A 71,419-nucleotide genomic window follows, 5' to 3' on the forward strand; every position below is an offset into this window, starting at 1 on the left:
TGTTGAAACAGTTTGTAATGACAACTTTTGGGAGGAAGTTGAAAATGTGATCAACATAACCAGACCAATTTCTTTGTTGATTAAGTTTGTTGATGGTGAAGGTCTAAAAAATGGAGAGTTTTATGAAAAGATGAATATCAAATGCTCCAACAAAGATAAAGAAGTGATCAATGCAGTAATGCAAGCATTTGAAAAAAAATCTGAATTTTTAGAGGAACAAAAGCTTTTATGAGACCAATTTGTAGTTTTTCACATGAAAAAAAGACATATATGCTCAAGTAGATGTTGTCACCATGAATGCTATTGATTGGTGGTCAACTTATGGTTCTGAAACTTCTGAACTAGCAGAGGTTGCAAAAAAAATGTTATCTCAATCAATAAGTAGCTCTTTAATTGAAAGAAATTGGAGTACTTATGCCAACATTCACAATGTCAAGAGGAATATGCTCAATTTAGGGATGGTAAAAAGACCCGGACCCACGGGTAAATACCCGCTTGGGTAATAGGACCCGCGTGCAGATAAAACAAGTATTTCAACTACCCGTTTAGAAAGCGGGGCGGGTCCAGGTCCGGGTACCCGCGGGTACCCATTTATTATTCAAAAAAATTTGTGAGCATATTAGAGACGGACTCTAATCCATCACTATACCTAGAAAGAAATTAGCGACGGATTAGTTCCGTCCCTACAATTTATAGTTTAAAATAAAAAAGTAAGTTGTTCAAACTCAAAGTCTCCAACAACAACATATTATTCGAACACTCACTCTCACTCACTCAGGAAAAAAAATGAAAAACCCTAACACTCTCCTCCTCCTGTTGTCGCTGCCGCCGCTCCTGCTCTTCCTCCTCCCGTCGCCGCTCCTGCTCTTCCTCCTAACACAATAACACTCTCAACCTTAACTCTATTTTTGCATCCTGATTGCCATTCTTCATTTTCCTTCAAATTTCATAACTTTTCTGCCAACCCATTTCAGTTTTCTGCAAACCCATTTCAGTTTTCTCGCATTATGTTCCTTTTGTTTTGATTTGATCTTCTTATTGTTTCTAATCTAGGGTTTTATCATAGTTTCTTATTGATTGATTGATACCTTTATGATGTTTGTGCTGACAATATGACATCTTAACTTACACGGAAATCATGTGTAAAGGGTATGTTGTGTTCAATAGATTTATGCTTTGTTGATCAATTTCTGCCTTCAGATTAATAATATTTTGAGAAAAACAACCATGATTAGGATTTCTTCTTAGGGCATGTTAGTAAGCCCTTCTACAATTGATTCAGAGACCTTCTACAATTGATTTTGTGTTTTGGAATCAATTTTAGTGAGAAGCTTCAGTGTTTTAGAATCAATTTGAGTGAGAAAAGCTTCTGTGTTTAGAATTTTGTTTCATAATTGATTCTATGTTAAAGAAGCTCGTCTAAACATACATAATGCTGAAGAAAGTTCTTATGTCAAAGCCTTGCTGCTTCCTGAAACTAGTTTTTGTTTTGTTCAAGCAAAACTTATGAATAACTATTGTGAGAAATAATTAAGGATTGTACTGCTAGATTGATCTACACCATAAGGGTCAGATGATCTTAACTATAACTGCAGGCATACCTGAATCTTCATCTTTTCAATTTCTAGTGCATAATTTTGCTAGTTGCTGCTGTCCATGTTCCCTCATCTAGCACAAACTGATCATGTAAACTTGTCTTTGCTAGTTGTTGTTGTCCATGTTCTGTGTGATTCTTACACTACAAGAAATTTGCCATATACCAACGGATATTTTTAGTGACACTAAGGAAAACCGTGGGTATACACATTCTTTACCGACAAAAACATTTGTAACCATGGCTATAGGTATTATATACCTTCACATGGATATTACCGTAACTAAAACCATTAGTGACGAAACATAAACTATAGGTAAAGGCATTATATACCAACATACATCTTATTTTGTCACTACATCTTTTAGCGACAAATTTAAAAGTTGTGGGTATATATTACCTATACCTACATATGTAGGTTTCGTCACTATATTATATAGTCATGGATATGAAGCATGTGGGTATCGACATTTTTTACCGACAGATAGGGCTGAGCATCGGGCGGGCTCGGGTGAAATATTCCGGGTTCGAGCGGTTTTGAACCAAGTATATATCAACCCGTTTTCGACCGTGGAAGCCTCAGATATTTCGGGTGCGGGTTGAATCGCTGAACGGGTTTCTCGGGTGGGTTGAAACGGGTTTGGAGTAGATTGTGTTTTCTGGGTTTGTTGAAAATTTCAAACAAAAATGGAGAAAGAAGGGGAAAGAGAGAAAGAAATCAACAATCATATGTAAAGGTGGCTTCATGCTGGACTAGGTGATGAATAAGATGGAGTGGTCGAGGGTGAAGTGGGTGTTATCCAGAGTTGGAGGAAACTGAAGATGGGTCGTAGAACTTGGTGTTATCCCAAGTTAGCGTGAAAGAGAAAGCAGAAAGTGTGAGGGGGTAATGGGAATAATAGAGTCAAATATGCGAAGTTGCTAACACTACATTTCAAAATAATTTGAGAACTTACAGATGGGTTGGGGCACATCGAGATAATCAATAAAAAAATGTATATTAAATTAATTGGCGAAGGACAATTGATAAGATTATGAACGTTGGGCAACACGCAAAGGTAAAGCTACTAGTAGCACATAGTATGCACAGAGTCAGAGAAACACAGAGGGCCATTCGTAGACTATTATTATAGCTGCAGCTGGCTATGAATTATGTGTATATTTTAATTGGGTTGGTTCGGGTATCGACAAAATTTTTTGCCACACCCGAAACCGACCATGAACACCCGTTCTAAACTGCTGTACCATTTCGAATAAACCCATCATCCGTCAAAGCCTGCCCGTTTTGTCTTTTTTGGATCCGGGTAGCTCGGGTATGGGTCGAAACGGGTTCTATGCTCACCCCTACCGACAGAAACATTTATAACTGTGGCTATAGGTATTATATACCTACGGATGGATATTACTGTAACTAAAACCATTAGTGACGAAACATAAACTATGAGTAAAGATATTATATACCAACGGACATCTTATTTTGTCACTATATCTTTTAGCGAAAAATTTAAAAGTTGTGGGTATATATTACCTATACCTACAGATATAGGTTTCGTCACTATATTATATAGTCATAGATATAAAGTATGTGGCTATTGACATTATATACCAATAGAAAGTTGTTTACCGTGGCTATAGGTATCATATGCTGACAAATTCTTGTGTCGTCGCTAAATCATGGCCACCAAAAATTTCACAATTTAGAGCCTTTTATTTTGGCAAAGGTTTATTTTTCATTAAAAACTTATAAAATGTACAATGGAAAAAAATCATTTACTATTTCTCTGCTGAAACGCAAAACCTAGCACTCGATTCATCCATCACCAAACCAGGTACATCACCACCAAAGACCACCACTAAGCCTCAACCTCCCTTCAACGCATACAATTGAGCGTCTTTTACTTTGGCAAAGGCTAGTTTTTCATTAAAAAATTATAAAATGCTCAAAGGAATTTTTTTTTTCACTATCTCTTTGCTGAAACGCTGAGCCTAACACTCGATTGATCCATCACCAAACCAGGTACTCCACCACCAACGACCACCACTAAGCCTAACCCCCCTTCAGTGCAGACAATTCACCGCCTTTTATTTTAGCAAAGGTTAATTTTTCATAAAAAAATTATAAAATGTACAAAGGAAAAAAAAACCTTTAATATCTCTCCGCTGAAACGCAAAACCTAGCACTCGATTCATATCCATCACTAAACCAGGTACTTCACCACCAACGACCACCACTAAGCCTCGACCCCCCCCCCCTTCAGCGCATACAATTGAACGCATTTTATTTTGGCAAAGGTTAATTTTTCATTAAAAAATTATAAAATGTACGAAGGAAAAAACCCTTTACTATCTCTCTGCTGAAACGCCAAACATAGCACTCGATTCATCCATCACCAAACTAGGTACTTAACCACCAACGACCACCACTAAGCCTCGACCCCCTTTGGCGCAGACAATTGACCGTCTTTTTATTTTGGCAAAGGTTAATTTTTCATTAAAAAATTATAAAATGTACATAGGAAAAAAAAACTCTTTACTATCTCTCTGCTGAAACGCAAAACCTAGCACTCGATTCATCCATCACCAAACTTGGTACTTCACCACCAACGACCACCACTAATCCTCGACCCCCGTTCAGTGCAGCAATGACCACCGTCCCATACCTGGAAATCCAAACGACACCACCGTGCCTCAAAACTCTCATCTTGACATCAACCACAAAAATCCATAGACCAAAGTTCGACCGAGCACGAGGCCCCTCCGCGATGAATCGCACAGCCCGACCACTATGAGTCCATCATTGAGAGCAAAGTTCCGGCGAATCACGGTCAACAACACAAAACCTATTTGAAACACAAAACTTCTTTCTAAAATGCAAAGCTCGATCAATAGTGTAGTCCACACCCCTTCCACCTCGCATGCGTTGTCAGCTCTATCAAGTGTGAGTATTAATATTAACCGTGGCTATAGATATGATATACCTAACTAAATTATAGATTGACGAAATTGAAACCATGGCTATAAACATTTTATACTAACCAATATTTTAATTCGTCACTATTTGTTTTATGGACATATTTAAATTTGTGGGTATATATTACATATACCTACAAATTATTTATTTCATTAGTATACTATTTTGTGATATAAACAAAAAGATGGTATAAACTTTGCCCGCCAAAATTTTCACCTCTATGCGCCTTTTTTTCCTGCCAAAATTTTATTTTTCAAAAAACACTTAATAATAATTAATAATTAATAATAACTAATATCAAATCCCCTCTGTCTACAGCAAAAAAACCCTTCTCTCTTTGTACCACGGCGGCTATGGATTCCTCTCACGGCCCTTCTTGTTTGCACAACGGCGGGTAATGTCTCTATATTGTGGTCATTTTAATGTTTTGTGTTTTGTTTTGCTGGGCATTTAAACGTGCAGCATCCATGAGGTTACTTAGAATCCTTTCTAAGTAAAATGTCAATATAAAATGTGACTGCTATGGATTCATTCAATTTGTATATGAATGGTTGTCACTTTTCAAACACTTAAGTGCATGGACTCATTCGATTGGTATAATTATTGTGCTATGTTTTTCCACCAAAAGTAAATTTGTGTAATTTCATTACTATGGATGTTCTTATTTGCCTGCTTGATTGAATGTATTATGTGTTTTTTATCATCTAAGAAGTTATTTTTGTCCCTGTTAATATTTTTAGATGGAGTCTAGAGAGTGGATTCGTGATCCATCAAAACGAAGTAAAGAATATATGAAAGGGGTTAATGAATTCCTTGAATTTGCTTATCAAAATTCACAAGTCAATGGAAAAATCTTGTGTCCTTATACAAAATGTGCCAATTGTAACTCACTTTCTCGTACAAGTCTTCTATTATTGTTTATATATGACTTGAATCATTTATATATTCTTTGAGTTGTGCTCTTTTTCTGATTTTTTATGGTTATTATTTGTTAATAGTGTTATATTATGATATTATGTTGGAATTTTATAAATAATAGCTAGTGTTATAATGTATTATTCACTTGCTTTTTTGAAAGTATTTAGTATCAAGACTGCAATGACAAGGAAGAGAAGATTAGATATTGGACATCGAGGACCAGAAAAGTCAAATCAACATGCTGAATCAAATAATAATGAAGGGATAGAATCTTCTCCTACAGATGCAACATCAACCCATGTGTCAGTAACTAATGCTGAAGAAATTCAGTCTAGTCCAAGACATAGAGAGGAGGTCATTCATGAAATTGAAGCTGAGCAAGTACAAGCGGAAAAAGGTATAAATGATTTCATTTATATGCTATATTTACTTTAAAATAATAAAATGATGTCTTGGATGTGTTTGCCTTTGTTTACATGTGAATGCATAGAGCCGAAACGAACAAGAGGCCCAACAAGAATGTTAGATGTTTGGGAAATGGAAGTTGGAGATGTTATAATAGTTAATTTAGATAAACATGGTCGACTTGTTGGTAAAGAAGCAACGACTCTTAGTCGTTTCATAGGAAGTATGGTTAGAAGACATCAATATGCTCCCATCAACTACTATTCTTGGAAAAAGTTTCCAAAGGACAAGAAAAAGGAGATGTTGGATATAATAGAGGTATCATGATTTTTATCTTGAATTACTCTTATGTAATGAAAATTGTATTATGACTTATTTTGTAAACTTAATTCCACTTTTGGTCCCTGAAGTAACACGATTGTGCGAAACTCATCCCCATTGTTTAAAACGAGCGGTTATCGTCCCAAACGTTTACGCTGTGAGCGGTTTTAGTCCCTCCGTCCATTTTCCGTCAATTTACTAACGGAAGAAGCTGACATGGCTTCACTTAATGATGTGGATGGCCACTTCTTGCTTCTCTCTTCGATCTTGCCAGGAGACTCGCGTATATTGGTACACAGACATTAGGGTTCATCAGATTTGGAGATTTATCCCCAATCTGATCGTGAATTTGGGGGGGGGGGAATTAATTAGTGTTGGTTTTTTTTTAATTACACACATGGCAATAACCAGTGGTCATCCGCGTCATTAAGTGAATCCATGTCAGCTTCTTCCGTTAGTAAATTGACGGAAAATGGACGGAGGGACTAAAACCTCTCACGGCGTAAACGTTTGGGACGATAACCGCTCGTTTTAAACAAAGGGGGTGAGTTTCGCACAATCGTGTTACTTCAGGGACCAAAAGTGGAATTAAGCCTATTTTGTTCAATGTATTTATGTTAACTTTTTTTTAGAGTAAATTTGAGTTTGATCCTCCAATAAATGACACAATAAGAGAAATGTTGAAATCTGATATGAATGAAAAGTGGAGGCAATGGAAGAGTGATATAAAGTCAATTGCATATCATCCCTGTAAAACAGAAGAAGAAGTTGCATCCAAATTACATGATGATAGAGTTGAACCAAGTCAATATTGTGATTTAGTCCATCATTGGTATTCAGAATCAGCGCAGGTAAGTCCAAAAGCAAATAGCTTCTTATGCACAATGAGATTAACATTTTATGTTAATTTATTTTTTTACAATATTGTTGTGTTGTATGCAGAAAACAAGTGAAATTAACCGAATGAATCGTGCCAAGTTTGAAGGCATTCATAGTATGGGCACAAAAAGTCTACCCAAACTGATTGACCAAATTTGTTTCTATTAGTACTTATCATTGAGTAAATTACTTATAACTTGTTTATATGAATTTAGATAAAATTACTAATAACTTGTTTATACAAATTTAGAAAAAAAAGGGCAAAGGAGTGGCGCCTACACGCAAAGAGATATACATTCATACTCAAACTTGTAAAGATGGGACAATTGTTAATGAAAAGGCTGCATGAGTAGTTGTAAGATTTATTTTCTTTGTTTCTGTTTTGTTTTAACTTTTCTGCATAGTTGACTTAAATTGTTTGTTGACATATCTATGATATACATTCATGCACAAAAGTAACTGTTTTTTTTTGTTTGTTGGCATAACTGTGGTTTTCAGCAAGAGTTAAACAAACACACTGATGTTGAAACATCTCAATCAACTCAAAACACACAAAGGCATACAAATTGGAAGGATGACATATTCTCTAAAGTTCAAGGACTTGAGAAAAGAGAGCGTGTTCGCTGCATGGGCAAGATGCCAAAATGTAAAAAATCAAAAGTTTCTTTATCGAAACATGAAGAGCTAAGTCATCGAGTGAAGTATTTGGAAAACTTGTTGACAAGTTTTGTGTCCGCGGTTCAAAACCGTTTACCTGGAGAAGAGTTTAATGATATTGCAAGACAGGTAACTTTTCGCACTTCAATGCTCTTTTTTCTACACTAATACTTTTCCCGAGCATGTTGCTAATTTTATACAAAGATCATATTGAATATGTACAAAAGAGGCAGATGCATTTTTTAAGTACATCTTTTCATATTTGCTTTGATATTGAACACGCCTCTCTAGCATGATATTTTAATACATGATGGGCCTTGGTTATTTTCTTTGAAGCTAAGTACTTTGTACTCATGTTCTCATAAGGTGTTTAGTTCTTCTTTAGTCTACACAGATTATAATCCGTAAGTTGTATTCTTTTACTTTTAATAGGTTGCAGATGCTTCGAGTGCTCATGACCATTTGAATTCTCCAAGTTCAAGCTTCAATGAAGATAGTGAATATGATATATATCTTCTTCGCATGTACTAACTTGTTACTAATTTAAATCAAATCTTCTGCTATTCTTTGTTGTAATAGGAGCTTTGAAATTGTTATTCTGTTTTTCTTGTTCTGTTTTTATCCTTGCATTGGATTGGAGCACACTTTATTGATCAAGCTTTCACATACGTTTAATTATTTGGCAGTCTACTTTTGTTGGTGCTTATTTTTATGTGATCATTTTAGATTTTAATGTAAAGTTTTGTGTTTATATTTTAGAAAAAAGTTATATCTTGTTATTGATATGTTCTTTTTTAACTTGCATATGAAGATTATTAGGAGGCTACTTTGTCCTTGGAAATTAAACATGCATATGATTTTGTGGAACCTTTAGGATTTATAATTAAGTTGAGATTTCGTCTTGTGAATTGTTTTGATTGAAAAACTACTTTATGTGCGTATTTTATATTACTAGGGTACATTTTTGCGGTGATGATCCATTATGTTGTATTGTGATGTTTCCAAGACAATGATAATTTTTATGTGATATGGTTGTGTATAGAACAACCATTTTAATGGCTCACTTCATGTTATGATCTTCCAAATTTTAATGTGAGATGCAATTGTATTGGTGTTTTTATCTTCTAAAAACAGCAGGGTCACTAGATCCCATAATAATCAAGCTATAATTGTGATTATTGGAATTTAAAATGAGTTATTAAAATATATATAAAAAAGTCGTGGGTATTTCAAAACCGTGGGTATAGAAAAATTATGTATCTGTAGTATACTTTATACTGACAGTTAGTTTTCGTTGGTATATCTTAATTTCAAAACTGTTACTAAACTCTGTAGTAACGACACTGAAACCGTGGGTATAGGAAAATTATGTATCTCCAGTATATCTTATACTGACTGTTACTTTCCGTTCGTATATCTTAAAGTTCTATTGTAATGAAAATAGAACTGTCACTAAAGCCTATAACATTAGCAATTAAACTGTTGGTATTGAGAATTTATGGGTCCCTACTAATGCTTATACCAATGGTAAAACAAGCGTAGGTATATCTTAAAGTATGTACCTACGGATGCTTAACCGTAGCTAAAAGATATACCAGTTTCCGTAGGTATAGCGACTTAAAGTCTACGAAATGAATTATTCATCGGTAAAAGTTTTTTGCTCTATACCTACGGTTTCTAACTCTTTACTGATAGTTTTCTGCCGTTGGTATATGGCAAATTTCTTGTAGTGTTACTATCTTATTTACTTTATTTTGGAAATCATGAAAGCAGACAATTAACCCAGGTACATTTTTTGAATGGAATCAGACATTAATCTTTCTATATTCAGGAAATGATAAGTGTTGACGTCCAATCTTAAAGTTCGTAGCATGCGTTAGCTAAGCTATGAGTCAACTTACTAGAATTTTCTGAAGTTGTAATCAAAGTTTGGACATGGTTGTTTAGGTTGAAAATGTCTTGGAAAGCTATTGTAGTTAATGACTCATTAGGGATATTATCTTACATGCATTTAAGTGGGATCTCAAATAAGGTTTTAGTTGGATATTATCTTTTCTTATGACATTTTTACAGAAGCATATTTTTACATTCCAATTTGTGTTTTTATATTTGCAGGATGTCTCATTCTATTCCACAATCATCTAGTATTCCAATAGATGATGAAGGAGAACAAATTTCTCTGGATGTTCCTGAAACTCTTGATATTGGTGATGAGGGAGATGAGGGAGAACAAGATTCTCTAGTGGGCGGTAAAAGAAGGCGAACATCTATTTATTGGAAACATTTCAATGAGAAAGTGATACACAGGAAAGTGAAAGCTATCTGTAAATACTGTGGTGCAAAACTTTTGGGAAGGGGAAGTATGGGAACAAGTCACTTGAAGAAACACTACAACGGTTGCAAAAAAAAGCCTAATCAAAATAAAAGTCCATCATTTGTCAAAGAGAAAAAAGGAGGTGAAACAATGATGGCTAGATCTTATGCATTTGATCAAGAAACAACAAGACATGCACTTGCAAAGATGATAATGGCTCATGAGTATCCATTAGCTGTGGTCAATCATCTCTTCTTCAAGGAGTTTTGTTCAACATTACAACCTGGATTTAAAAGGGTTTCACGGAACACTATCAAAAAGGTCATCATGCAACTGTTTAGTGATGAGAGGGATAACACAAAGAAGATGTTATCAAAGAACCGAAGTAGGATTGCAATTACAACTGATATGTGGACTTCCGAAAATCAGAACAAAAGTTATATGGTAGTTACAGCTCACTTTATTGATGACTCATGGAATCTTCAAAGCCGGCTTGTAAGGTAATGCCCCAAACTTATTATCTTTTATAGAGTTTACTATTATTTTTTATTAGTTGTTTGATGATATATGTTGATAATAGGTTCATATATGTGCTAGCTCCTCATACTGGAGAAGGTCTAGCTGAATTATTGTGTGAATGCTTGTATGATTAGAACTCAAATAGAAAGTTGTCAACTGTTACTGTTGATAATTGTTCAGCAAATGATAAAATGATTGAAAAAATGATAGACAAGATTTCACATAAGACACTTGTTTTGTGTGGTAAATTGTTTCACATGCGGTGTTGTGCGCATATACTTAATTTAGTTGTGAAGGATGGTTTGACTATCATTACTAAAGCTATTGAAAAGTTAGATGTAATGTTAGTTTTTGGATAGAAACACCTAAAAGAGAACAGAGATTTCAAGATGCATGTGAGCAATTGAGTCTTACCAGTAATAGAAAGTTTGTCCTTGATTTCCCAACTAGGTGGAATTCTACATTTTTTATGTTGCGAGTTGCCATTGATTACAAAGAGGTATTTGATCGATTGTCAAGAAGGGAGATTAAAGACACCGCACCACAAGAAAATGAGTGGGAGGTGGCGAAAGAAATTGGTGTTAAGTTGCAAATATTTTATGATGTGACCAATTTGTTCTTTGTAACTTTGTATCCAACATTGTATGTCATTTTCTCGATAATATGTGAAGTTAAACAAGCTTTGAATGAGTGGGTTCATTCTCCTAATGTGGTTATTCAAAAAATGGCTGAACCTATGCAAGTAAAATTTGACAAGTATTGTAGTGAGGTTAATGGTGTGATGGCTGTGGGCATTGTTTTAGACCCCAGGTACAAAATGGAATTTGTCAAAAACTTTTTCCCTTTAATTTATGGAGAAAGGTCTTCTCTTGAAATTCAAAGGATAAAAGAGATTCGTGAAGGTTTAGTAGGGGAGTATGAAAAGAGGCTCAAGGGGAAGGAAACTGTGAATTCATCTCCATGCACAAACCCAGATGTAGAGGAGCAGAATACTAGTACTGAAGTTCCATATTGGAAGACAACATGGCTTAATCATCTTAGTGGACAAAGTGGGAGAGGCAAAGGAAATCGCATGTCAGAATTAGACATCTATTTAGATGAGGGGGTGTTACGCTTTGATGATCAATTTGATATCTTAGGATGGTGGAAACAAAATGGCTTGAAATATCCCATATTGCAAATTATTGCAAGAGATTTCCTAGTCATTCTCATATCCAATGTTGCTTTTGAGTCTTCTTTCAGCACTGGTGGTCGGTTTCTTACTCCACATCGGAGTAGATTGCATCCAGATACTTTAGAAGTAATGATCTGTTATCAAAATTGGCTTTGAAGTATTGTTAGAGGTAATTAAGTGTATTACTTTAAGTTCACAGAGATTTATTCATTATTGCAAATTTTAAATAACTTTTTTTTCCTTTCAGATTCTTCACAATCAAAACCAATGGGTTTGAATCAAATGATTGAATATGCTACATTATCTGCAGATTCAGATGTTGACATTGTAAGTCATTTTGTGTAACTTTGTTTTTAAATTTTATAATATTATTGGTTCGTTAAATTTTGATTTGTTTGTTTACTTTTGTAGGAGGAGCCATGTGATGAAACTAGTGTTAATGAAGTGAACATCATTGATGATTAATTGAAGATTGGCTTTTGAGTTGATGTGGAAATGATAGTTTTTAGTGTCTTTATTTTTCTGCATGTTTTTGTTATAATTGTTAAGATGATGATGTGGTTTTAATTTCCGGATTGATGCATGATGACTTAATGTTTTGGATATATTCAGCTCTTGGATTTCATGTCAATAGTTTGTTTCAGTGTTTGGGTTTGACTGCTATGTAAGCTCTCATACTGGTACCTCATCAATTTTTTTGGTATTGTAGAAAAGAGAGCTATTTCAACCCATGTGTGTTTATCTATGAAGCACAGACTCGGGCACGGGACACGGGCGAGACACGGCTAAACTCCAAAAAATAGGATACGGGATACGACTTATATATATATATATATTAAAAAAAAGCAACATGATAATTTGTTCACAAAATTAAGAGAATATTAGAACAAGTAAAGGTTTATATATAACCTTCCCAAAGTTAAAACACAAGTTAATGTCATTACAATTAAAAACTTAAAAGTTTAATCTTATGTCAATGAGCTTCACCAAAAAAAGAAATACTAAGAAGTCTCATTTTGCAAGTTAAGAACTTTGTCTCCATAAAATAAAAGAGTTAATCTATCTAGTGGCTTGCTCCCCCTTCTTGACCATCATCATCATTGAAAAATATAGCCTCTAGCTCCTGTTCATCAAGTGATAAATTAGCAACTTTAAGTATTCCACATCCACCCTCATCAAGTGATTCAAACACATCTCCCGCTATATCCCACATCTTGGTTTCCCCTTCATGGTATTGTGGAGAAATTCTCGAAATAAGCCGGAGATTGCTATGAACAAATACTAAATCTTTAGCTCTTTCGGGTGTCATCTTATAACTCTTTAAATAATGAATGAAGGAGTATGTGCTCCAATTTCTTTCACTACATGAAGACGAACATGACTGCCCAAGTAACTTAAGAGCAACTTGTTGTATTAGTGGAGCATGAGCACCATGAGTAAGCCACCAAGATCTAGCATCAATCTGCCCCCTATCTCCTAAAGAGTCAATGTCATCAAATCATTTTCTTCCATCTGAGAAACTTGCAAACTCTACATTCACACCTCTCACATCCGCATCATAAAAGTACTTTCTGAAGCACTTCATCCGTTCACGAGTAATTTCCACATCTTTATGTGGACGAACTCTACTAGCATCTTCACTTAGCCATTCATGTCTATGATATCTACAAACAATATATACAAAATATGGTTATATATAAATTCGAATAGCATAGAGAATATAACTAAACATTATATTTAAAGAATATAGATAACAACCTTGGGTTCAAAGAGTAAGCTAAACAATGGAGAAGTGTGTTACCCTTAGTCCAACGATCAACTAATATGGAGTGCACTACCTCATAAAAGGTTGATACCTCCGACTCCGTCTTTCTTTCATACTTGTATATGACTTTTCTTACGTTTTCAATCATTGAATCCCACATTTCATATACTACATGGAGAGTTGAAGCTTCCGAATCCATTTTCCTTAGGACATCATAGATTGGACTAGTGAATGAAATAATGTAATCAACCTTATCCCACCAACTAACATCCAACAATTTTCCCCTCACAAGTTTGGCCTTATCAACATCATCATCCTTGTAAGATTTCCATTTGTCACTAATGGCCATCTCTTGAAGCCCTTTTCTTTAATTCCCTAAACCGCTTGAGCATCACTATTGTGGAGGCAAATCTCGTTGGAGAAATGGAAAGCAACTTCAAGGAATTGAATGAATGGAAGATTGATAATCTCATAGAGTGGCACATGATGAAGTTCTTGATAAGCATAGCATCTTTAGCAATTTTTGTGATCCAAGAACATTCTTCGTAGACAGTATTATTTCTCTCTGTATTCTTAGCTGCACATATATTCTTCAAAGCAAGGTTAAGGGTGTGCACAACACAAGGAGTCCAATAAATAGAAGGAAATTCAGATTCAATAATTAAACTTGCTGCCCTACACACATGCGCATTATTAGTCACAACTTGCACCACATTTGAGGGTCTAACTTCTATTATAACCTCTCTTATCTTTTTGGCAATGAAATATTTATCTTTTACCTCATCTGAACAATCTACAACTTTTAGGAACATAGGCACACTCTCCGTGACAATCATAAAATTGATAAGGGGTCTCCTTTGTGGATCACTCCATCCATCACTAACAATAGTCACCCCTTTTTGGCTCAATGAAGTCCTAATTGGCTCCAATAGCTTCTCCACATGTCTTCTTTCATTTTCTAGCAAGGTTGTTCTCAACTTGCTATAACCAGGAGGTTGATATCCACTTATGAAATTATTGCATGCATAAGCAAATGCCTTTTTGAAATGAGGATTTATTGCAAAATGAAATGACAATCCGAAAGAATAAAACATTCTAGCAATTTCATAATCAAGTGTCTCTCTACCTTGCATATTGAATGCATTTTCAAGAGCTCCACATGTCTTCCTCTTTTTATGATCAGCAGTAGGACTCTCACTAGAAAGCGGGGGCAAAGGTGTTGTTTCGGTTTTTGACTTCTCAATCATAATTGTAGCCTCATTGTCTAATTTCAGCATATCAATAAGCTTAGCTTGTGTTAGCTTCTTACAAAATCCAATACCCTGTCTTGGAATCTTCAATAGATGAGCTCTGACTCTAGTGTAAGATCCATGAAAGAATTTGTCACAGAGCTTGCAGTGGACTTGAAAATTCCCACCCCCAACTCCTGCTCATTTTGTCTTTGTTACAAAGTTATTTAGAGGCTTGGTGACATCCCCTTGGTCAACATGTCTTGAAGAAGCCATTTCTATCATGATTTTAAACAGACACAAATTTAGGAAAAGTAGAAAACTGGACAAAAATCAACAGCATAATCTGATCATGCTCTCATATATATGGGGCTAAAATTACAAACTGCTAAAGTTATTTATCTCATATAAACTTACAGAAATTAGCAGAAAAATCAAAGAGTTTTTTTAATCAACAAATTAATTATAATATTGAAATATGGGGCAGTTGGAGTGCACGACTAAGGATAAGCATGTGCATGACAGTGAAACAAAAATTAATTTATGAACGGACTAGGTAAACAGGTATATTAGAAAGAGGTAACAAAGTAGCATGTACATCCAAAATAAGCAACAGGGGCAAGCAAAAACAACAAAACCCTAAAGTGATAAAGTTCTTACCTTTGTCCAGAAACAATGAAGGGAAGCGACAAAGAAGACTAGGAGGAAGGAGGAAACGACGGTGGTCGTCGGCAGAGAAAAAGACGTCGTGGGCGTAGGAGGAAGATGAAACACGCATAGTAAAGAGAAAAAGACGAAGAACCGCGCCGATGGAGAGAGGACGAGTGCCGCCGTCGCCGGAGGAGGAAGAAGATGAAACTCTCGTCGCTAGCAGTCGTAGAAGAAGATGAAACACGAGAGGTGAAATATGTGCGCTATGAGCCAAGAGATATGGTTTAATTGATTTTTAATTAGATAAAGTTTGTTTGACTTCTAATTTATCTTTTTTTTAAGTCAAGAAATAATAATAAAAATGACACAAGTGTCCTATATATGTGTCCAACCATAAAGATGTGTCGGCACATTCTACAAGTCGTGTCCGAGCCAAGAAATAATAATTTTAAATTCAGAGACGTCTTAGACGTCTCCGACATGTGTCAAAAGCGTGTCGGTCACGTGCCTGTGTCATCCGCGTGTCGGACACGTGAACACGCTTCTGTTTTGCCGAGTCTGTGCTTCCCAGGTGTTTATTGAATTTCTCTCTTATATGCAATGTGCTTTCTTTGAGGAATCTAGCCTTATTATTTGATGTTTTAACTAGTATTGTATTTGTTGAAAGAGATTGAAACTTTTGCAAGAAGAAAGTGTATGCTGGACACACCATAAAACAAGTAACAAACAAAAGGCATGAAATCATACAAATGATATTGTAAACATATTTTATCGGCATTGTTGCTAAAAATTGAATTTCTATAAGATCTCTGTACAGTACGTTGCCTTTGATTTAGCATAAAAAAAGAAAAAAAATTAAGATATAGGTACCCGCGGGTACCCGTGGATACCCGGACCCGTTAAACGGGTAAACGGGTACTTGTTTATGAAACGACGGGTACGGGTAAATACCCGCGGCGCGGGTCCGGGTACCCACCCCGTTGCCATCCATAACTGTGAAAGGACTGATAAGTTGATTTTTATTCACTCAAATATTCACTTGCAATCCCGATCTTTCGATACTTACAAGCATGACCCTTTCAAAAAATGGGATATGAACCCAAATGACACTTATTTGGAGGAATCAGGCTATAAGAACGGAGATGAGAAGTTGAGTTTGGTACCATTGATGAAGTCACACACAAAGGACCAAAAGAAGAAATAAAAAGTCAAATTAATGTTCCTTTCTAGTCTTGGTTAAGAAGACATTAGCCGTCGTTGTTAGTGAAACTCCTCAATTTTTTTTTGATAATGTGTCAAAGGCCCTTCAATTTTGTTTTATTGTATTACTTTGCATGTTACAAGGGATGAAGGGAATGAATCAAAGTGTGGCTATTAGTCAATTGTTTTTAAAATGGTTCAAAAGATAGTTATTGGTATTAATTAGTTTAATTTTAAATTTTTTTATCATAAATTTTTATATGAGCTTACCAATTAATTAATTAAAACGTACCACATACCAAAATGATGAACCGACTATGTATACCCCCTCGTACCGCATAATTCTTTAATCACGAACCACGTTCCGGTACCCGTACCGCAATGTATGACGAACTAGGTAACTATGATAAAATGTTTTGGGATAATTAATTATTTGGCATGGTATCAGTGTCTTGTTGAAAGATATTTACCAAACCATTTTCAAATCCTTCAAGATTCAATTGTAATATAACAAAGTGTTTTTATCGTTCTCAAGAAATTGGAAATACAACGCCGTTTTTTAGCGACAACGCTTAAGCAATGAGTTCAATAAAGGTTTTGGTTGATTGTTTCGAAATGTGTTGTGAAAATAAAGAAAACAGTGATAAAAACGGGTGTAAAACATATTGAGAAAACTGTTAGGATTGAGGTTCATATATCCTATAATTCAACGGATACGACCTATTCTATTCTTGATTTCATTACATCAGTCTTATCTATCTCATTAATTTTTTACACGAGCAGATCAACAGTTAACTCCTCTAATTATCGATGCTTCGCATAACTAACGAAGCAAAACATAATGGGTACGAATGTTAAATGTTAAGCGACTAACAAACCTAACCCTAGGTCTAGCAATTAGGAAGATTAGACGATACAGCCTAAATCCAATTTAAATATGTAGTTTCCACTCACACATCAAATTTCAAACAATGTTCTAGTTGATCAAGCAAAAATAAGCATTAAAACCAGGATCATATCATTGAAATCAAGAGATAAAATAGTATACACAAAAGAACTAAGATGGATACATTCAAGCCAAGTATTACACCCAATCCCAACAAAAAGAACTTAACTATCCATTTTCATGGATGTTCAACAGCTTACAAAGAGAAACTAGGAAGATATGACGATCCCGTGCCAACGTCAGCGTATCTCCAGTTCGGTGGAGGGCACAAGAACCTTAGACTTCTTTTTCCTCTTCTTTCTTGTGTGTTTTCTCTTTTGGGTATCAGTTCTCTCTTTTTGTTTTCCAATTTGTTACGTTTAAAGCTGTGCGTTTGGCCCTTTTATAGAGTTTTGTTGTCAAGATTGCTCCAAGGTTGCTCCAAGCAGCTTCAGGAAAACTTTCTTCGTGGTGAAGAATTCTCCACCATCTTACTTTTGCTTCACGCACTCTTCAATATAAAAAGAATCTTTACTGTAAAATGATTGCTTGGAACAATCTTTACTTCTGTAATTTCTCTGCTTCAAGCAAACTTCAAGCAAGCAAGTAGTCTTTACTTCAACAATTTCTTTGCTTTAAGAAAACTTCAAGCAAGCAAGGCACTAATTCTTCAATCTATTATATTTTCTCATGATTTACAAATTCAAACAAATCTTTATACCAAAACTCATTCCTACATCAAAATGTGAGAGTTAGCACTCAATCTCTACACAAAACCTCTAACAAATAAATCTTCACAAATGGAAGCAACGTTGTCAAACTCGCAACTTGAGTCTTAGAATCTTACGAGTCTACGATTCTAGATCCCCAAAATGAGTCAACTCGCAAGCAAACTCTAAAATTCCTGTAATCATGCAAACTCTTATTGACTCGATAAACCCGGATAGACTCGCGATTCCACACTGAGTCTACAAGTCACGAAGAAAACATATTTTGCACGAAAATCTCGAAATCAAAAGGGGTAATTTTGGGTTTTCACAAAAAGCTTTCAACAAAGACTAAGAGAAAGATAGAGTTTCTCATTTCAATCCAACATTCTAATTCACCTTTGAACCCTAGGAGAAGAGGAAACATCACCTTTAAGATTTTTTTATGAATTATGCACTCTTGATACTTTGGTTGTTTATGTATTTTGTTAAACTTGCTTTTATTATGAAGTTGGATATAAAATTTATTTGTTTAATGTCTCCTTGATGGTTGTAGTATGTGTTCTTTATATACCATGACATATTTTACTAAGGTTTTTTTTTTTGGTAAACTCATACGAGTCTACGAGTCAACTCGAAGAAACGAGTTTACCTCCCCAAAACGAGTTAGCGTAGACTCTCAAGTATGACAACCTTGATTGGAGGTTAATTTGATAGCTATTTCACATTTTTAAACTAGATAAATGCCCACAAATGATATAGAAATTAAGTAAATTTAGCACTTATCATGTCTCTATGACTAAGTGATCTAGAGTTCGATTTCTACCAGCCCCAATTCTTCAAATAAAAAGTTGAATTTCAGTATATGGTAGGTGAACCTTTGCATTTTCCATTATTCCCTTGCGTGAGGGGGCGTGTTAAAATATGATATAAAAAATTCATGTGCACCTCAGCTAATAGCTTATGCTTTTGGGTCAATTGGTTGCTTGACTGTAATAATACACACACAATATTCCTATTGTGTTATACTAATTTTTGGAGACAGAAAATTTTCATGTGTTCGACTTTGCTCACCACTAACGGCTAAAACATGCATCTAGGACCATAAGTCTCTTATAGAGGTATTTACAATTGCCTACCAATACAATCTTCACAATGTTAGCGAAAATCAAACACACAATTTTTTTGAAAGGAAGTGGCGCGTCCATTTGTGCCAAGTGTTGTTCATGTTATACTATTTTAATAATAACATTAAACATATCCTTAACCATTTAATTGTGCCAAGTGTTGTTCATGTTATACTATTTTAATAATAACATTAAACATATCCTTAACCATTTAATCAGGGGTTCAATCCTTGAGTCGTGCGTATGAAATATAATTTGTTTAGAGATGTTAATTCATTTATCGTGATCTCAAAGCTTTGAGGAGATTAGCACTATAACTTTCGACTCTAAGATATATTATGATATAAGTATATATATATATATATATATATATATATATATATTGGTGCAAAATAAATGTAATTTCTTAAAGAGAATTTCAGATCGTATAACAAAAAAGATGAAAGACCAAGAGATAAAAAAATGAGTTGGGCCAGTCCGGGCCTATAACTCAAGACTAAGGCCAAGTTGGGCTGAAAATGTCCACAAGGGTTTTCCGGCGTGGCTCCTATATAAGATAACTCTTTCCCAAACCCTAATCCGTCTTCACTGTCATTGCTCGCTTCAGCTATCTCACGCAGCGCGATGGGTATTTTCCCTCTCCCTTCTTCTTTCCATTGCATCTCTTTCTCTTACATTCGCTTTCTCATCAAACTGTTGTTATCGATCTGCTGAATCAACACGAAGCTTGCTTCGTTGTGTTCATTTCCGTGTTGTTTGTCTTTCGATTGAACTTGTTACGCTCCATTTTCGAAGATTTTTCGATTTTATTGTTAGATTTGAGGAACTGTGTTAGTGTTTGTTTGAGATTTTTGTTGAATTGCAGAGTTTTCATGATTCGTATTTGATCTCGCTATTGTTGTTTTTCTGTTTATTCATACTCTGTACCAGATTTTGGAATCTATTTAGCTTTTGTTGTCAAGATTAGCTCTGATTTTTCCTGTATACTGCAAAATGTTACCGTAGTGTGCTTTTCGGATGCGTTTTGTTAATCTTTTCCTACCTAGGGTTTTTATTTAGGTTTACATGTTTATTCTAGATGCTGAGTTATTTGAAATTGGTGTTACTAATTGATGAAGTATGTGATTCTAATTTGTGTTGGTTTGTGGGGTTAATAGGTGCCTACAAGTATGTTTCGGAGCTATGGCGCAAGAAGCAGTCTGATGTCATGAGGTTCCTGCAGAGGGTCAGGTGCTGGGAGTATCGTCAGCAGCCTTCGATTGTCCGTTTGACCAGGCCTACTCGCCCTGACAAGGCTCGCCGCTTGGGCTACAAGGCTAAGCAGGTGAACAACTTTGTATATTTGTTTGGATTCATGTTTAGAGGTTTATTTTCCTGTGTGTTTTGTTGTATTATTTGTTCTGTGATGTTACATTTTCCATTGCATTATGGGTGGAGTTGTTTGAAAAAGGGAGTTATTATGTGCTAGTGATATCCCTCTATTGGCAATTAGTGCGAATAATATGTAGTTTCTTTCTTATTTTACTGGTAAAGTAGTTGGGTCACTTGTGCTGTTAAAATAATGGTGAAATAAACCCTGTTAATGCATAAATTAGATGATTATTTTCTATGAAGTTTAATGTGTGGTCATGCAGTTTTCTGATGCATGTGAATTTGCTTCATTGGAACTTGTATATGCACAAATGATTAGGTAGTTCAACTAGCTATTGTGAAATGAGCAATTGGCCAACTGTCCTAGCAAAATTCTTCCTTACTGATTTAACTTTGTCTTGGTTTGACACTCTCCTCCACTTTTGTTAGCAATCACTTGATAAATGCACCAATTGTATTACTTCCATAGTTATCTATATTCTAGCACTTTTATCCATTAGGAATCAACTTTACCTGTTATTGTAGAACTAAAGCACCTTACTTTGTTTGTTATGATCTGATCTTGAATGTGATTATATTCCTTACAATGTTTCAGGGTTATGTGGTTTACCGTGTTCGTGTTCGAAGGGGTGGGAGGAAGAGGCCAGTTCCCAAAGGTATTGTTTATGGGAAGCCAACAAACCAAGGAGTTACTCAACTGAAATTTCAGCGCAGCAAGAGGTCAGTTGCTGAGGAGCGAGCTGGACGGAAATTGGGTGGCCTCAGGGTCCTCAATTCTTACTGGGTGAATGAGGTTCGTCAACATTGTTTTAATTTAAACCCAGTTACAAATTTTACTTGCTTGTTGATCTAATACTATTGTTGTAATTGTTTTAGGATTCGACCTACAAATATTATGAGATCATTTTGGTGGATGTTGCCCACACTGCTATAAGGAATGACCCAAGGATCAATTGGCTGTGCAATCCAGTCCATAAGCACAGAGAACTGACCGGAAAGACTTCTGCTGGGAAACATAACAGGGGTTTGGTGGGCAAAGGACATCGCCACCACAAAGCACGTCCATCCCGCAGGGCAACATGGAAGAAAAACAACTCTCTTTCTCTTCGTCGCTACCGCTGATTCTGCTGGTTCTATTGTATGGTGTTTCATTTTCTTAATATTTTGCAGTGCATTTTATGTTTTGACTTTATAAATCGTCAAGTTTTGAACGCCTGGACTTCCTTTTTCTGGAATCCCTTTAGTGGTGAAACAGTCGAGATTAGTGTGTTGTAATTTTCTGACATGCCGGGATTTTTCTTATCATATTGTCGTTTACTATATCTTGTCATTTTTCTTGCTTTATAATTGGCCTCTGTTTATTCGTTTAATGCTTGGTAATATTTTAGCAGCTGGTAATTTTGATTGAGGCGGAATATGCAAAATAAAATGTAGGTTTTTACGTAATGTTGTTTTAGATTTGCTTAATTAAAAGAGTTCTTTAATCATTAATTTTAACACGGTGGGTACTTCGAGCTAAGCACAAACATCAGGGAAAATGTATAGAATAGAACATTGCAGTTTTATTAGATTTATTTTAAACATAGTAGGATCTGAATTTAAGTTTGTGACAAGAGTAGGTTGATTTTAAAAGTAGTTTGTATATAAATTTATGTAAAATCAATGAAATTGCAGTTTTATATCAATCATCTTATATGCTCATGTAAAATCAATAGCATTTTTATATCAATCAATGTGTTACTAGCTCGGCTTTTAACTTCACCTGTGAATTTTGGTCTTCCTAAAGTCTATGTTATATTCAATATACAGAATTTGGCTATTAGATTGATTTTTTAATTGAAATGTATTTTGAGGGTAGGTTTTATTATTTATCCTCAATTGTATACAAGTCTCTGAAAAATTCAGTCACCATGCGTTTCAATCCATCACCATTTCCATCATGAAATCAAACTTCATTTTGTAAAGCTTCTATTTTTTTTTCTTTTTCTAATCATTGTTCTTCCACGGAAAGACCTTGGTTTTATATTTTCAAACTTCAGCCATGTAAATCTAGATTTTTGAAACAAGAATGTTTTGCTCTTGAAATAGGACATTGTCACTGTCTTTCAGTAACAAAGCTTGTAGCACTTCTAAAAATTGATTTTGGCCTCTTCCAAAATTTCTAGCAATCATTCAAACTGTTAGAAAGCTTTCTATTCTTTTGGAATGTTTCCACAAACAGCATTCCGATTACAACCCTTTGTATATTATCCATAGAATCGTTTCAATTATCGTACTGCTTTCAACTGGACCTAAAAATTTGAGGGAAATGATCATGAATAAGCGGTTTGGAATCAAAAAGGCATGCCAATCACATTCTATCTTTGTTTAGGCTGAAGATTAATGAGAAGGGGAGCATGATCATACTTGAGGCTATGAAGATGAAAAATGGTTCCATTCGGAAATTTGAATCTCCAATCAAAGATTGAATAGAACTCTATCTAATCTTTCTTAAATTGCTCCTCTCTTCCAAGTGAAAGGATTTCCAACAAAACATGTATATTTTCATGCAAACTATTAATTTGATCTCAGTTGTCTACAAATCATATGATTATGACCAGCATACACAGTTGTAAGATGCTCCCCTCCTTTATTCTTATTTTGAATCTATAGAAGGAGTAATTGAGAAGAGGATTTTTTTTCCCATCAATCTTATAAAGACTTGAATTTGACATAAATCATATACGATCTTCTTGCAATTTTTCTGGCCTATTCTCCACTAGCACGAATTTCTAGTAGTATTGGAACATCAACCTTATACAATCTGGCTCATACTTCAATTAATATACCAAAACCTCTACCATTAGTACCTCAACAGTTACAACACAATTATTAAAAATTTACAATGCAAAATTTACTCAAAAATACATGCAAAGGTCCAAAATGATCAAATATGTACATGCATAAGATCTCTTTTGACATTTAACTGTTTCATTCACAGAAAATAAATTTCAGAAAACAGTGAATCTTAAGAGTGCGTTTGAGTACTGTTTTGTAAAAAAAAAAAAATCAGAGAACTGATAAAGAATTATCCGAGACCTAAATTTCCAATGGACTAAAATTTACCTAAATTTCCAATGGACTAAAATTTAGGTGGAAGAATTGTAATTTCCATAAATTATTCAGCACTTTTTTTTATCAGGTAGTGATGGAAGGAACTGTATCCTACTATATGTCAAAGAAGTAAGACACTAGAGACAGCAATTGTTTTCACTTCCAAGTTTCAATTCCCTCAAACTTGGAGCTCTTCCATGACTTCCTCAATAGTAACAAATCGACCATATTCTATTGAAAGCTGAGCTGCAACTCCAATAGCAACAGATATTAATCCATCTTGGAGATCTACAGCAGGAGCCTTCTCACCTTTTTCCCTAATTGCAGACAAGAAATTCAGGTGCTCCAGATAGCTAGACCCATGGTGTAATCCATCATATCTGTAGAGGCCATAAAAATGAAACAATTAATCAAAATCACTGAAGAACTTTCATAATAATAAGATCAGCTTCAAATTCATTTCACCATATATTTAACAGGAAGAGAAGCTACACACTTTATCCGTTGATCCTCAGCTTTCAAAGTCTGTACACCATCTCTCCCCGCATCGCGTGTTCCAAACCGCACAATGCTCTCAGGAACAAAGGCCTCTCCCTGTTAGAAACAGTTTCAATGCGAGAAAGTCAGGTTGCATGTTTTAGTATAGTTTTAAACTTTGCAGTTGCACACTATCTTTGAAATGTTATGCTGAAGCATGGTCACTCAACCACAAATGTACCTTAATTATCAGGATCGTAACACCACAAATTATATAATTAAAGATAACAAGTACAATGAGTGGCTTTTGGGGGGAGAATTTTACCTTTCCAATATCACCCACAACAGATATTTCTTGCTCATTTTTACTCCCTTCAGCAAACATACAAAGGTCAAGCATTCCTCGAGAACCATTGTCAAATTCAACTATAACATATGCATTGTCAATAATATCTGGCACCTGCCAAAAGTAAAGTAATGAATAGAAATGATAATATAAAACAACAATACATAGAGAGAAAAACACCATGCCGAACTGCCAATTACAGTTCAGAACCCTGACAACAAGAATTGAAGTCCATAATCCTGAATGTTGAAACACAAATATAACTTAATTTTCATATAGCAAAAATTCATAATCAGTAGTGCTATACTAACAAAGCACAAACATCAGGAGACCTCAACTCTTCTGAACCAAAAAATTCAACTAACCACAAATTAATTTCTAAATTCCTCTTGAGCTTGTGAGTGATATGTGCATATATACGCACTGCTTTGCTTAGTCTTAAAAACAGTTTAGCCATTACACATTTGGAGGAGTTTAAGTTTGAAACTAAGCTGATTGAATATTCCCTGCTGAACAAAGGATTATGCCTTATTGGCTCAAGGGATTACACATAGTTATTGAACAACTGAAACCAAGTTCATAGCATATTTCTTTTTCTGGATATTATACAAAGATATAATCAGTATTAATCAAGGAATCCTACACACTAACAAAGAGATGATTGAAGCTTTATCTAATTGTAACTGCAAATGAAGTACCTAATCTACCTTTCCATCATATATTTCATCTTTGTGATTAACATCAATAGCTCCAGAAGCCATCACACGAACAGGATTCGCACCAACAAACAGCCTCATCAGATCAAAGAAGTGGCAACACTTCTCTACCAGAGTGCCCCCGGAGTTAACATTGAACCGATTCCAATTGTTTACCTATTACCGGTACAAATCTTTCAGCTTGTTCACTACTGGAACAAAAACATGTAATGTAAACTAAATTTGTACAAATCTAACCTTAACCAAGAAAGGGAACCGGTGCTCCCGAATTGATACCATTCTGACATGTCCAAGGCTTCCTCCCTTAACTATTTCTTTAAGTTTTGCAACAGGGGGCATGTATCTATATTCCAGTCCAACCTGTACCAATATATCTGGTCTCTTTCTAGCAGCCTGAACAACCTATAAGAAATACATTATAAGAGCAATAAATCAGTGCATCACCAAATACTTAACAGAGGAATGAACAGCATAATTCAAAATGTGCTATGTCAATGCCAAACCTAGACTTCCAATCACCTTAAAAAGAATGCATTATGCCTAAATATATCTCCTACATGATGACAGAAGAGGGGATAAAACAAGAGACATGGTTTGTGCTATATCCATCACCAAGACAGTAAGTATGTCTAATTGCAAAAAGGTAAAGAGTAAAAGTTGCTGAAGGTCATTCATGACCTCCCCAGCTAAAAGTAAGACGTCCAACTATAAAAATAAAAACTACTTATTTGCCAAAGGAAAAGCAGTTTATGCAATTTATGCAGTATGCTTGACTTGTTCATGGAGTCAGATAGCCAATATTAAAACTCATTTACACATGATAACAGTAAAGGCAATGTCATGCTCATAAGTATTGTTGATGTCTCCATTCTTAATGAAGAGACAAGAAGTTACAAAACTTTTTTACTCATATATGTTGTTTGTGTCAAATTACACATACCTAGTTAGGAATTAGGATTCACTTCTAACAACTGTGGTAAGTATCAAAGTTTTAATTTATGAAAAAGTCTACAAGTTAAAAATGCTTATATAAGGAGAAATTAGATCAGGGGGCTTATGATGAAGTTGAGGTGTAAGTTAATTTCAACTTCAATCCCATTTTTTAAACACTCTAACTGTACATCCCCCCGATATGACAATATCGATCTCATTTTTCTCTCATACAGTCACATCATATCATATATCATATCTAACCGTTCTCTCTCTTCTAATACCTGCCTACACCATCCACTTTGGTTGTCTTGGAAGAGTAATTCACCTTTTTTTTTATAAGTAGCTATTGAAAAGGTTATCCAAACCAATGCATAATAAAAGTTAAGACTATAGGCAGAAACCAAATTAATTTAGGGAAGGAATGACAAACCTCTTTGCAATGAGAGACAGTAGTGCAGAGTGGCTTTTCTACAAGTACATGATGGGGTATAGAATGATTGATTATGTCCATGAGAATCCTGTAATGTGTCATGTTAGGACTTGATACCACCAGAACATCACACATGCCACTCTCCAACAGCTCCTGGTGACCTGAAAAGACCTTCACAACTTTCAACTCAAGATCATTCATTCAACCATCATATCCAAAGGAATTCCATGAAGAGAAAGACAGAGCCAGAGTAAGATCATGGTCATTGATATCATAATAATATATACCTTGAGGGGCCAATCAAAGGAGTGTGCCAAATCAAGGGCGAGTTGTTGTGAGGGAAGGTGAGGGTCAGCGATGGCGACCACCGCCACACCTTCGGTACGAAGATGGTGCAGGTTTATCAGATGCTCCCTTCCCATCATCCCAACTCCTATGATTCCATACTTCACTATTGCATTTGTAGCAGCAGCAGCAACAGCCATGGATTTTGTTTGATCTTGTTCTTCTATTCCACCACCTCTTCAACTTAAACTCTTGTGGTTTCTCCTATGATCTTGTTATTTGCAGTTACAGAATATTAAATTTCATTCATTGGTTGTTTCCTATTCAACATGTCTGTTACTTGTTCATATCTTGTTAATTTGCATATAGACTCGATTCGGTGTAATATTAATATTAGGGGTCACGTCATTTGCCATATCATATTTTCCTTTGATGGATAAGGCCAACTGTTACTGTTACTGTTGCCGCTGCCCCACGGGCAGTGATAATCTTTCATACGTTTGAGACTGTTTCTGGTCCAATTTCGAGTCCAGATACATAGACCATCACAATTTCGAGTCCAGACACACGTTTGATACTCTTTATGCCATATATAGTCAAATTTCAATTGTACCGGGTAATGTATTTTTGGAACTAAGTGTATCTATTTCTAACATCTTAACTTTTGGTTTTTAGCACTATTTACGTAGGTTTGAAGTGCCACAAAAAGTCTAAGCAATTCATAAGTAACTAATGCAAATTTTGTTCTAACTATGAGTTTTTAACTTTGAGTTTTTAGTACTAGTCGACTGGTGCGCAACATCATTGTTCTTGGTTCGAACACTCAAAGAAGGGGTAACGCCTAGGGAGTAGAGAGATTACACTAGAAAAAAAGTGAATCATTGAATTTCATGTGTATGTATTGATCAAATGAACAAAAATGTCATTTACAATTGGTAACCGTACCGTCCCATATTTATAGGGTGGAAAGTGGGCTTCCGGCGTAACTGCCCCTGATGGGTCTACTAGGCCTCACTAGCCAATGCCCAACTACTAACTAAGTGCCAGCCCCTTGGCAGGAATACCTCTGGGCGTAGCCCCTCTAGAGGGGCTAGAGCCAATCACATTATTTATATTTTTTTTATTTTCATAAAGCAATGAAGCAAAACCCATAAAACAAATTAATATGGATGAGAGAGTAAAATACATTTTTTAAGCTAAAAACTCATAAAGTAAAATTGTTCATATGAGAACACGGTTCTTAGAGCATCTCCAACACATGTTGCTTAACCCAGTTGGCGCACTAAGCAGCATTGCTTATTTTGAGCAATTGTTGAAGCAACATGACATAATAGTTCTTATTTCTTAAATTTTAGCAATGTTGTTTATTTAAGCAACAGTTGCTTATTCTCTTTCTACTTGCCTAATTTTTATTAAAAAATTATACTTTCTCTTTCACTCATAACATTTAATAGTGTCAAAATCTTAAAACAATTTGCAAAAAAAACCTTAAAATAATAAATCAATATCAATATCAATATCAATCAATATCTATATATATTAGAAAAGAACAACTTCTGGCATGACGTGTCGCTCTCACAGGCCAAGTTAGTGACGTGTCGCTCCCAGATTAATTCTCACATAATATTTTACATGTAAGCTCTTTCTCCTTGGCCCCACTTGCCACATGTGCCCTGATTTTTACTTACCTTATTTCTCCTTAATAAAAAAATACATTTTTAAATTTTAGATTTGATTAGGATTTAGGTTTTTTATTTCTTGATTTTATATTAATTTTGATAGTTTTTATCTATTTTTATTTAGTACATTTTTAAATTTTAGATTTGATTAGGGTTTATGTTGTTTATTTTTGTATTTTATATTAATTTATATTATTATTTATTTTTAGAGTATTAATTATTTTTTATGGTATTTTTATTGAATTTTCGGATTTTTAATTAATTTCGGATCTTATGAGTTTTTATTGTGATTTGCTAGATTTTGATAGTTTTTATCTATATTTATTTAGAACATTTTTAAATTTTATATATATTAGAAAAGAACAACTTCTAGCATTACGTGTCGCTCTCACATGCCAAGTTAGTTACGTGTCGCTCTCAGATTAATTCTCACCTAATATTTTACATGTAAGCTCTTTCTCCTTAGCCCCACTTGCCACATGTGCCCTGATTTTTACTTACCTTATTTCTCCTTAATAAAAAAATACATTTTTAAATTTTAGATTTGATTAGGATTTAGGTTTTTTATTTCTTGATTTTATCTTAATTTATTTTTGATTTATTTTTAGAGTATTAATTAATTTTAATGGTATTTTTATTGAATTTTCGGATTTTTAATTAATTCCGGATTTTTTGAGTTTTTATTGTGATTTGCTAGATTTTGATAGTTTTTATCTATTTTTATTTAGTACATTTTTAAATTTTAGATTTGATTAGGGTTTATGTTGTTTATTTTTGTATTTTATCTTAATTTATATTATTATTTATTTTTAGAGTATTAATTATTTTTTATGGTATTTTTATTGAATTTTCGGATTTTTAATTAATTTCGGATTTTATGAGTTTTTATTGTGATTTGCTAGATTTTTGTAGTTTTTATCTATATTTATTTGGTACCTTTTTAAATTTTAGATTTGATTAGGATTTTTTAAAGGTAATTTTAAAACTGAATTTTTTTTTCATAAAATGTTGAAAATTTAAAAGATTTGCCCGAATTATCTAAGATTTACCTAGATTAAATAAAAAACTAAAAATTCAATAAAAATACCATAAAAATTAATTAATAAAAACTACCAAATCATAATAAAAACTCATAAAATCCTTAATTAAATAAAAATTTGAAAATTCAATAAAAATAACATAAAATTTAATTAATACTCTAAAAATAAACTTTTTCTTCACCTAAATTTTATTTATAAGAAAATTAGAAATCTATGAATGTGAGAAAATCAGTGAAGAGAAAGCAAAGGATATAATATACTTGTGTGTACCTTAAACAATTTTGTCAATGTGCCATGGAACAAGAAACTAGAAGGAACCAAAAGACTGATGACAGTTGCCACAGCCCAAGTGGGGGTTTCGGACAAGGATCTTCCATTGTCATTTTTTTCCTCCATGTTCCTCAGATGCTGCTGTTATGTTCAAAATTATGTGGTTTGGTGGGTCTTATAATGGCTCTAATCTCAAGAAGAAATAATGTTACTGTACGCATGGTCTGTTCAATGCAGAACATAGTTTTGAGTTTTGACCCTTAATATGGAGATGTATTTGGTGGTGGCAAAATGTTGGCAGTGTTGTTAGAAAATTGATGAGCACATGCAAGTGCTGTCACGAATCAGGTGAAGAATTATAATGGTCCCATTACAGGTAAATTCTCATAAAAAATACATTTTTAAATTTTAGATTTGATAAGGATTTAGGTTGTTTATTTCTTGATTTTATCTAATTTATTTTTGATTTATTTTTAGAGTATCAATTAATATTTATGGTATTTATTTGCTAGATTTTGATAGTTTTTATCTACATTTATTTAGTACCTTTTTAAATTTTAGATTTGATTAGGATTTTTTAAAGGTAATTTTAAATCTGAATTTTTTTTCATAAAATATTAAAAATTTAAAATATATGCCCTAATCATCTAAGATTTACCTAGATTAAATAAAAAACTAAAAATTCAATAAAAATACCTTAAAAATTAATTAATAAAAACTACCAATTCACAATGAAAACTCATAAAATATTTAATTAAATAAAAATTCGAAAATTCAATAAAAATAACATAAAATTTAATTAATACTCTAAAAATAAATTTTTTCTTCACCTAAAATTTATTTCCATAACAAATCTTGAAACCGATTTTTTAAAGTTAATTTTAAATATGATAAACTTTTTCATAAAATAATAAAATCTTAAAAGATTTGCCTTATTTATCTAAGGTTTACCTAAATTACTTCTTACTAATACTGCATGTCTCTACTGTGAACCGGTTGGCATGGAGGAAAAATGAGGAAGATAACTCGAGTATGCAACTTGCTTTATGTGGTGTTGATAATTGTGTAAGTTGATAATTGTGTAATTGTTTGGCATAAATGTTTATGCTTCACTTCCTAAAGGTTATTTTTTGTTGCTGAATTTGATTGACTTAATTAGTGAGCACTATATTTGGTATTGTTGATTCAATTCCTAAAAGTTATGGCCTTTAATTTTCTCTTAATTTGTTCTTTGTTCCCTATTTTGTGATTGTTTTGTTTAATTTCATATATGCTTTAGCATTTGTTGGTGGTTTCTGTGATGCTTCCATATCTCTTAAATAAACTAATGCCGTGATGCTTCCTCTTATGCAACCTTTATTCTGAATGTACTTAATCGGCCAATTGATAGCAGACTTACATGCTTTTATCCTTCCCATTGCAAGTTTATTTAATTTCATCATTGTCTTCCAGTTTTGGCTGCCAAAACTTCATCTACAATGCCAGCATCATGAAGGCAGAGAAACTCTTTCAGAAGAAGGGATGTCCAACAAATTTGACCCAGGATCCCAGTTAAGGAAATGAGATTTAGGTAAGATACTTATTCATATGTTTGCTTTCAATTCCAGATTTTGCTATTTTTCTTATTAATTAATTTTTTTGTTGTCAATTGTAAATCGCTTTTAGAAATAGCTATAGTCTCTTTTATTTTGCTTTATTCCATAACTGCGTCCTTATTCCTGTCACATGCATGGGTATTAGTTGTACCCATAGCTGCATCATTATAACTCATAAGTTATATTTAGTTTGGCTTCATAACTGATACTTGAACTTTTTCTTAGTGGGAAGCAAGCCTTAACACAATTAATGAGCTTAATGGAAAGGGAATGTGGGTAAGGAGAATGAATCATATAGCTACTAATTTGTGTTGATTTTGGATCTTAGAATTATGAATCTGATGCAAATAACTAAATATGAGCATGTATAAGTAAATCCTTCTCCTATTTTGAGACGTGTTACACTGAAAATTTTAAATAATGTCATGTATCAGACTCTGCGAACAATGAGCCTAGGCCAAATAGCATGCAAAGGTAACATCTTCTTTTTCTTTACCTTTTGCCTCAGGAACAATCTATTTCACAATATTTCTGTGATTTTATGAATCTGCCTTTCACTTACTGTTAAGTCTTTGCAGCTTCTTTCCTCATATTTGTCAAATTATAAAACCATATTTGCTCCCACTATCATTATTGGTGGCGGCTCTTGCATCTGGGGCACCAATTGCTCAAACACTGAGTTTGTTAATCCCTTTGGAGTTACTATCTATTTCCTGGCAATTGATTTTCTTTTGTCATTGTTTATACTTGGTTATACCCTGATTGGATTTGTTTTCTGTGATTATCCTTATGTGAACCCTTTTTAACAATTTCTTTTAAGACATCTTTTAAGTTTTATGAATTTTCATCCATCAAATGCCTATGCAAAGTAGCATCCTTGCCTTAGCTCTTGATGGTAATAAGTTCTTTGAAGAACCAATAGTTTGCATGCTTTCTGCAATTTTTGTAAATTCCTCATTCCGATTACACATCTATTTACAGCCATACTAATTCTAACTTTCTATGTGCATAAAAGGACGTCTATGTACAACTCTTAAATTTCATGTATCTTTATGCTAACCGTGGCTTGAATATGTGCACATGTTGACCTTTTTAAATTTTAGATTTGATTAGGATTTAAGTTTTTTATTTCTTGATTTTCCTTGGGTATTTTATTTTATTTTGAGAGTATTAATTAGTTTTTATCGTATTTTTATTGAATTTTCGGATTTTTATTTAATTCAGGATTTTATGAATTTTTATTGTGATTTGCTAGATTTTGGTAGTTTTTATCTATCTTTAATTAGTACCTTTTTAAATTTTAGATTTGATTAGGATTTATGTTGTTTATTTCTTGATTTTATCTTGGATCTTTTATTTTATTTTAGATTTATTTTGAGGTTATTAATCAATTTTTATGGTGTCTTTATTGAATTTTCGGATTTTTATTTAATTCATGATTTTATGAGTTTTTATTGTGATTTGCTACATTTTGATAGTTTTTATCTATCTTTAATTATTACCTTTTTAAATTTTAGATTTGATTAGGATTTAGGTTGTTTATTTCTTGATTTTTTCTTAATTTATCTTATTTTTATTTAATGTTAATTTCAGGAAACGGGAGTTGATGTGGTGCTAAGGGTCCACAAAGCTACCATGGACACACAAAGATTTGATGGGTTTTAGATGAATTTGGCAGAGTTTCTTATTAGCTGCGGACTACGGTTGTTTCTATATTGTTTTCATTTACCACCTAAGAGAAGTGTGTTTACTTAAATTTTCAAACTCATGTATGGATGTAACAGAAGGGAAAATTAATCAGGGACTGCTACGTTAGTTAGATGTTATTATAGTAGTTACTTAGTACTAGGACGAGATGAACTATAAATAGAAGGAAATTAAATTACAAGGACACATTATGTAACATTATATATCTCTCATTAAGTATATCATTTAGTATTTGAAAATATGGTATTGAACATGTCTTGAGCACAAGAAAAAGTTCTTCGTGCAATGCAAGGATAAAAAGTGATTGTTTGAACTGATAGGTCGAAAATCTAATTTCTATGAGTTGTAAATAAAAAATCAAAGTAATGTCATTACTTTTTTTTATAACTTTTCGAAAGTTTTAATAGGAAATAAATGTAAAGGCATGAGAATATGATGATTAAAATGTGTAGTGCGGAGATTAGAAAACATTAATACATATATAGTGTATTTTTGTTTAAGTTAAACTATAGGGTTAAGAGTTCCCATGGGGAGGAACATTTTACATGAAAATTCATGTAAAATTAACAGAAAAATAATTTTTAATAAGATGTCATTATTTTACTATGTAACTTCATATTAAACATGTTCTACATAACAAGGAACAGATCCACAAATTTAATGTAGTGAGGGCAATATATACATATACATATAAATTCGTAAAAAAATTAACATATACTATTAGAAGTGATGACATTTTTTTACAAATGGACCATAATAAACCATATACTTTTACTACTCAAGTGAGAGCATTTAGCAATGTGGGACACAAGTGATGACATAAAGCAATGTGGGACATAAGTGAGAACATTTTTTTATTAAAGATCTCATAAAAAACCACATACTTTTACTACTCAATTTTTTTTTAATGTTTTTCCTAAAAATAAGTGAGGGCACTTGCCCTCATACTATATAACTTGCATCCGTCCCTGTACATAACAATATTGTTTATTTTTATTTTATTTTGTTCAAATTACAAGGCAAAAAGCTCCTACCGGAAAGAACATTTTAGCTTAGAATTGCTTTAATGTCAAATATAATAAGAAAATAACATTTCATATATGATTTAAGTACATTGTTCATAGTTTTTCTAATGATTTTATGAGTAAATATACATAAAAATTATGTGAGAGTTCACGAGGTCTGTGGTATTTCATTTGTGTTTAAGAAATTTTTTTATTAATTTTTCAATTGTACAAATTTCAATCTATTTTTGTTATACATCGGAAATATAAATTGCACCCGTTAGGAATTGATCCCTAGACCTCCCCCTACCCAACCCATATACCCCATAACTCCTACCACTTGAGCTAGCATACGGGGATACAAATTCCAATCTATGCAACAAAAGTTTCAATTTAAGACTTTTTACCCAATTTGCTCATCATTTCAGACTCTTCTATTTCATTTGTTGTTTATTATATTTTTAATAATCAAAGTATTGATTGATGTATCAAAATACAATAAACGTATTCCCCGTGCAACGCGCGGGTAAAAAACACTAGTATATTAGAAAAGAACAACTTCTAGCATGACGTGTCGCTCTCACAGGCAAAGTTAGTGACGTGTCACTCCTAGATTAATTCTCACCTAATATTTTACATGTAAGCTCTTTCTCCTTGGCCACACTTGCCACATGTGCCCTGATTTTTCTTTACCTTATTTCTACTTAATAAAAAAATACATTTTTAAATTTTAGATTTGATTAGGATTTAGGTTTTTTATTTCTTGATTTTATCTTATTATTTTTGATTTATTTTTAGAGTATTAATTAATTTTTATGGTATTTTTATTGAATTTTTGAATTTTTAATTAATTCCGGATTTTACGAATTTTTATTGTGATTTGCTAGATTTTGATAGTTTTTATCTATTTTTATTTAGTACATTTTTAAATTTTAGATTTGATTAGGATTTATGTTTTTTATTTCTATATTTTATCTTAATTTATATTATTATTTATTTTTAGAGTATTAATTATTTTTTATGGTATTTTTATTGAATTTTCGGATTTTTAATTAATTCCGGATTTTATGAGTTTTTATTGTGATTTGCTAGATTTTGATAGTTTTTATCTATATTTATTTAGTACATTTTTAAATTTTAGATTTGATTAGGATTTATGTTGTTTATTTCATGATTTTATCTTAATATAAAATCTGTGATAAGTGATTTAAATCAATAATACATCCCATCAGCAAAAACCCTCTTAAAACCCTACCTACCTCCACTATCTCCTCCATGGAATTCTTCTCCTCCATGCAATTTTCATCTCATCTCTCCACTGAACGGAACCACCCCCACAAAATCGTCTCATCTCTCAACGGAACCACTTTGCCATCGACTTGCAATCGCATCCCTCCGATTTGCTTCCTTGGACTGATTGGGAAGGTTGCAGATGGAGGTTTCAAATTATTTTCTTCCTTTGCTTGCATAATATGTTATGGTTTTTTTCAATTTTATTTTACTTTACCTTTAACTTTCATTCATTCATGTTTGACTTCAAGGTCAATTTGTTCATCACTTGCCATGCTAATTTCAAATTCTTTTCTTCAGGTTTTTTTTTATAGATATTCCACCAAAAGAGATTCTTTGGAAGCCATGGACGGTGAGTCCATTTTATATTCTATATGGAATTTTGCAACATTTTGATTTGTTTTTTTATGTTTTCTGAATCTCCTTTGTATGTGATTCTATTTTATTCGTTTTTCTTAATTTGCATCTAAAATTTGTGTCCTATGTTATAGGAGGTGAAACATTGATCTGTGTATGTTTTGATTAACCTAATCATTGTTAGTGAAGTGGATTGAGGGAGTGAAAGAATTGAGGGGAGAGAAAGGAGAAGTTGTAGATTTTTTTCCTTGCAACTTTTTAATTTGGTAATTTTTTCTTTTTGCCTGCTTCTTGCACCGAGGAAATTAATTATTATTGTTGGTGCTTGCCGTTACAACTACAGAACTACATATCATGGATGAGATTTTACTGCTTATCTTTGTTCGCTCAAGCTATACTATTGAGGTTAAACTTTTAAAACTGGTGCTATCCTTTCTAATATGCTAAACGCCTAAACCAATGTTCTAACAATAAATTGATTTCCTTGGCTTCCCTGGAAACATTTGACATGAATTTATCCGTAGGTACAGAACGACAATGAGGTGCATACCTCTTTCTGACTACACTCTCTGATTCTCAGCTAGCTGAAGATGAAACATGATTGATGACTCAAGATCTTATCTTGCTCTCATTTCAAGTAAGCCACGAAACATGTGAGACCAGTACTCATGAAGGTTTTTCTCAGTCCATTATATGTATATATTCACCAGATAAGAGATAGAGATGTGTGTTTAGTGTTGCACTACTGTGATGCATATGTATATATTCACCAGATAAGAGATAGAGATGTGTGTTTGGTGTTGCACTACTGTGATGCATATATAGTTTTACTGACTTAGTTCATCAATTCTACATCTATCTATCATCATTACATATATTAAAAGTCACTTTTCGAAGGCAATATTAGATTTTATAATTAATCATTGTTCTACTATGGTTCAATTAATCAAACTTTAGTGTGATTGGAAGTCTTGCTTGCATGAGTGTGTAATTATCACATTACGATTTAGTATCAGCATATGTTTTTGATTTGGTTATTGTACTTTCAACAACAGTGCTACATAAAGCAAAGAGTTATTTTAGCCGTTCAACAAATATAATGAGTCTAAAATTTCTTGAGGGGTTTTCTTCCATTCATCTTCTTTAGTAGCATGTGATTAGATTCCCCTTACAAATAAATCTGATTGGTTATGGAAACAACTGGAAGGCCATAGCCGAAAAGTGGCTTCAATTCATTCTTTGGCTTTCATATCTGTTTGCAAATTTGATTGCTATCTTTGCACTATCATAGCTAGATTGATGTTGCACATATTGCTATTATGTTTGGTGGTCTTTAGTCTATCCTACTCTAACATGTCTATCAATCTCACTTCATGAGTTCTTGATTTTCTGTTACTTAGAATGCAGATACGACTGGAAGCTGCTGATTTGGAAGCAAGTTTCATTTGAATTAGCATGAGTTCATATTAATTCATGTTAAAGTTGGACAACAATCAGGAATAACACCTAGGATTGCTGCTGATTTGGAAGCAAGTTTCATTTGATTTTTTAATTAGAAATAAATATTTTAATGATTTAAATTCAAAATGTGAAACCTTCTTACTTTATGAAGTGCTTTTTTATGCCAGAGAACAGACTCTGGTTGCAGTGAAAACAAAATTTGCATATGATGTTAGGTACTGTGTGGAATTTGTGAGTGTGTTTGTGGATAATTTATAAGAAAAACGGTGGTGATAGTGAGGTAGAGAAATCTGAGAGAGATTTTGATGTAAATGGAGATTTTTCTTTCTTATGAGATTGGACTTTTAACCCTTATCCACACCATTCGAAATTTCCATTACTATTATTTTCGACACTTATGTCACTGATAAATAATAATTAGGTTCTGATGTAATGTATATTCTTTGTAATGGAGAATTAAGTAGTTGTTTTTAAGAGTCTTTTATATATAATTCAGATGCAAACAGTATGCACTCAGCTATCACTTGAGCACTAGAGCAAGTAAAGGGAGCATACTACGACTGCTTTACTATTCTGAATTTTTTTATCGCAGAAATGCTCCGGTAAGTACAACAAGCTCAAAAGCAGAATAGCATGATGAAACTACTAGATATTATTAATGAACCAAACCTTTCAGTCCAAACTGTCAAGACCTTCGCTAGAAATTTGTTCTAAAGTACGCCCATTAGTACTACTATAAGAGCAAAGCAACATGCTTCTTATATTGGGAGATAGACAAAAGCAGAGGTTGCCTTAGTAAGCTTTCTCACCTGGATCAACAGAAAAAGCAACTGAAACTTGATCGATGAAAGTTGGAATGACAAGGTTTACTCTTAAAGTCTTCGGCAGGAGGAGGATACAAGAGATCGACCTTGAAGCAATCAAGGTATGGTGGGTGTCATCATCTTCATCGATATTACCCACCAGATAGACTTGAGAAAAGACTTTCAGGCATCCTGAGAGTAAGGAGAAGTTGGATCTAAATGTATTAGAAAGAGCCTAAAAGCTTTTATATATAGGAAGAATATTTTACATGAAAATACTTCTACATAAAAATAAATGTTAATAAGATTTCATCGGAATTTTTTTTGTTACAAGAAAAACATAATATAATATAGTTTGATGTTAATTTTTTACTACATAATAATATAGTCCACTTTAATTTTTTTGTACAAATTATTATAGGAGTTAAATTCTCCTACGGGAAGAAATATATTTTAACAAGAAAGTACCTTCATTAAGTATTAATTAATGTATCAAATACAATAACAAATTTCGCGGTACATTCTTTTTTTTCTAAGATTAAAATGTGTTATGAATGCTTTATTGGTGATTCTTCATATCTATAATTTGTGTTATTGTCTTTAGGCTCATGAAGAATGTGAAACAACTTCATGTTGATATGAGTCAAACTTAGTTTATTTTATTGTGTAAAAAATGAACTCGCATAATCACGTACATAAAGAATTTTTTTTCTGTTTTTTTCATTGTAGATTAAATCAACTATTGTTTATTAGCCATCATTAAACCACATCCCCTAATATGTTTTGCATAATTTGAGATTTGGTTAACCAATTTTTTTATTAGTTATTCAATTGTATGAAGTTCAATCTATGCAACAAGGGTTTTAATTTAAGACTTTTTGTCCTCTTTGCTCATCATTTCATACTCTTCTATTTCATCAGTTGTTTATTATGTTTTTAATGATCAAGGTATTAATTGACCTATCAAATATAATAGATGTATTCCCCGTGTAACGCGCAGGTAAAAAACACTAGTATATGATATACAATGACACTTAACAAAAAGTTAAAATAAAAAACTGTGGTGAGAGCAAAATCTACATGGGTTACGAGTACAGCTATTTTGTGAGTTGAGTTAGATTAAGCCCCCGTTGAACCCATGGATGCCTTTATTATCCGTGCACGTAAATAAAATTCTAAAAAATGCCTTTTTTATATAAAGAATATAACAGATAAAAGAAAAATATCACAAAAAATTCACTTTTGAAAAAATGAATTTTATTATTATCCAAGCCATTATTGCCAAAAGCCTAGGCAAGTGTACAAAAGATAATATTATACTCTAGATTTATTTGATTCTATATTAAATTTAATATATTTTATGTTTGACTAGTGAACTATTCAGGGCCGGTCCCGACATTTTGGAGGCCCTGGGAAAATAATAAAAATGGACCCCTAATACTTTTAATGTTCGAAGTTTCATCAGAACCATTATGTTGGTTCGTTTGGCAACTGACCTCTTGCAACCCGCCCAGGGGTCGCGTGTTCGAATTCAAGCAACGTGACCTTTTGCTTTAATTTTTGAATTCTTTCAATTCAAATTAATTAACAAATAACATGTCAAAAGCCAAAAGGTGGGATTCGAACCCGGTACATAAAAGTAACATAGATAGTTACTAGCCACTAGACCAACTCAAGTCATTATTAACATCTTGAACATTAATTATTATAACTAGATTTTATTTCAGGGGAAAGTTTAATGGATTTTTTTTTGGGGCCCCTTCTTTTTGGAGGCCCTGGGCTGTGGGCCTGCTTGCACAGGCCCAGGGCCGGCCCTGGAACTATTAACCTAGTATTTTGTTCGTCATTAAATGATAACTCAAGTGGTAAGAACTGATGACATATGAGTTGGGAAGGGAAGATTCAGGGTTCAAACCGTGGAGGGTATCATTTATCTTTCCATTGTTAAAAAAAAACCTAGTATTTTCTTCAAGTCAATAATCGATCTGAATCCAATTCTTTTTTTTTTTGAAGTGGCTGAATCCAAATTTAACAACACTGAATTATATACTAGAAAGAATTATTATTTAAATTGCATATATTTATAAAATAAAGAAAAAAATTAAAAGTTTAAATAAATAAGAAAGTACTGTTTGGATACAAAGATATATTTGAATAAAAAGTAAAAAAAAAAAGATGCAAGTTAGTTTAAAATATAAATATTTAAGATTCTACAATATGTTCTTTTTGAGTAAAAGGGACTCGAAAATCTAAAATATGTAATTTTGGGTTCATACACATATTGAGAAAATACTAATTAGAGATTTTATAGTTTAATGTCTGATTATATTCCTTCAAGGTGAGAAAATACTAGCTTCGAATATTCGAATAACATGAGAGAGAGAGAGAGAGAGGGATAAATTCTTGGTCAATATGGGCCCTTTATACTAGTTTAGGGCTTATTTGTCTACAAAAATATGTTGAGACATATATTTAATTATGGTCTTTAAAATTGGCTTAGACTTAGTTCCATTTGCTTTGGGCCAATCATGCATTGGATCTTGTGAGGTATGATAAGCACTCCTAATTCAAAACATGCATCAGATAAAAAAAGGCCTAAGCAAATGTCTTGATAAAAACACATGTCTTGATTGAAAATATCAATTAGCAAATAAGAACATGGCATTGTCCAAAAAAAAAAAAACATGGCATTACTTGAAAGAAAAAAAATCATTTATACCATTATAGTAAAAATAAATAATGTTTATGGAATGAAATATATGAACATTTTATATGAATATTTCTTAATAAAAATAATTATTTTTATCTTTCATAACTTTTTCTTTTTCTTTTTATGCACTTTATTCAATTTATAGTATGAAGTGCAAAGAAATAAACTTTATTAGTCTTCTTGATGAAAAAAAAAAAACTCACTCTTGAGTATCTTACATATTCTCACGTGAAATTGTAACACTAGTCAAAACCACACAATTATCTCTTTGAAACACTAACGTTTCTTAACACTGCATTGCACATAACACCACTGCCAGCAAATGTTATAGTCATCCACATCACTTTCCACGTTGTGCTCCTCAACGGCTCAATCCCCACTCCCCCACTATATATTGTTATGCCTCAAACCTTCACACATATGGATTCACCACCTCCTCAAACTTTGCCTCTATCTTAATATCAATTTAGCTAGCGAGCACAACTTTTCTTAGTGTGCAAATGGCAGGCCGATTTCTAAGCATTTTGCTTTTGATGATACCTATGTTGCTTCTTAGCTCATCTCAAGCAACAGCAAGGGAATTTCATGTTGGTGGCAAAGATGGGTGGGTGCTGAAACCTTCTGAAGATTTCAATCACTGGGCTCAAAGAAACAGATTTCAAGTCAATGATACTATGTGTAAGTCCAATTACTATTCCCGATTGTTTATTTTCCCTTCTTGTTTACATTTTACACATAAAATTTGTCGGTTTTAATTTTTTATGGGATTTGTTATTTTAGAGTTCACATAAATTTCTATGGTAGTGTTTGGCCCAGCTTATTTCTGACTTAAAAGTCACTTTTAAGGTAAAGTTGGGCCAAACAGATTTTAACATAAGCTCCTTAAAAAATAAGCTCCTTAAATTTTACAAAGAAAATGAAGAAAAGTAACTTATAAGCCAAGGCTATCAATAGGAGCTTTTTTGAAAAGGCTAAATTTTATTTCATGCATCTATTGTGTGGATCGCTAAGTCACTAATCATCAAACTTCGTTCTTCACCATTACATGCTATCAAAGGGCATCCGCTAACTGGTCGAATAGAAAGAAGGATGAAACTTGGAAGTGATGGTTTGAAAAGGAGGATGAACTCTGTCATGGTGGTCACAGGCCAAGACATGGTATTTAAAAAAAAATTGACAGGAACAAGACCCTTTCCTTCTTCACAAATTTTTGTTTTTATTTTGATTTTTACTGATATTGTTGACGAAATCAATTTCAAAGTGTTATGGAAGGGTTAATTTTGGTGTTTTCAACAGGGAAATGACCATGTCTGGAAAGATGGGTTGAGTCACTTGAGTGGATGAAAACTTTTTTAAATTGCAAAATTGCTTCCTTTAGATTTGCTTTGACCATTGTGTTTGATCTGTATAATACTTGTGGGCAAAAGTGTCGTGAAGCTTTGTGAATGTTTGATCATGTATATAAAAGCGCAAGTCATGTGTTTGACAAAATGTTTAGATGAGTACGTGTGAATAGCACATGTTATTTAAGGTGGAAAAATATGAAAATTACCAAACAACTTTAACCTTATATTGAAAGCTCTTATTTTTATCTTTAGCTTTAAAGTAACTTTTAAGTTAAAAAAAAGTCGGGCCAAACGCTACCATATGTATGGACATGAATACAAAGTTTATGAATATTTATTCAGAAATGTAAAGGTAAATATAGAATTTTCATGTGTGAATTTTTTCTATGAATGCTACTCCTAAAATTGAACAAAATGTAAAATTTTATCTTGTGAAATTTCAATATGAGAGTATCATCATAGATTGGCACAAACTTTTAGCTTTACAAGATCTGTGAATCTTGTCTTTATAAATAATTATTATCTAAATGGATGTGTGCATAACAAATTAATTCTTATTTTTATGTTGGTGTTACATGCAGATTTCAAGTACAAGAAAAGGGATTGATTGCGTTCTAGTTGTGAACAAAGAAGACTATGATTCATGCAACACAAACAAACCCATAAAAAAGATGGATGATGGGAATTCAACTTTTAATCTTGAGAAATCAGGTCTTTATTTCTTCATCAGTGGAAACAGTGACCACTGCAAAAATGGTCAAAAGCTCATAGTCCTAGTCATGGCTATGAAGCATACTACTCATGCACCACCATCTAAGGCACCGAAAATTTACTCATCCAATATGAACACTTCGGCACCGGCACTAGCCGAGGCTTCGGGTTCAACAAGGTTGGGCGGTTCCGTGGGTATGGGTTTAGATGTGTGGATTGGAGTTGGAGTTGTTTTGAGCGTCATCAACTTTATATGAATTATGCTTTAATGTGGTACTATCAAACTTAAGTCTAATGAAAATTAATGATTGTACCGTTTCTTGATTTATATATTATATGGGTGTTTAAACTTTGATTATAGTTGTTTTCTTTTTAATTATTTCTGAATCAAACTTTAGTTTCTTTTTGTATTGGGTGGAGTGATTTATAAAACTTAACTGATTTGTTTTAGCATTCTTATGCGTGTGAATGCATGTACGCCCAACTCTTATGTAAAATTACCAGAGCACGATTTAGACAATTACCTTGCACTCAAATAAGACGATACTTAAACGACATTACTCTTATGTAAAATTTTAATTTTGATATGATATTAAATTAGCATTCAAAATAGCTAACTTAAGTTATTAAAGAGGGGTCAAAACATGAAAAACCACACTTGAATTGAGAATGTCTGCCCATTTTTTAACTATATCTACTCTTGTACACCCCACATAATGTGTGCATATATGTAATAGACGTATCAAGTGAGAGCATGAGAAATAAAGAGTTAGTCTTTGATCATACTCAAAACTATTATGCTCTTCATGTACACACATAGATATGCATGAAGATGCTTAGATTAAAATTGAAAGGTTTCCAAACGACACTTACATCAAATAACATGGACAATACATCCTAAAGAGTGATACTGCAATGTTTATAAGTCAGTAAAAAATACATGTTCACTCAAACTGTTGCAAAAACTAACATACAAAGGAAGAAAACCTCACCAAAGCTAAAAACCATAAACTTTTCTTTGTTGCTTGATCCAAACAATTAACTTCTAAGCTCACTACAACTTTTACAACCCCAACAGACTAAACCGGTGTTGCCATTTGTACAACTTTCAGAGCAGTTGACATTGTTAGAAACGACAACCTCAAGTGCAATAAAGAAAGACAAGCATATGAATACAGCGTCAATAGAATTGTGGAGAGGAGGACTATAAGCTGGTAACATTAAATCAGGCAAAGAGCACAAATGAATAATGGTTAGAGGGAGAAAGCCTCTTTAGGTAGTACTGAGAAAGGGAAATGAATGGTGGTGGTGGGAGTGGAAGATATGGTTGTGGAAAAAAATGAAAAGTAACCCAAAGGGAACAAAAAAAATTCATTCAAAACCATCCACACCTAGAGAAAGATACGAATAGAAGGGAAAGATAAGAGATATGATAGGTGATGTGATAAGAAAAGAAGAGAAAATAGGTGGAAATTGGATGGAAGAGAAAAAGTGTAAATGAATCAAAACCCCAAACTGAAAGCAAAAAAAAAAAAACATTAGAAAGATGTGAAGGAAGCTGTGATAGACATGAAGTGAGTGGAGAATGGTGGTTAGGAGAGGAAAGAAAATATCTTATTAAGGAGAGGATAAACTCACATAATGTGAGTAGAAAAGCCCCCCCAATGAAGATCACAAAGAGAAGCGCCCCTTTGGAGCCATTGCAGCAGTAAGGACTTTAGGGAGAAGACTTGAAGCGGTTAAGGTTGGGGGAGGCGATAGTTCAAGCTGAGGAACTCCAACTGCAAATTGTAGTTGTTAATATGTATTTATACACACATATAGGAGTCCTGGTGTCCTATATTTTAGACACATATGCCAACCAATGTCCATGAAAATAGCAAGCAATGATATGAAGAGAAAACTTGTTTGATCACGCGACTTGCAAATGCCCTCTAAGTAGCTAGCAATGCATGACATGATTTTCAGCATTTGATTACACCTTTATCCAATTTTCTAACTTCTGATGACTCTCAGCGGCAACATTCAAAGAATAGCAGGCTCAGGGCTCTTTTAAATATTGCAGAGCTGAATAGTGGGTTCTCTAGAAGGGGTAGCTTATACGTTCACATGATGTGCTCAAAAGCAAAAATGTTAATAAAAACCTTGAGCTAATTACATCTTATAATCAACCTTTTAATTACATCTTACAGTCAAATGTACTCTATCCCCATTCACAACCCTGAAAAGCCATGAGCTAGGATTGCTTTCCACTTTCAAGTCCATCACAGTTTCTACTCTAACACCACCTAGAAGTGTATGTTTACCAAAGTGGTCTCTTATCAATGCAAATGTGTGATGTAAAACTCAGGAGAGCATGATCCTACTTCAATCATGAGAAGTCATAACTATTTTTGTCAATGTGCCACACACTGCCAAGTGTCAACATGGTCACTAAAATAAAATATAGTTACTCTTTGCTAGCTTTCTTAAACTAAAAAACTTTACTACCATTTCTTACATAAATCTTTTAACATGGGTTACCTTCATATTAAATCCAATGAAAAAAGTTACTAAAGGATTCATATAGTTATTAGATAACTGCCCAGCTAAAAGTTAGTTCCTACTCCCTAACTAACATAACGAGACCAAATGAACCAATTAGTCAAGGCCAGCAACAACAGTCATGTATTTCTTAACCAATAAAAGCAAACCATGTTATGCCGAAAACTTCCTAAACCAGTAAAAGGAGATAGGTACACAACATTGAATTTCAGGAGTAAAAATTGCAGAGACTAGCACATTCATACAGAGTTCAGAATCAGGTGAACAACCAACCAGTTAGGAGATTTGGGATGCCAATGCATTTCCAATGAAACAAATGGCACATCCACTGAAGCCTCTAATGTAATCAACTAATCAAGCACCTAGTTCAAACATAACCAACCAAACCCAAACCCACTAAATCAGAGCCTTCACTTCTCATGTCATCACCACCATTATCATGCCTCTATATCAAAACCTTGTTCCTGAAATATAGGAACATAGTGCATTTAAGATTTCCTGATATACCAAACAAACACTCCCACATTTAGATCAATTAGCTCTAATCTAAGAACACAAATAAATAAATAAATAAATAAAAGTTCAATACCCCAGATGCATTTATTGATTTTTTATATGATGAAATTGATTGATGTTAATTTGATTTGAAATGAAATTGGGGAAATTGAAAAAAACAAAAGAAATGGCACACGACCTACGTCTGTTTAGAGTAAGAGGAAGCAGAAGGGGCACGCTTGTTTCGGAACATCATGTAACCGACGGGTAAGACAACTCCGATCATCATGACGGCGGCGCCGATGAGGTATCTGAGCGGGCTTGGTGGCTCCACCTCGAATACCAATCTCCGAATCTGCATCATTCATTCGCAATGGGATCGGATCAGAAGCTTAATTAACACATTCGAAATTGAAAACCCTAGCTTGACAAAGAGATCGAAATACTCACAGGCATGTTGAAGCTTCTCCTGTGATGATGGAATGAATGAAATCAGTTACACTACAGAGAAAACTTCATAAAATATTCAAGTCTTAAATACTACATATTTTAGTTCACTATATCTTTTGTTTTAATAATTGCATTTCAATTTTTGAAAAAAATAAAAATAAAAATGTTGTTTTAGTTTGGACAACCATTATTGGAAGTGATTTTTTTTTTTTTTTTTTGAAAGAAATTATTGGAAGTGATTTACTCGCAGGGATTAGTATTATAGCTGTAGTATAAATATCTTACTACAATCAAAATAATCTTTATTATCGACTCTCTCATTATAAAAAAAATGTGATGTGGCTAACGCATGTATTTAGCTAACACCTCATTAGTTAATCATCTACATGGTTTTTTAGTTCCATGTATGTGGCACACCATTGATGCTGTTTTTTTTATAAGCAAATGTTAGTTGTTAGTAAATTAGTTTTTCGTCAGGGTTCGAGTCTTGTAGCTTTCACCCTTCATCTCACCTAATCCTTATATTTCATAGCTCTTACCACTTGAGCTAACCATGAATACTGATGATGTGGCAATATTAAAAATCTCAAAACTCTTACATGTAAGATAATGGATCAAACTCTTACCATAGGCTAAGCACTCATTTACTTATAATGTGTGCAATGAGGATTTGATCATGTAACTAGCTGATGAACCCCAACATGCATGATAATGAGACGGTCAGGCGGTCTAAGCGCTCAATTACCTATATATTTTGCGCACATATATAAGTAAATGAACACTTAAACTAGTGGTAAGAGCTTGAGTAATTTTTCCAACAATGATATATACACACCTCATATTTTAAACACTTCATTTCCATCTATTTTTGTTTCTATCTCTCTCATCTTATCATCTTCACATCTCATACTTTCTCTCTCTTATTTTTTCATTTCTTCCTATCTCTCTCCTCATTCCACCTCTTCCACCTCAAAAAGAGGTGTGTAAGTAACATAATTGTAATTTTTCTAGCATTTAATATTCAATCATTTGTGATAGGAAACTTGTAGACCTTCTCAAAGCTTAACTTTATCATCTACTTCATTCATTGAATTTGATAAGATTGAGATTGTTTAGGTCTGGCATAAATTTTTATTTACATAACATGTCTCGTTGAGATAGCTTTAGGAACCCATTGAAAGAATATTTTGTGAGCCTAAAGAGGAAATGGTAGAACACTTGTACCCTGCATGGTGAGAAGTTAGTGGAAAATCTTAAAGGTGGTTTGGGGACATAGCCCTAATGGTTTGGGTGATCAAGGATAAACATTTCCTGTGATCTTCTATCATTTTATCTTTTACATATTCTGTTGAACTTTTGTGTTTAGCGTCATTTTATCCTTAATTAGTAAAGCAAAAATCATCATTAAACTTCCCATGAAGACCCCTAATATCATTCCATGACCCGTGACCATAGTCTAAAAAATTAACATGAAAATGTCTCTATCATCGACAACAGTGCTATGCAGGAGTCCTATATAACCTATGCCCGGTTCTCCAGGACCATGTTTTATTAAATCTAATACTCTATAGCCTACTTTGTTATATTGAGCTTCGTGAATACCGGATTGTCTCCTATTCTTTAATTATCTTCTACCTGAATTCATGGTGCATGGTCCAAAGCACAAGGTTTAGATCCTGTTCTTGTAATCTATTCTAGTTCACGCTGCTAAACTCACTTTAATGTCAGACTGTAGTTGATAGCAAAGTAGTTGGTCAAAAGTTTCGGTTAAGGTTGGAAGCTCTGTAAAGCAGGTACCTTTCTCCCTTAGCATGCTCTTTTAATTTTGAGAAATCAGATTATTAGAGTTTGAATGGTTTGAAAGGGTATTTCTTTTGAACAATTTTAACAGTATCAATTTAATTATTAAAAGAAGTTTATGTATCAAATATTATACATTTATGTTTGGATCGGCTCGTCTTTCCTCTCAATCAATTCTGGCACTCGGAAGCTACTCATAGAAGCTTCTCTCCAGAATTGATTTTGACTGCATAAACAATAGTTGACAGATTTCCAAGCATGCTCTTAACCTTTTTTGTGTGCCTATAACTATGTAACAGCTGAGCTGACATACAAGAGTATGCAAATATATGAGGATTTGAAGTTCTTTGAGCATTCAGTGTTTGTGTGGGGAGAGATTTGGACAGAAGCCAGAATGCAAGGAGGTTATATTCCACCTTGGAAAATGGGTTCATGGCATGGGTCAGAATTAGAGAATGTGCAGGAAAATGATGAGCTCAAACTGGTTCCATCGTTATTACCAGCCATACCTCAGCCACCAACACCACATGAGCCTATGGAGTTCTTATCAAGGTCATGGAGCCTCTCTGCTGCGGAGATTTCAAAGGCTCTTATGGATAAACAAAAGCAAACTTTCCATGATAAGAATCAAGCTACGTTGCCAGAAACTATTTTGACACCTCCTCTAGTAGTAAGTCATGCTCCTCATACTCTCTCCTCTTCTCATCTCAGTGATGCCCATTTGCATCAATCATTGATTGAAACTGATGATAGCATGTTTGGAAATCCTTTTGCAATTGATTCTAAATGCAAAATCAATTCTGGGTGAGAACCTTTTGGTACATGAATTACTTCTCATAAAAAATAAGTTGATCCAAACATGCTAAACTTGATGATTCTTACAAGTCCAAATGCCAAAAATCTGAATGTGTTTTGAGTTGTAAGAAATTTTTTGCTGCCAAAATTTCCTGATGATTTCTAACCAGTCCAAATGACAAATATATTCGATTTTGTGTTTGGATACCAGTTGAGTGAACATGAACAGACTTTCAACCTAATCTATAAGAAGAGTTTCATTCACTTTTTATGTCAAAAGTGAGTGCTAAGTGCTAACATTCGTTTATACTGCTGCCAATGGTATCCAAACATAATCTTTTTAAATCTACAAACTCTCAGAACTTTGAAATTCACAAAGCATGAAAACGTGTTGCAATGTGCTTTTGCCTATTCTCTCCACACTACAAGTTTTTTAATCCTTTGTGTTGCAGAGAGGCAAGAACATATCTTCTGCTAATTGTCCAAAGATGGGTGCCATTGGAAAATGGTTTCATCAGAAGCAGCAGCAGCATGGGAATGCTAACATCACTGTGAAGAAGAAAGACCGGGAACGCGTAGAAAATGCCCGTGTGCATTCTGCTCTGTCCATTGCTGGGCTAGCTTCAGCATTGGCTGCTATGGCTGCAGCAGAGAACTCTAGTGGCTCTCATTCAAAGTTGAACTTTGCTCTGGCTTCCGCTACACAACTCTTGGCATCCCATTGCATTGAAATGGCTGAACTAGCCGGAGCTGATCGTGGCCGTGTCACTTCTACCGTGAAGTCTGCGGTTGGTATTAGAACCCCGGGTGATCTAATGACTCTTACAGCTGCAGCTGCAACAGGTACTTGCTTACGGCTCTTTTCCTCATAATAAATCCGGTGTCCATAAGCTACTCATATAAACTTCTTTTCAGATTATAGTGTATAAGGATTTTCAAATATGCGCTTAGTGTTAGAAATATAATCTAAAATTATCCATGTACAAAGATTTTCTAACTGCTTAAACTTTTAGAAGCCTCTATGATCAAGTGATTTAGAGTTTAATCATTGTTGCCCTCATTATTCTAGTAAGAAAATTGAATTTCTGCACAATGTACATGAGCATATGCATTGTCCATGCAAAAATCAATTATCACTCACGAGTTATCACGCGGCTTAACAGTTAGTTCGTGATAATTAGTTTGTTAACTTGGCAAGTGTTTGTAAGAGTTGCTTTAGAAAATGAGCAATTGTTCATAAGTCTATATGAAGCATCTTTATTTCTGTTGAGAATTCAAGTGCGGAGTTGGAGTCCCACATTGGTTAAGTTTGGGTGAGGAGAAGACTTTATAAGATATGTGACTCATAAGCCTAATGCCTTAAGGTTTTGGGTTAAGATTTGGGGTCCAAGATTTTTGAGAATTCAAGTGCGGAGTTAGAGTCCCACATTGGTTAAGTTTGGGTGAGGAGAAGACTTTATAAAATATGTGACCCATAAACGTAATGCCTTAAGGTTTTGGGTTAAGATGTGGCGTTGGGCTCCCCTGTCTCTCCCAACAATTTCTTTATTTCTTTTTTGCTATGCTAAATCAGCTTTGCGAGGAGAAGCAGCTATGAGAGCAAGATTGCCAAATGAAGCAAAGAAGAATGCATCTATAAGTCCACATGATAGGGGACTACCACAGTCTCCTCGGCTTAAAGGACAGAAATGGTCACATCATCCACCATATGTAGGAGATTTGTTACAGCTCACAAGAAAAGGTGATAATAACAAAGCCATTCTCCATTACAGCCAAGTTTTAATTTTAAAGATTCTGATATATTTAAATGTCTGTCATACATATATATGATCTTTTCTTTAGAACTCATACATATATATGATCTTAATAGACCACAAGTGACTGGTTCAAGTGATATATATTTTATTTCTCTTAAGCGAGATCTCGATTTTGAGTCTTATGTATTAAAAATAATCTTTGTTAGAAGAGTTAGTCTCACTAAGATATGAATGTTTATGACTCGAACAAGATTATCTCCCTAGACTACATGTGTTACACCAAGAAAAATATGACCTTAATAGAAATTTGCTGTATTGGATATGATTGTCATTATTTCTAAGGCTGCTTTACTTTTCAGGAACATTAAGATGGAAGCATGTTTCTGTTTACATCAACAAGACATTTCAGGTATATTAAATTAAATCCAGGCATAAACAAATATCCATGTAATGATAGTTTGGTTCACAGTGATGGAAGCCTGTTTTTGTTGATCAGGTCAAGATCAAGATCAAAAGCAAACACATTGGAGGAGCTTTCTCTAAAAAGCATAAATGTAAGCAGTTTTAACATAAAAAAAACTCAAACGAACTGCGTCCCTACCTCTTTCCAAGTAGCTATTTTGGCATTATAAAAACACTTTTCTTCTTGATTTAAGCATCAAGAAGTTTCTACTTTGACCTTTTGCATTTGTGTTTTTGGAGTTTGGTATTAATCAACACAACATTTATTATGTAATAGGTGTGGTTTATGGAGTCTCTAATAAAGATGGTACTTGGCCATTCATAGAAGAAAAGGAAGCATCTGAAGAGTTCTTCTACATTGTCTTCAAAACTGCACAAGGTCTTCTGGAGTTTAAGTGCAAGAGTAAACTCCAGAGACAGAAATGGATTGATGGGGTAGAAAGTCTACTTTGTCGAGTCAACTATGTTGAAGCAACAGAGCACTCTCTAGAATTTCTAAGTATGAACACCAACATATGATTGATTTCGATTGTGTTGTATTATGTTCTATGTATATGTATGAGTCATGAAGAGGAGGACATCAACAGTTTTGGCGAACACTTGTATTCTTATGCTGGCGATACCACACAAAAGAAAAGAATGATGTTCACTTTATTTATTTTTGAAGATCATAATGGGGTATATGTAATTGAATTTATGTGAAGTTATCTGGAGTGAAAGATAACTGCTTTTCGACTTGCTCTTTCCCACACACTTAATTGCTCAAGATGCTGGTAGAGTTCTTTGAATGTAGGACAGTTTGATTGGCTCAAGTACCACTAATGTGATAGAAATGAAAACAGAACTAATAAAAAGCATGAATATGAAAGTTGGATACTGTATAAAATAATTTAAATCACTTCATTATCTATAACTACTACAAAGGGATAACATTTTTGCCACTATTCACATTAGGGTTTTTCATAAATGTTGCTGAGGTGCACCATAAGGAACCTTTTTTGTTACTTTTTAGTTTTTTATTTGGTTTAAATTGAAGTTTTAAAATTATTGGGTTATGCTTCAAAAGTTATTTTTTGTTTGTATTTACTTTGGTTGAGTTTGATGGAAATAATTTCATATTGTTTATTTTTAGCTCTATGTAATAATTCTTTTATTAGATGATATTTGTTAATATTTATTATGTGGGTATTAATATTGATAGTATAGAGTATTCAAAAAAAAAAATATTGATAGTATAGATTATTGTAGGCCTAAATAATAGAAATAAAAAATTATGAAATTAAGTATTGAGATTATTATTAATTTGATATATGATACGAAATTAATAATTGTGTGTCTAAATAATAGAAATAAAAAATTATGAAATTAAGTATTGAGATTAATAATCATTTGATCAAGGATACATATTTTTTAGTTAGAGAAAATATGTATTTCCCCTTTGTGTGTCTAAACTACTACAAAGGGAGAGCATTTTGGCTACTATTCACATAAGGGTTTTTTGCCCATGTGATGAAGGTGCACCATAAGGGAGTGATTAATTTGTTTTTATTCAGTTTTTTAATAAACTTTTTCATGAATTTTTGGGTTGCATTCCTTTTTCATGTACTTTTTCAGGTTTAAACTTTATAGTTGCAGGAAAAGCAGAATTTACTTTTGATGTAACTTTTCCTATGAAGGTGCTCCATAAGGGAGTAATTAATTAGATTTTAATCAGCTTTTTGATCAACTTTTTCATGAATGTATGAGTTTTATTCCTTTTTCATGCACTTTTTCAGGTTTTTATTTTTTCATCTTTAATTTGCAGTGTAAAGTAAATGGATCACTTTATGGCAGAGTTTGCTTTTCCGGAAACTTTTAATGGGATAAAGTGACATAAAATGTGTTGTGTTTGAATTTGGCTTGAAAATTTTGCTATATAAGGGTGTGATATTGGGTTGTTGTTGGACAAAGCTCATTCACATTATCATGTTGTCTATTGTTTGCTATATGTTATTTGCATTCTTTTTGTATTCTTTGATGAAGAATAATCTTACATTTAATTTTATGTTACTTCACAGGAAGCTGTGCAGCAAAGAGAAGTGGCTCAAAAAAAATGGCTATTGCCACAGTGGTAATTGTTGCTGAAATTTTGAAGAATAACGGGCTTGTTGTTGAAAAGAAAGACATCAACAATTGACATCAAGGATGATTCTAGAGGTAGACCTGTCCAAAAGGCCAAGATTGAAATAGTACTTAGGAAAACAGCAAACTTCGATGAGCTCATGGCTGCTGCAGCTGCTGAAGATGCTGAAAATGGTGATCTTGAAGAGCAGGGCTTATGAAGTTGGTCAAAATTAAACCTGAATCGGTTTGAAGATATGTACTCTTATGTGATTTGCAATTTTGCTGTCATTAGAGGACATTTCATTATTTGTAGTGTGACCCTGCTCTATTGAACACCAAAATTCGTTTGTTTCTTTTCCCCATATAAAATAGGCAGTTATTGTTTTGATCATTAGTGGATTTACTTTATTTTATTAGAGGAGGGTCATGGAATTTCTTAAGTTCTGAAAATTTATGACGAATCTGTGTTTCTTCAAAAAGATTGCCCTTCAAGCATTCAGAGATGCTTCAGCTACTGGGGCAGTAGTCTGTTCCCTCAACTAAGTATTGATATACCTATCCGTTCTATTTTGTTTAAGCTTACGTACTTTTTATACAAATATTTGTCAGCTTAGAGTAAACTATTTGCACCATTCAAAGCCTAACAAAGTTATATGGATCCCTGATATTAAAGATGGATCATTGATACATGTTATCTGGATCACTAGGTGGTTATATCTAGACTATCCGTTCTTTGAGCATCAGGTGAAAATTAATGCTGCCAGCTTCATATCTTAGATTGAAGTGGTGTTTATCATTGATTACTGCTATGTATTTAATTTTGTGGCCTTGTCAGTGAAAAAACTTTGCTATTTTGGCTTCTGTAGATTCACTGGTTCTCCATTTTTAACTCTTTCATGATGGTCATCTTTCTAACTGGATTGGTGTCAATGATATTAATGGAACTTTGAGAAATGACTATGAAAAGTATGCTCGGGAAGATGAGGATTTGGAAACTTTGGTGAGGCTTTGTTGACTTTGTCTGTAAATTTTTATTTATTTGTGGAATATCCATTCCTTTTTCACGGAAAAATGATTTGGTCAATTCTCAAAAATTTTCAGGAAAGAGATATTAGTGAAGAATCTTGCTGGAAATCTGTGCATGGTGATGTTTTTCGGCCTTTTCGCTATTTGATTCTTCTTACAGCTGTTGTTGGCATAGGTGCTCAGCTTGCAACGTTGGTGCTTGTTGTCATGTTGTTAGCTATTGTTGGGATGTTGTATGTTGGGTAAGTGCATTACTTATTACTATGTTACTCTGAATAATGGTTTTATTGAGATAGTGTGATTGTGCACAAAAGAGACTTAATGCAATACACATTTGTTATTTTCTTCTCATGTATCACAAGTCACAACTATTGTTGTCTAGCTTTCCTATTGACCATATTTTGTTTGCCCATTTTGTTTCCCCTTCATTATTATGTGAATTTCCTTAAATGTGCAGACGAGGAACCATTGTCACAACCTTCATTGTATGTTATGCTCTGACATCATTCATTGATGGTTATGTGATTTTGGGATCACAGAAACCAGGTGGTGTTCAATGGAAGGAATAGAGATGACGCATTGGCTCTACTTGAAACTGCACAATTCAGGGCTTGGCAATGGCTTAGTGGAAGGGTGAAAGGGTTTCATTCCTCAACCTATGAATGGACATCACAACCATTTATCTACATCAGATCCACTGGTTAATTTCTATGGAATCCAGAGGTGGTTATTGAGGAGATGTCACTGGCTTCTAACACTTTGCTTGAAGGTCCTCTGGTGCATTTCCTGCTGCTGTGACTGTCATTTTAATCACCTCCCTGAGCATCTCTGCGTTGGCTTCCAATTATCACCGATTTTTGAGTTGCTCATGTGCTCATTCATTTAATGTCTGTGCAATTTACTTATTGTATTCTACCTCATCAATTTTAAGATTACGAGGAAGGATATTTAGTCTTGTGAATAATATGAAATTCAGTCTGTAATTCACTTGTGTATGGCTTGAGCTCACTTCTGCTCCTTAAAAACCTTGCATTGCTAATCATCAGATTCTATAGTTGTAAGCTGTAGTGGAAAGTTAGTGATCTATGTATTAATGTTTTATGTTTGTTGTCTTTTATTATATTTTATTGCAGGATATCAGTTTGGGAAAGAAAATTGTATTGGCTTTTCAGACTCTTGGTGTTGTCTTTGGTGATGTTGGAACAAGTCTGTTGAGATATGTAGATAAAATAAATAGGGATAAATATATTTAGTATATTTTATCTTTTATTAGGATAGATATTTTCCTTATTTAGCTATCCCTAAACTCTTGTATATATATATATGTACTCAGCTTCATGGAATAATCAATCAGAATATTTCATTCAAGTTGGTACCAGAGCTTTCTGATTCAAGTTGAAATTAATTGTAAAAAATTTAATAATTTATTTGGTATGATTGTTATTTATTATATTCTGATAGGATGAGTATTCTATTTATATTTATGAAAAACCAAAGTCAAAATATGGACACTTACTTTTATTTTATTGTTAACTTAATATCTCATTGTAATATATTTGGAAAAAAATTAAGATAACATGGTATTTTATAGATATTGTTTTGATACTTTGTTATTTGTTTTTCTTTATATTTTCGTATGAAATTATAATGGCTTATTAGCACTTTTGGTCCCCCAGATTTTAAAAATGTGTAAATTGAGTCCCTAAAGTTTAACAATAGCATTCCGCTACCCCGACGTTTGTCTCTATTAACACTTTTGACCATAATTCCGTCCAAAAACTAACGTTTTTGGCTGATGTTGACTTTTTTTTTAAATGAGTTGGCCACCAATTATGAGAGAGAAAGGTAATTTAGGAGAGAGAGTCAAATTATTAAAATATTAAAATAAATTAACATCATTTAATTAAAAATAAACATTAAAAATATCTTAAATCCCAATTAACTCTAAAATCCCTAATTCATGCAACAGATGAAGAAGAGTTGCAGGAAAACTGAACAGGGGAAGAAGAAAAAGGGACGCGGTGGAGGGGTGCGGCAGCGGAGCTCCAGGGGTGCCGATGGCGTTTCCAGCGGAGCTTATGACACCGTTCACTACGATCTAACCGATCTGCTTTCCTGGGTTCAAACTATGCTCACCGAGCTCAATCCTGCTCCAACCACCACCTCTACCTTGCTCGATCCATCTTCTCTCTTGGAAAATCCCCAAATCAACGACCCTTTAGACCCTTCTTCAGTACTGCTCTGGATTGGGGTTTTTTAGGTTGGAGTTTCGGTTTTCTCTGGATTTGGGGTTTTGGGGTTCAACAGTTTCTGGGTTGATTTTTTGGTTTGGGTTTCTGGGCTTGGGTTCAATTTCTGGGTTTCTCACTAGATTAGGGGGAAAGGTTTTCTGGGTTCAAGAAGATTGGAGATGGGGATCTTTTGAAGATGAAGATGAAGTGGAAGAGATGAATCCTTTTTGCTGTTAGAATCAATCTAAGATTTATATGCTTCTCTTCTTGTATCATTGATGAGCAAGGTATATTACAATCATGATTAAAGGGAAGAACATTGCTGGCCACTATATCAATCTGTCGTTAATCTCACTCTGCATTGTTGGAGAAACAAATTTTCTTTTTTGTTGTTTCATAAGATAAGGTCCATTAAGCATTTAGAAGACCAAAGTTTGATCATATCAATCTGGTTAAATTGCAGGTTTGGGAGAATTTGGGGGAGAAGAGATGGTGATGGAGAAGAACGCTGAAGGAGAAATGAGAAATAAGGATGGATTCAGTCACGTGATTCTGGAAAATCAGAAATTAGATTGAATAAATTTAATAATTAGATTATCTCTCATAATTACCATTCTCTCTCCTAATTTGTGGCCAACTCATTTAAAAAATCCACGTGAGCCAAAAACGTTAGTTTTTGGACGGAATTATGGTGGGGGACGAAAATTGTTAACGGAGACTAACGTCGGGGATGCGAAATGCTATTTTTAAAGTTTAGGGATCTTATTTGCACAATTATAAAATCTGGGGGACCAAAAGTGCTAATAAGCCAATTATAATCAAATTAAATTAGAAAAAAATAGGAAAAAATAAGATGTGAGGTACAATTTAATATTTTGATTGGATTTAGACATTTGAATAACATCATATTATGTTATAATAAAATATTTTGGAAAAAAAATGGCACCGTGCATAGCACGGGTTACTACCTAGTTCATTATCATAGGAGCTGCTTAGGGATGACAATGGGTCTAGGACCCATATGGTACCCGCAAAAAATACTCACTATGGGTAGGGTAAAAACCCGCTAAATGAGTATGAGTAATTACCCGCAAAAAGTAGTGGGTATGGGTATTATAGTACCCAACTCGCCCCATATCCACACACTTATTATTATTATTATTATTATTATTATTATTTGGTAATATATGAACAAATTAACTTAAGTTATAACTTTCAAACTTACTCTTTTTTTTAAAAAATATGTGAGTATTTAACGTATTCATAATCATCGCTAATTTACTCTCACTTATTTTTAAAATTTGTAAGTTATTAACCTACAACTTTAGAGTTATATTATAAATCTAAAATTATAAATTTAAAGTTATATCTTTTTCGTGTATTCCTTCTAAAAAAATATACTTAGTTGAATGATTTTATTTGTTAAGTATTTGAATAATCTTTTGTATTTTTATTAGTGTTTTTTATTTAAAACTTTATTTGTATTTTTGTTTTCTATTAACAAAAATAGTGAAAAATATATTTTGGTTAGCTAAATTACGGGTAATGGGTACGGGTACGGGCAAATAGGTACCCAAAGGTACGGGGACGGGCATTAAAGTTGCTACCCACGCGGGTATGAGGACGGGTACGGATAATTTTTGAAAACGCGTGTATGAGAATGAGTATTATAGTACCCTACCCAGACCCTACCCATTGCCATCCTAGAGCTGCTTAACAATTATAAGCATGCTTATCACTTCTTTTATCCATTTTCCCTCACTTTTTGTTTTTGAATGGACACCTTCACAGAAAGAGGAGAAAAGTAAAGGTTTTACTTGATTGTAGAACTATACTATTGCTATGTTTGGACACCATTGATACAAGGGCAAACAGATGTTAGTACTCATTTTGAGATAAAATATGATCCAAACTCCTATTAGGGATTAAGATGAAAGTCAGCCTCTCTTCACGTTGCACTCAACTGGTATCCAAACACACACTACGTTGGGGATTTTGTGTTCAAGTATATGTTTCGTAAAAGGCTATGGTCCTAGAGATAGGAAGCCAAAAGCTTTTCAAAGTATAAATTAATGAGCCCAAAATCAAAATAACAGGTAAATGAATGTACCAATGCTGTTAAAATGTTCCTTATAAACCAGAAAGGAATCAGATCCATTGGTTTTCACTCATTTTAGCGTGTCACATTGCAATGATTCCACGTGAGATGCTGTCTTCTTTTTCGGGCCAACCAATTGTCTGCTTAATGATAACATGCTAGGAAGTTGTTGAGTTCATTTCAGGGAATCATCAATGCAATAAGGACCAAACGAATCAAGTCCAGCCATCTTTTTGCAACAAAGGGAGACACTATTTGAATTTTCCCAGTAAATGATTGAATGTAAATACTAAATACAGATGCACCCCATTTTCGTCATTATATATTTGGCCATTTGCCTGTTCCCCTCAAAATACAACAGTCCTCATGTCTTCATATGGCAATACTCTAAGTTCACAATAAGATCTAATAGCCTTGTAAAGGCATTGTTTCTCAAGGTTTTCTGATTTCTGCACAAAGCTCTGCAAGTTATCTCTGTGGGAAACTCTCTCAACCTGCAAATAGATTCAACCATTTTACCCTCACATAAATAGAATACAGCCATATAGGCTGTCCAAGTTTAGAAATTCTTCTACAATTAATTCTAAAGTCAAAATCAATTATGGTGAAAAGCTTATGTGAGTAGTAACTTCAGGTGTCAGAATTGACTTGGGGGAAAGAGAAGTTGTCCAAACTCCAAACATGCTATAAAGTATAGGATATATACCGTGCATTGGCAGAATTTAAGCATGCTTAATTAGTCTACATAATGACACAGCAAATGATCTTAATGCAGCAAATGTAGTTGTCCTTTATCTTAGAACAAGAAAACACCCAAATTTCAAATAAGAACGTCTATCGGGAAATCCGTTTTCAGAAAACCTAAATCTTGCATGAGACTAATGAACTGCCTCAAAACACAAATCTTGCATGAGATCAATAAGCTGAAGTTGCACAAAACAGAAGACGGGATAATGTTCTGTTCCGTAGCAAAATCTAAAAGGAGCTGGAAGCTTACTTTTCTGTTTTCTGTGGCTAAACAAGGAGAGAGGATATACAAACAGTCTCTCTTCGTCTTGAAATTCAGCAAGACAGAATACTTTTTCCAACAAACAATTGTAAAATCAAATATGAAAAATTTAGACAAAGAAAAATATATTCATAAGATCATAAGAATGCAAGAATAATTGGAGATATAGCAGGCCAGTTGCACCTTCATTTTGTTCACACTTTCTCAATGACCCTTCTAACTCTAGGTGGCTCTAGAGTAAGGTTTCATGACCAGTAGGCCAAGGCAGAAATATAGCCCCGCAAGAATGAATTTATATCTAGCATAAAATGAAACTAAAAGCTAACATAAATACATGACTTCTGACATGCTAATGAATACTATCTCACATTCTCACCTAAATCAATTCAGAGAAAAGAAGCAATTAATTAAACAAGAACATAAGAAAAATATGTATGAAAAGTTTATGTTCACCATTTGTTCAATTATAGGTCCAGCATCAAGTTCTTCAGTCACAAAGTGACTTGTTGCACCAATTAATTTAACACCTGCCTCAAAGGCCTGCCAAAATAACAAAGGGTTAAAAGTAGCAGTAGTTTAACAAGTGAAAGGGAAGGAACACCAACCTGTTTAGATGGATGACCCCCCTTGAATGATGGCAATAGACCATGGTGAATGTTAATTATGTCATTCCCGTAGCTCGTTATAAAATTTCCTGATAATACCTTTACATATAAATCAATGCTGTAAGTATCAATAGTTTAATACTGTTGAATATTAACAATGATATACAGCAGAAGATAATTATAAGCTTTTATCAGATTTTGATAATTTTAGAGGGAAGAGCAACTTTTCCAAAGAGCATCCAAATATTAAGAATAGGTCTGGTTACCAAAGTCTTGTTTTTTCAAGTATTAGAATTGTAATAAACATACAGAGAACAGAACAAGAATTCTAATTAATTATTTACCTGCATGTACCTCGCAAGTACTAAAAAATCAGTATTCTGAATCAGCTCCAATATCTCCCCTTCTCTTTTATTTTCTGATGTTGTGCTTAAATAATGATACGGAATACCATGCCTTTCAAGAAAACGAATCACATGGGTGTTTGAACCTCTATGATGATTACTGGTGAATGGATCATAGAACACAAATATATAGTAAAGTTAAAAGGTATATTGTATGAAAGAATAAAAAACAATTTTGTGGTGTCATTTCTGAAACTTACCTAATTACACAAGTGATATCCACCGGAAGTCTTCCATCCTGCCATCCATGTAGCAAATCAACCAGGCAGTGATCCTGTGGCAAAAGAAAGAAAGCTTCAACAAATAACTTTATCTATCTATTAATGTAGATTCATTTTATAAAATAAAATAAAAAGATAAGAAAGCATGATTAGAGTGATAATGCACACCTGCTTCGATGCCAGAACAGCTATCTTATATTTAGGATCAAGAGATGGCACCCTCACAACAGATTTCATTGCACTGAATGCTTGTGAAAGCTTCAGAAAATCCTCCTCCATTTGCACCCGTGACCACTTAACAGGATCAAAAACAAAATCACTGCATGATCAATACAAGTTGATGCAGCTGCAGTCATTGTCTCCACATACCTATTCAAATGGCTAAGAGTGTGTTTGGTTTCCATTTAAAAGCACATTCAACTGACATATTTGGCTTTCCAAGACAGTGTTTCCAACTAAGCAAAGTTGTTGGATTGAAAAAAAAAAACATTCACATCAAATCCAATGGATAAACAAACATATGCCAACTAGTTGAACTCTGCTTATGTATATTTAGATCTGACATCTATAAGCATGTATTGGATTAAGGAGCTCAAGCACCCAATGTGATGAACTGGACATCAGTGCATGACAAAACATATAGTACTAGTACTTGTTAGGAACTGGAACTATTTCAGCATTAAACACAGTCAGTGTAGGAACACATTGAAGATCAAAAAGGAAAAAGAGAGAGATCCCTTTAACCCATACAAGGCTTAAAGAGATTATGTTTGGATACTCGTTGAGTCGTCGTCACCAATACAGACAGACATTAGCACTCACTTCGAGACAAAAGGTGAACAAAACTCTCGCTATGGATTGAGGAAAAGTATTTTCATAATGAACAAGCAAGACAACGTTGATTTTGCCAGTGTGTGAGTGTATGACATGCATCATAGAAACAAAGAGAATGAGATGCACCTTCTAGAGTAGAAGACTTGTTTATTCTCAGGTACAAAAATGTCAGCAGTGAGAATGTTTCCACCTCTAGAGGCAATACAATCCGATAACTTGGCAACAATTCCAACCGCATCCTATTCACAAAACCAATTCAACTCACATTTTATTCAATAAAACAGTTCACACAATTCAAAAATCAAAGCAAAGCAAAGAATTGCAGAACATGAGTTACATCGAATGTGACTTACAGGGCAATGAAAGACATGGATTCCATGGGCGAGTGAGGAACACGATGGTGATGGGAGATCCAGTGATTTGAAGCATATGTTCCTGTTGTTGTTCGTGATGGGTAATCCCAGAACTTTGGAGACTCTTCTGGCCATGGCCATGGCCATTCTCTCTCTCTCTGTCTGAAGCACAATGTTCAAGTTCAACCACCCACCTTGTACATGTGATCCAATCCCCTACACCGCATTTTTTTGTATTAATAATAAAAATCAATTTTATGGTCCTAACTCCTGATCGATGTTTTAAGGGGCTTGCTGTGGTACCTTAATCCACATCAAGACATGCAGTGGTGAAACTTCAACAAAATTTATGGGAGAAATCAATCATCAATGTTTTAAGGTGAGCTCTAATATGCACACCACTTTTAGAATGGTGAACCACTTTTTTTAACCTGCTATAATAGGTGAACACATATTTCTTTAAAGAAATTTAATATATAACAAATTTTTATCATATTTTTTTTAAAAAAAAATAATGTGTTAACCTGTTATAACCGCTAAAAATAAGTGGTGTAAAATTGCACCACTCTAAAAGTGGTGCATATTAGGGAGACCTATGTTTTAAATAAGCACATCTATCTATCTATAACTTTATTAAAACAGTACAGGTTATAAGAATCATTTGCTTACGTGTCAGCTCCTTATAAATCCTCTTTTTTTATTGGTTGAATTTCTGAGTGAAATTCCTATGTGTCTTGCTCCATAATGAAGACATTGTTCATATTCATTCATTTGAAAATCCTTCCTCTCTAGATTTGATTTTCACCATGCAGAAATCTCTCATCTTCCCTTATTTCTTAACTCTATTAAATTCGCCCCTTCCTTTTTCAATGCTTATCATTTCATTTACATCCAGATTTTTAATTCATTTATTGATGATTTTCGTTTCCATTTCAAAATAAAAATATTAATTAATTTTGAAATTAGGAACAAACCCAAAAAATTATTACTTCAATTTTATGTTTCAAAAAAATATAATAATTAAATCTAAATCTTAAATATTATTTTCCGGTTTTAAACATTTATGACCCTTCTTCAAATTTAATTATAATAATTCACACTAAAAATTAAATATTAGTTTCCAGTTTTAAAAATATCCGATCCTTTTTCAATTTAAATTCAAAAAAGGTTCATCAAGTTTTTTTTTTTTGCAACAAAAGAGAAGAATTTATTCATAATAAGAGGGAATGGGAACAACCCTCACAGTTAAGAAGGAAAAAAAGTAAAAGAACAGAAGTAGCACAACTTCAATACAAGAAACACAACAACATAGGTGTTCCGGTATAGAACCACAAACTAAGGCTAACCAATTTAGAGAGCAAGCGAAAGTAAACAAAGTGAGTAAAAATGCGTGAAATGATAGGTCCCTGTCGCTTGGGCGGTCCTCTTTTATTTATAGCTTGGGTTTTGATCCGGTTGGATCATGGGTTACCCGACCCATTTAATATATAATTTGGTCAGCCCAATTACTAAATACATTGATCAGCCCATACCAGACCACAAGCCCTCAAGACACTAAGGCTTAGTATAAGGCGAATGTGTCTTTAATAAGCCCTCAACCACTAGAGCCCTCATGATGTAATTAAAAATGGGCGTATAAATCATAACATATGTTCATTTAAATAAAAGTAAATAATACTCCCTCCGTTCCTATATATAAGTCACAAATAACTAATTCTCTTAGATTAAGAAAAGTAGTTACTAGTAATAAATTTGTAAAAAAAATGATTTACTTTCCTAGATTACCCTTATTTACTTTCTTATGATTTTCTCTCTCCAAGTTAATACTTCTAAAGTTTATCATCTCTTTCATATTAAATATGAGGGTGAACTTGGAAAAAATTATTTAATACTTCCTAGATATTAAAAAGTGACTTATATTTTGTAACAAATTTTTTTCAAAAAATGTGACTTATAATAGGGAACAGAGGGAGTAATAACCACGTCAGACCAGCTCTTTCCTCTTCTCCTTTTCTTGCATGTTGAGTCTAATCTGTCAACTCTCTCAGCCTATTACCTGCTACGCCCGCACTGTAGCAAGAATCATTATTGCTTTTCCTGCTACAATTACATCAACAGATATCCACAAATATTTTGGAACTTGAACCGCAGCATTACCGCGTCTTCAAATCCCACTGACATAATTACCATCATGAAAAATAAATACCATTAAAAGCACATAAAATAAATTCAAACACAAAAGGTTGTGTCGTTCCAATGACTCCTGAAGCGTCATGACTGCCGGACTAAAATGTCCTTTCCACTTGACTTTTACAATGAATCACGTCCGTTTAAATTCAAATCCTTGATCGACGTGTCCTTCTAATATAAACATCACACCTGACCCTTGAATATCCATATGTAAGCACGCGTCCACTCATCTAGTAATTAATTTACCTTTTCATCTCACCCTTTCACCTTTTCTTACCCCTCTATATAAAGTCCCAAACTTTCCCCTTTTCTTCACACCCTCTCTTTCACATTTCTTACTCACATCATTCCCTTTGATCACTCACACCAGTACAACCTTTCTGTTTTCCTACCGAGTTTGCTCAACATTCAACGCTTCTCTCTGCACTCATCATCAACATTCCCAGAAATCGTCCAAGCTTTCCATCTTTCACAGGTAAACTTCACCCTCTTTCCTTCTCTAATGTCTGCGTTTTCAATTTTGCATTTGAACTTGAACTTTTAGCCTCTTATGAACATCTTATCCTACTAAACCCAGAAACCCAACAACAATGTGCTACATTTCCACCCAGAAATTCAATGTTCCACATTTCTACCCAGAAATTCAAACCTGATTTCCCTCTTCATCTCATATTTTGAAACTTTTCCTTTCAGGAACCTTTAAAAATGGCTACCAAACGTACTCGTAAAGAAGCTTCTGCCTCCACCACTCCACCTTCCGCTGATTCTCTATAGGTTTCCAGTAAAATCAAAAAAAAAATTTCTAAAATTTGTACCCCAAAGGCTGTCATTGATTTAGTCACTAAATATAATTTTAGGAAAGATGGCCTAGATGCCCACCTGGACATAATTCCCTGCGCCTCTGATGAACCATGTTGTGTTGGGAAAACAGATGGTCAAGGGCGAAACTTCACCTATTTATTCGAAAGTTTGTTCTCCGATCTAAAATACGACTTGCCATTCTCTGACTTTACCTGCTCTGTATTAACCCTTTTGAACGTTGCCCCCACTCAGCTCCATGGCAACGCCTGGGCTTACTTAAAAGCTTTTGAAGTCCTGTGTCAAACCTTACACATTATACCCACCAGCAACAAATTTTTTTACTTCTTTGAAACATGTGGACGAAATGTGAGAGGCGAATATGTCTCACTCGCCACCGCTAGGGGCTTAGGATTGTTCACCCTGTACAAAAGCCATTACAAACACTTCAAAGGCAAATTCTTCAAACTTCGCGAATCTGATGCTTGCAAAGACATATTTTACTTTGCCGATGGAAGCCCAAAATTTCCTTTCTATTGGACGAACCAATACGAGAGCGTCATCAAAATTCCCGATGATGCTCTTACCCCAGAGGAATTAGTAGATTGCAAACTTCTATCTGGCCTAGGCTTAAACCTTAAAGATTTTATGGTTGCTCTCTCTAAGAATGCAGTTGATAAATACGTTGGTAAGGCATCTTAACTTATTTCGCCCCTTCCTTAAATTGTATAAGAAAACTTTCCCAAGTTCTAACTCTTGTTCACTTTTTTGCAGGAACAATGGCCCGCCTAACTGAAGAAGACATCCTTCGATTCCGCCGCGAACAACAGGCTGCCCGCGAAAAAAGAAACCCCGCAAAATCGGCGGACGAACATGCCACCAGCCACTCCGGTACTGAGTCGGGCCGCCCCGCAAAGAAGAAAAAGAAGAATGAAGATCCTGCCTCTGACAAAAGCAAAGCCTCGAACCAAACCTCGCTGGAAAAGTTCATGAGCAAAGGCGAATCTGCTTTGGCGAACAAAGGTTGTTCATCAAGCACCCCACCCGTTTGCTGGAAAAACTTGCTGAAAGAGTTTGAGGAATTATCCTCAGATGATGTAACTTCAATTTGGGACTCCAAGATTGATTTCAACTCCCTGGTGGAAACAAATCTGGTGTTCGAGGCGGACCGTGATAAGATGAGGAAACTAGGTTTGAAGGAAGCTTGTCAAGCCATGATGACAAAGGGCTTGGAGATTGCTGCTATCTCCAAGATGATCGACCTTGAATCCGCCGGATTCGATGGTCTTGCTTCAGCCAAGCTTGTTGAAGAGAAGGAAAAAGAAATTGGAAAAATGAAGGCTACACTCAAGTTGCTGGACAAGTCGAACAAAGCTAATGAAAAGAAAGCCGCGGATTTGGCTTTAGAGTTAGAGAAAATGAAGAAAACCTCTGACGAAAACAATGCTTCCATCCAAGCATTGAATGAGGAAAATGAAAAAATTAAGGCTGACTGCACTCAATTGACTACTGTGCACAATCAAGTGCTTGAAGAAAATTCCCAGATGAAAACCGAAATCGCTGACTTGAAAATTTCTGTTCTGGATCAGTTTGAAGCTGGCTTTTCTAAAGCAATTACTCAAGTCACTTTCCTTAATCCTGACCTGGCGATCAACTTGATGGGAACAGACCCTTATGCTCGCATTGTTGATGGAAAATTGATCAGCCCGGATAACGCGGATGAGGAAAGAGTTGATGAAGAAGAAGAAAAAGAGGAAGAAGAAAACAAAGAAGATGAGGAAGGAAATGCCAAAAACAAGGAAGGAGGTGGCGAAACTATCTGAATGATCTAGGCTCTGAGTTCGTTAGCCCCTTTTCTTTCAATTGACAATGTAAAAGGCTACGAGCCTCTTTTGCTTTAAATTACTTAATGTTCCTTGCCTTATGTAACAAATTTCCTTTATCATTATGAATTTTTCTTCAGTATTCACATGAGTGCCTACAATCTAATTGTTTCGCCTAAAACCCACATATCAAAATTACTTCGCCTAAAATCTGAAATTGTCATAACTTCTATAATAACACTATCCCTTACTCACCCAAACAACTATCACAATAACTAATTCTATAACTGAGCATACCTTTACTTAGTCATCCAGGTTATCATATAACTTGAAAATATAAGCATAACTTTACTTAGTTATTCAAGTTATCATATAACTTCAAAATATAACTTAACATGAATAACGTTTACTAACCTTTCACCAAAATCGGTCCGCCTTCGTCATTTAGTTTCGTCATTTAGTTGAATAAGTTACTCTCACATTTTACCGTACATAGTAAAATACTCTTGAGTGAATCTCTTTAAATGTTGTAAAGTTTAAACTTAATCAACTACTTTGGAATCATAAGGCCTTTGTGTACATAACCTAGTCAAATTTTTCATTTTTGACATAGTTATTCATGGAAATCAAAGTCAAAATATTTGATTTCATTAGTATGCTCGCGTGGAGACTTGTGCTTAGTTTGGACAAGCTTAAATCCAATTTAAGACTGTGCTTATGAATTCATGGTCGAATGCTCTTGTTTTAAGAGACTTACTTTTTTCTCAATTGTCTGACGTCGCCCAATTGATAGACCTTAGTTGATAAGTTTCCGCCATGGGTAAAAGAAATAAGTAAAATGATACGCCCTTGATCATTTTAAAAAGGTTATGCCTCGTTAAAAACTCTCCCGCCTGGGGTAGAGAAAAGAGTGCATACCTGTTATTCATTAATAGTTGATGCCTCATTAAAAAATCTCCCGCCTGGGGTAGAGAAAAGAGTGCATCAAATTTAGTCTTACACAACATACATAGTCTTAAACGATACAACCAACAAACGTAGACTTCAACACACACAAACTGAAACAACGAAACATAGTCTTGGACAAACATACACTGAACCAAACTGTACAACACAAAACAAACTGAACGAACCACCCTGCACTTCAACTGTAATAGTAACGGAGATGCTGTGCATTCCAAGCCCTTGGGACCCTTCGCCCAGATAATTCCTCTAAATGATACGCCCCTTGACCAAGCTCTCGCAAAATCCTGTAAGGTCCTTCCCAATTAGGTGATAACTTCGAATCATCAAGTCCCTTTGCCTTTCTGCGCAGCACCAAATCACCAACTTTCATTTGCCTCGGAACCACTCTGGAATTGTATCGCCTTTCCGACCTCTGTTTTACCATCGCTTGCCTCAAGCAAACTTCTGCTTGCGTTTCCTCTGCCAAATTGAGATCAACCAATCTATTCATATCGTTCTGCTCTTCATTATAAGTCGCCACCCTGAAAGTTACATCTTGCAATTCTGCTGGGATCATAGCATCTACCCCGTAAGTCAACTTGAAAGGTGATTCGCCAGTAGATGATTGAGGGGTAGTATTGTACGCCCACATTACTGTGATCAACTCTTCAGCCCACAATCCTTTAGCTTCGCCGAGCCGCTTCCTAATTTCATTGAGAATGACTTTATTCGCTGACTCTACCTGACCATTTGTCTGAGGGTGCTCGACTGAGGCGAAACGCATTTCAATTCCCATTTCTGCACAAAAATTCTTCACGCTCCTGCTAGTAAACTGTGTTCCGTTGTCTGAGACGATAGTTGCTGGAACGCCAAACCTGCAAACCAATTTTCTCCAATAAAACTTTCTGACTTTTTCTGCTGTTATCTTCGCCATTGATTCTGCCTCAATCCACTTAGTGAAGTAATCTATCGCAACCAAAATAAATCTGATCTGAGAACCTGCTGGAGTAAACGGTCCCAGAATATCCACTCCCCACATTGCAAATGGCCACGATGAACTCATTGAGCTAAGAGTTTCAGGTGGCGCCCTATGTAAATCTGCATAAATTTGACATTTTTCACACTTCTTGACATATTCCATACAGTCCCCTCTTAAAGTTGGCCAAAAGAATCCTGCTATGAGCACTTTCGCCGCCAAAGATCTGCCCCCCACATGACTTGCACACACACCTTCATGAACTTCAAACATGATTCTCTCCGCCTCATCTTTAGAGACACATCTCAATAAAGGTACTCCAATCCCTCTTCTGTACAATTGTTCGCCCAACAACGTGTAACGACTTGCCTCGCGAACTTGATCCTTAGAAAATGTCAGCACATCAGAACCTTCCGCCACCAAACACTTTTTGATGCGCCCCATCCAATCTGAATCTGCTAAAGTCAAAACCATCATTGTTTCATCCTCTTCAATACTTGGGCTGCTTAAGACCTCCTGGATGACTGACTTATTGTTCCCCGGCTTCTTGGTGCTTGCTAACTTTGACAAAATATCCGCCCTTGTATTTTCCTCCCTCGGAACATAATTGACTTGCACTGTGCCTATCTGCTTTATCAATCCTTGAGCTTTCAGTAAATACTTAGCCAGCTGTGCGTCCCTCGCCTGATATTCACCCTGAATTTGCCTGGAAACTATTTGAGAATCTGTTTTAATCATTATGCTCTTGACCCCCATCTCGATCGCCAACTTCAAACCTGCAATTATAGCTTCATACTCTGCCTGATTATTGCTTGCTTTGAAGTCAAACTTGAGTGACTGCTCAACTGTCACGCCTCCTGGTCCTTCTAGGATTATTCCGGCTCCATGTAAGGCCCAAGTTTTTCAGTTTATACCAAGTGAATAAATTCTTATTCACCGGTAGGTTTGAAGCATGGCAAAGGGAAACCTGAACAAGAGTTTAGTAAATGAAATAAATGTATGAAGGAGAAAGTTCAGGAAAAGTCTGAGGTTCGTATTGAAGTCGATAAAAGTTATAGCACGATCGTTTTACGCTTAAACCTAGGTCAGAAACCCTAGTATATAGCTAATTTTCACTTTTAGGCACGACGGAAGTTAATTCCAAAAATCTTCAGAGAAATGTTAGAACTTCTCTTTTTCCATATATCACAATCGTTTCGAGGCGAAACTCTAGGATCTACGAACGTCCGATTCCAATCATCGGAAGTTTGCCGAAACCGAATCCCTGGTATTTCAAAACCCTAGAATTCTCGACAATGAAGACTTTTTCTATTCAGAGCTTCAAATGAATATTCCACACGCGTACACCCATTTCTCTTGATGATTTCAATCTTTCTTCCGAAGGAAGTTTTCCATTCCGACATCCGATGCAAAAAGTAACTTATCAGGTAAAATAGTTTTATACCGACTATGCTTTAGTTGCCAAAAATACAAAGAGACCTCATTTTAGTTTTGGAATTCTTTCGCCAAAACATATCTATTAATTCACGGAGAATGACGCCGGAAAAATCAGATTCGCGAAACTTTCATTTTCCCGCGAATTTCCAACCTTTATATATAGCAAAGAAAGGAAGAAAAACTCAAATTTTCCTCCATTTTCTCTCCTCAAACCCGCGGCCAAGAACAAGGAAGAAGGAAGAAGAATTTTGTTCATCGCTTGCTTGATCGTTGATCTGTTAGTTGCTACTTCAAGGCTTTGAGGTATAGTCGCTAATCCTTACCTCTGATCGCTTTTTCCATAGCTTTTCTGTAGAGTTTTCTGAGCGGATAGTTTATGGGTTTTTGCAAAACTATCCTGAATCTTTCATTTCTGATTCTAAACCTCTTCCTTATGCGCCCAAGATCACTTCTGCCGGGTTAGATTTTCTGTTATGTCGCCGGAATTCCGCCGGAATCAATTTGAGCCTAAAATACCCATTTTTGGAGTTTTTGGTGTAAAGCTTCAACCTTTAGGCTGAAAACTATCGCCTTAGCTTAGTGCTAGTAGGATTAGTTGTCATAAACGTCGTTGGTGACGTCCCTGCAAAATTTTATTTTTGGGATTTCAGTTTTGAAAAATCCTAAGTTAAAAATCATGACCAAAATACCCCTGCGACAGTTTTTGATCCGATAATTTTTCCGAGTTCAGAATACCCTTAGTTACGGCTTATGAAAGCATAGGAACCAAGTTTGATCGAAGAAAAATCGAGTCTCCTAATTACCTAAAGTGGCCGAACCTATTAAAGGGGGAGGAGGAAATTTCCTTTTCCGAAAACTTGTCTTTTCGTGCTAGATTATCGTACCTTAGAGTATAGATTACTTCGAGTAACCTTAGTAAGTATCGATAGCTTAGTTTTCGATAGATTCTAATAGTATTTCTGTGGTTTTGCTCTAAAGGTGATTTTGAGGAATTCCCAGAGGAGCAAGCCTTTGATTGTGAACAAGTGTTAGGAGATCGTCCTGGAGAATCTACAGGTGAGGGCTTCTCACTGAATCTCTAGT

The 71,419-nt window shown here is 34.3% G+C and overlaps 7 protein-coding genes and 1 pseudogene across 9 annotated transcripts; 3 read left to right on the forward strand and 5 right to left on the reverse strand.

The window, feature by feature from the left end:
- Nucleotides 1-12,815: 12,815 nt before the first annotated feature.
- Nucleotides 12,816-13,716, reverse strand: LOC130712831 (uncharacterized). The gene is made up of 3 exons (XM_057562650.1): nt 13,511-13,716; nt 13,295-13,416; nt 12,816-13,228 (listed from the first exon to the last, which is right to left on the reverse strand). The coding sequence occupies exons 1-3, from the start codon at nt 13,714-13,716 to the stop codon at nt 12,816-12,818; spliced, it is 741 nt and encodes a 246-aa protein (XP_057418633.1).
- A 139-nt stretch (nt 13,717-13,855) lies between these two features.
- LOC130712832 (uncharacterized) lies at nt 13,856-15,524 on the reverse strand. The gene is made up of 2 exons (XM_057562651.1): nt 15,407-15,524; nt 13,856-14,943 (listed from the first exon to the last, which is right to left on the reverse strand). The coding sequence occupies exons 1-2, from the start codon at nt 15,522-15,524 to the stop codon at nt 13,856-13,858; spliced, it is 1,206 nt and encodes a 401-aa protein (XP_057418634.1).
- Nucleotides 15,525-19,851: 4,327 nt separating this feature from the next.
- On the forward strand, nt 19,852-22,047 carry LOC130714137 (60S ribosomal protein L15-1). The gene is made up of 4 exons (XM_057564031.1): nt 19,852-19,984; nt 20,514-20,680; nt 21,323-21,520; nt 21,604-22,047. Exons 1-4 carry the CDS (start codon nt 19,981-19,983, stop codon nt 21,847-21,849), a joined length of 615 nt encoding a protein of 204 aa, XP_057420014.1. The 5' UTR covers nt 19,852-19,980; the 3' UTR covers nt 21,850-22,047.
- Nucleotides 22,048-23,641: 1,594 nt separating this feature from the next.
- On the reverse strand, nt 23,642-27,356 carry LOC130716206 (uncharacterized). Its single transcript, XM_057566406.1, has 7 exons — nt 27,010-27,356; nt 26,723-26,893; nt 25,597-25,761; nt 25,351-25,515; nt 24,623-24,757; nt 24,317-24,414; nt 23,642-24,200 (listed from the first exon to the last, which is right to left on the reverse strand). The coding sequence occupies exons 1-7, from the start codon at nt 27,205-27,207 to the stop codon at nt 23,999-24,001; spliced, it is 1,134 nt and encodes a 377-aa protein (XP_057422389.1). The 5' UTR covers nt 27,208-27,356; the 3' UTR covers nt 23,642-23,998.
- Nucleotides 27,357-41,366: 14,010 nt separating this feature from the next.
- On the forward strand, nt 41,367-43,281 carry LOC130715025 (early nodulin-like protein 4; annotated as a pseudogene).
- Nucleotides 43,282-45,624: 2,343 nt separating this feature from the next.
- Nucleotides 45,625-46,587, reverse strand: LOC130716089 (uncharacterized). Of its 3 annotated transcripts, none has more exons than XM_057566277.1 (3): nt 46,470-46,587; nt 46,223-46,374; nt 45,625-45,988 (listed from the first exon to the last, which is right to left on the reverse strand). In XM_057566277.1, exons 1-3 carry the CDS (start codon nt 46,473-46,475, stop codon nt 45,970-45,972), a joined length of 177 nt encoding a protein of 58 aa, XP_057422260.1. In that variant the 5' UTR covers nt 46,476-46,587; the 3' UTR covers nt 45,625-45,969. The 3 variants fall into 3 exon arrangements, with proteins under 3 accessions (XP_057422260.1, XP_057422261.1, XP_057422262.1); XM_057566278.1 differs by having other exon boundaries at nt 46,219-46,374; XM_057566279.1 differs by lacking the exon at nt 46,470-46,587 and having other exon boundaries at nt 46,219-46,380.
- Nucleotides 46,588-48,039: 1,452 nt separating this feature from the next.
- LOC130712047 (VAN3-binding protein-like) lies at nt 48,040-52,018 on the forward strand. Its single transcript, XM_057561873.1, has 7 exons — nt 48,040-48,262; nt 48,569-48,939; nt 49,517-49,907; nt 50,638-50,805; nt 51,181-51,230; nt 51,318-51,375; nt 51,561-52,018. The coding sequence occupies exons 2-7, from the start codon at nt 48,589-48,591 to the stop codon at nt 51,800-51,802; spliced, it is 1,260 nt and encodes a 419-aa protein (XP_057417856.1). The 5' UTR covers nt 48,040-48,262; nt 48,569-48,588; the 3' UTR covers nt 51,803-52,018.
- A 6,698-nt stretch (nt 52,019-58,716) lies between these two features.
- LOC130714865 (formyltetrahydrofolate deformylase 1, mitochondrial-like) lies at nt 58,717-62,387 on the reverse strand. The gene is made up of 8 exons (XM_057564835.1): nt 62,168-62,387; nt 61,941-62,053; nt 61,149-61,299; nt 60,960-61,033; nt 60,700-60,859; nt 60,356-60,454; nt 60,204-60,290; nt 58,717-59,235 (listed from the first exon to the last, which is right to left on the reverse strand). Exons 1-8 carry the CDS (start codon nt 62,312-62,314, stop codon nt 59,089-59,091), a joined length of 978 nt encoding a protein of 325 aa, XP_057420818.1. The 5' UTR covers nt 62,315-62,387; the 3' UTR covers nt 58,717-59,088.
- Between the last annotated feature and the right edge of the window lie 9,032 nt (nt 62,388-71,419).

This window comes from Lotus japonicus, chromosome 4 (assembly GCF_012489685.1).
Source record: "Lotus japonicus ecotype B-129 chromosome 4, LjGifu_v1.2".
Taxonomy (NCBI): domain Eukaryota; kingdom Viridiplantae; phylum Streptophyta; class Magnoliopsida; order Fabales; family Fabaceae; genus Lotus; species Lotus japonicus.

Bases quoted from the DNA above. Each gene is read 5' to 3' on its own strand.
- LOC130712831 (XM_057562650.1), bottom strand. From the start codon at position 13,716: ATGGATTCGGAAGCTTCAACTCTCCATGTAGTATATGAAATGTGGGAT. The intron at 13,417-13,510 runs GTTGTTATCTAT...TATTGTTTGTAG, and splicing joins GCTTACTCTTTGAACCCAAG to ATATCATAGACATGAATGGC. The intron at 13,229-13,294 runs GTGTGAATGTAG...TTGACTCTTTAG, and splicing joins TTATGATGCGGATGTGAGAG to GAGATAGGGGGCAGATTGAT.
- LOC130712832 (XM_057562651.1), bottom strand. From the start codon at position 15,524: ATGCGTGTTTCATCTTCCTCCTACGCCCACGACGTCTTTTTCTCTGCC. The intron at 14,944-15,406 runs GTAAGAACTTTA...CAAAATGAGCAG, and splicing joins TTCATTGTTTCTGGACAAAG to GAGTTGGGGGTGGGAATTTT.
- LOC130714137 (XM_057564031.1), top strand. The intron at 20,681-21,322 runs GTGAACAACTTT...ACAATGTTTCAG, and splicing joins TGGGCTACAAGGCTAAGCAG to GGTTATGTGGTTTACCGTGT. The intron at 21,521-21,603 runs GTTCGTCAACAT...TAATTGTTTTAG, and splicing joins ATTCTTACTGGGTGAATGAG to GATTCGACCTACAAATATTA.
- LOC130716206 (XM_057566406.1), bottom strand. From the start codon at position 27,207: ATGGCTGTTGCTGCTGCTGCTACAAATGCAATAGTGAAGTATGGAATC. The intron at 26,894-27,009 runs GTATATATTATT...AAAGTTGTGAAG, and splicing joins CCTTTGATTGGCCCCTCAAG to GTCTTTTCAGGTCACCAGGA. The intron at 24,415-24,622 runs GTAAAATTCTCC...TGTTTCTAACAG, and splicing joins TTGTGGGTGATATTGGAAAG to GGAGAGGCCTTTGTTCCTGA.
- LOC130712047 (XM_057561873.1), top strand. From the start codon at position 48,589: ATGCAAATATATGAGGATTTGAAGTTCTTTGAGCATTCAGTGTTTGTG. The intron at 49,908-50,637 runs GTACTTGCTTAC...ATGCTAAATCAG, and splicing joins TACAGCTGCAGCTGCAACAG to CTTTGCGAGGAGAAGCAGCT. The intron at 51,376-51,560 runs GTAAGCAGTTTT...ATTATGTAATAG, and splicing joins TTTCTCTAAAAAGCATAAAT to GTGTGGTTTATGGAGTCTCT.
- LOC130714865 (XM_057564835.1), bottom strand. From the start codon at position 62,314: ATGGCCATGGCCATGGCCAGAAGAGTCTCCAAAGTTCTGGGATTACCC. The intron at 62,054-62,167 runs GTAAGTCACATT...TTTTGTGAATAG, and splicing joins TCCATGTCTTTCATTGCCCT to GATGCGGTTGGAATTGTTGC. The intron at 61,034-61,148 runs GTGTGCATTATC...CTTTTGCCACAG, and splicing joins CTGTTCTGGCATCGAAGCAG to GATCACTGCCTGGTTGATTT.